This window comes from Hevea brasiliensis, chromosome 5 (assembly GCF_030052815.1).
Source record: "Hevea brasiliensis isolate MT/VB/25A 57/8 chromosome 5, ASM3005281v1, whole genome shotgun sequence".
Lineage (NCBI taxonomy): Eukaryota > Viridiplantae > Streptophyta > Magnoliopsida > Malpighiales > Euphorbiaceae > Hevea > Hevea brasiliensis.
The window spans coordinates 79,091,422-79,163,510 of NC_079497.1; positions in this window are offsets into that span (position 1 = coordinate 79,091,422).

Consider the following 72,089-nt stretch of genomic DNA (forward strand, 5'->3'; position numbering starts at 1 on the left):
TACTAAGAAAATTTAGATATTGAATTTTATTATTAGAAACAATTTAACTGAGTACTGAAACACTTTAAATTGTGTGTTTCAGTTGAAAAGGATATTGAAAACAATAAGGAACATTGAATCAAGGCCTAGAGGTGACTCAAACCAAGTCTGTGCACAATACTTTTTATATTCACTACTTTTACTAGAAAATTTATTTGGAGAAATGAGTTATGAATAATTTTTTATTATTTTGGCTTTGGGAATTTTATTTGGAAATTATTGTGTTGTGTACTTTGCAAATGGAAATTTTGAGATAAAATGTGATTTGTGGTTTGTATGAAATATTTAAATATTGTGATTTGGAATTGTTTTGATTCACACTTGGCATGGCAGTCCCTTACTCTGCTCCTCCACCACTTGTGGGGTTGAGTTTGATATTTGATTATTTTCCTCCCTCTCTGGCTTGCCAGTCTGAGGTGAGTTTGGATGAGTACTCATTAGCTAGCTAGCCACCTCCCTCATTGATTTTGATTAGTGGGGTGAGTTTGTCTTATCATGGTGTACAACACGGCATGTTCGGAAAAGTTTGTGTCATGACCTAAGTTGTGTTATTGATTGGCAACACTGTGTTTATTAAATTATTTGATCAAATTTGTGTTATATGAGCTTTGAAAATTGTGACATGAAATTGTGAATTATTTGAATTGTAATGTAACACCCCAATTTGCATAGCCTGGTATATTTCACTATTGTGGTGACCGGTGTTAGTTTGGATAATTAAGGGGATTAGAACCACACTTAAGACAACTAAATAAGCCCTGAATACAAATAATTAGTAATTGTCAATTAGTTAAGTATACATAAGAAAAACAGAACATAAGAGGTTAAATGAGCCGAGAGTCACAGCGATGGGTGACCTTCTCAGGAAGGACTGCGAAGTCGATTTAAACTCAAATTTTGAATCGTAAAATGTGACGCCATGGTCCTTAGGATTATTGCAAACACAGTGGAAAAGAGAAAATCACAAAAAAGAATTGTTAAGCTAGTCAAATAATTATGTCAGGGATCCGAAAGAAATATTGAATTTTTTGCACACCGGGTCGAACCGGCGAGGGGCAATTCGGTCAATTGACCCCGAGAGCTGACTCCTGACCTAACTGTCAACTAAAATCGGAGAAAAGAAAAATTCAGAATTGGGAATTAAATTAAAGAACTAATAGAAAAATAAATAGAAAAAAAGGAGAAAGGTGAATGACATCATGCATGACCTCACGAATGATGCAATAACTATTATAATTAATAAATTTATTTAAATTAAATTGTGGTTTTCCATAAAAGATAAAAATCATAAAAGAAAAGAAAATAAAATAGGAGTATGACATCATGCATGACCTAATTACTTTAAATTTGTAAATTATGAAAATTAGAGATAATTGTGACATAAATAAAGTTAAAATTAAAAAGAAAAACAATTTTTTTATCCTCTCATCTTCTCCTTGCCGTCCCTCCCTTTCTCTCTCAATTCTCTCATTCCTTTCCACCATTAACACCCATCTCAAGCTTTCAAAAGCTTGATTTTATTCTATAAATTTCCTAACTCCTTTAAGTAAATCTTATTCTTGGATCTTCACAAGCATCTTGTGAATAAAAAGGAAGAGGAAAGTTGAGAATTAAAGAACTAGTGAATTCACAAATTGAGGTAAGTGTAACTTCAAGCTTAGATTTTTATCAAATGCATGAATTTAAGTTTAAATGTGATGAAATTTCATTAGAAATAAAGAAAACTATGCTTGAATAATGGGAGTGAGAATTTGGCAGCCATGGGGTTAGGAGATGTTGAAGTGTTTTAGCTCAATTAATTATGTATGTAAGCTTGATTAAGCATGTAAAGATGATTATAACATTTTCATTGTATGAATTATGAAAAATTTAGAAAAATTAGGGTTTGGACCTAAGGTTTTGGAAGACATGTAACACCCCTATTTGTATAGCCTGGTATATTTCATTATTCCGGTGACCGGTGTCAGTCCGGACAATTAAGGGGATTATAACCATACTTAAGACAACTAGAGAAACCATAAACACAAATAATTAGTAATGTTCAATTAGTTAAGTATAAATAAGAAAAACAGAACATAAGAGGTTAAACGAGCCGAGAGTAACAGCGATGGGTGACCTCCTCGGGAACGACTGCGAAGTCATTTTAAACTCAAATTTCGAACCGTAAAATGTGACGTTGCGGTCCTTAGGACCCTTATGAACATAGTGGAAAAGAGAAAATTACAAAAAAGTACTATTAAGCCAGTCAAATAATTAGGTCAGGGAGCCGGAAGAAATATGGAATTATTTGCAAACCGAGATGAACCGGCGAGGGGCAATTTGGTCAATTGACCCCGAGAGCTGACTCCTGACCTAACTGTCAAATAAAATCGGAGAAAAGAAAATTTCGAGATCGAGAATTAAATTAAAGAACTAATAGAAAAATAGAAAAAAAAAGAGGAAAATGAAAAAGCAAAAAGGTGATGACATCATGCATGACCTCATGCATGATGTCATAAAAGAATTAATTAAATTATTTATTAAATTAAATTTTTATGGTCTTCCATAGCAAAATAAATAAAAGAAAACAAAAGAAAAAAAAAACTAAAATCACTTCTTCTTCCATAAACTTGCCGCCTCACTCCCTCTCTCAATTCTCCCTCTCCATAAACTCCATTAAAGCTCAATTTTGAGCCTGTATATTATAAGATTTCACCATAGAAAAGTAAGCCACCATAGTTAAAGCTTATCTAGGCAACTTGAGAAGAGGATTGAGCAAGAAAGAAAGAAGGAAAATTTGAAGAAAAGGAGGAAGAAAATTCTGCTCAAGGTTGGTAATACAAACCTCAATTTTTCTTTGTTTAATTAGTGTTTATATGGCATTAAGAGCTTGTAAATAACCTTAAAATGAAATAAAAATATGGGGGAGGGACCATTACTGAAATTTCAGCCAGCCATGGATGTATGAGAGTTTGATGTATTTTAAATGAATTAAAGGTGTTAGTAAACTTACATGAGTATGGTAGTATGATGGAAATGCATAAATGTGATTAATTGTAATAAGTAGTGAGATTAGGGTTTGGAGGCCTAGGGTTTTGAGGCAAATTTTGGAGAAATGCATAAATGATGACTTTGACCAATTGTGAACTGAAAAATGGTCAATAATAACCAAAGGAGATGTGTGGGAATTGTTAGAATGGAAGCCAAATTCGGAGGACGAATGGTCATGCTGCTGGCAGCATGACCAAGCCAACTTTGAAGGACCAAAACGGAAATTTTACAAGTCCAATTGATATGCCACCAATTGGGGATGAAAATATACATAAAATGACACAATTTTCATTAAGGAACCACGCCCAAAAACTGACCAAAACCTAGTGAACCAATTGACCAAAGTTGATTAAGAGCAGTCTGCTACTGTACAAACTGACCAAATGAACAGTGTTTGTTCATTTGGTCATAACTCGAGCTAGGCAGGTCAAATTGACCTGAAATTTTACCAGTGGTTAGATTACATATATACCTAAAACTTTTATGAAGAACACAAGTCCAAATTCTGCCAGCAACCAAGCCATTTGGCCACCCCAAGTTGGTGACCCAAATCTGCCAGCACCAAACTTTGCCCAGAAAATCTGGGTTATTTTCCATCCGGCAGCCCTGATTCAAAGGGGCATAACTTGAGCTACAAAACTCCAATTGGGGTGATCCAAAAATGAGAATAAACTTAAGACATTAAGGAACATTTTCTATGAAGGAAGTTTTGCCAAATTCCAACAGTAAAATTGCCAATGGAACAGTGTAACTTGGAGCACCAAAACTGAAAATTTGACAATTTGGCCAAAATGACTTAAACTTTGAGAAAATGACCAAAACCAACAAATTTAATGACCAAAATGTGGTATGTGGGTGAAGTTGGAGTTCCCATGCCTATTAAGCCTTAAAAAGTCAACAATTTGACTTGAATAGTGTAGTGAATAGTAACCCGAAATATAAAAACTTCGAGAACGTCGAAATTAGCACATTAAAGCTAGGTAAAAATTGAGTGAAATTTATTTTTGGATTTATGCTAAGTTATGGTACTGAAACACTATGAAACTGTGTGTTTCAGCTGAAAAAGACTTGGAAATTCGAAGAGACTGAGTCAAGACTTAAAGGCGACTCAAGTCAGGTTTGTGCACAATAATAATTGTTTAAATATTTTAATCTCAAAAATTTGACTTCTTTGATTAATTATGTACTGTGTTGCCATTTTATAATCGTAACTGTGACTTTGGAAATTGATCAGATTTCTCATAAATTGTTTGAATAAATTGTTTTGAATTGATTTTATGTTCACACTTAGCATGACAGTATCACATTATTCCTCCTCCATTTATAGGGTTGAGATCGTTTATTTTCCTCCCTCTTTGGCTTGGCAGTTGAGGTTGAGATCGGATGAGTACTCATTAGCTAGCTAGCCACCTCCCTCATTGATTTCGATTAATGGGGTTGAGATTGCTTTGTCGTGGTGTACAACACGGCATTGATAAAAAATTTTGTGTCATGGCTTAAGTTGTGTATGACTTTGGCAACACTGTGTTTATGAAATTATTTGACTAAATTGTGTTTTTATTGGCTTTGATATTTGTGAAATGTGATTGAGAAGTATTCAAATTGTGTTTCATCAATGAATGATTTATGTATTGCATTTTAAATTTTTATTGTGCACCACTGAGTATTTTATACTCAGCGATAGCTTATTTTGCTGTCGCAGATAAGAGTAAGGAAAAAACAACAGAGTGAGTTGCTACTGAGCTGAAAATCACACCAATCTTTTTTTGTACGGGTATTATTTTATACCCTTGTAATTAATTTTGATGTAAATATAAAAATGTTGTATGTATCAATGTAGTTGAGCAGTTGTAAATAAATATTTTGTGATTGGAGATATTAAATATTTTGAGATGATAAATCTTGATTTGTATTGTGAAATTATTTTGAAGTGCGTTGAATTGAGTTGATTGAGATTTATTGGAGGTTGGGTGTTGTGGAAAAATTTTTGGGAGTGTTTTTTTTCAGGTATTTGAAGAACTGTTTTCTCCAATTACAAACGGAACTCTGTCAAAATTTTTATAAAATTTGCGGTAAAATTTAAAAGGACAAAAATTGTTACTAGTATTTAAACTTTGAATAAATGGTTTTTAATTCCTACCAAAATGCTCACCACTTTCAAAATGTAAGAAAATTGTTTTAAAATCCCTTGTAGGGTACTTAATGAGTTATCGGTAGGTGAAGTTTGGTAGTTCATTAAGTATTCTACGGGATCATGTTATGCCTTACGGAGGGGTAAGGTGTGAGATGTCAAAAATTGAAGAAATGGTCAAATGGTGTGTTTGACCTTGTTTGAGCTAAAAAATGGTCATTTGTGACCAATTGGGTTATGTTGGAAGTGTTAGAATTAGGTTTAAATTCGGATTGGAGGTGGTCAGTTTGCAGGTAGCAAGACCAAGGTCCCTTTTAGGGACCAAAACTGCAAATTTACAAGCCTAATTGGTGTGAGGCTAATTGGGAATGAAACTAGACACAAAATGACACATTTTTCATTTAGGAATTATGCCCAAAAAGTGACTAAAACCTAGTGAATAAATTGACCAAATCTGGATTAGGCAATCTGACCTGTACAAAAATGACCAAATGAACAGTGTTTGTTTATTTGGCCATAACTTGGGCTAGGCAGGTCTAAATGACCTGAAACTTTACCAGTGGAAAGCAGAGATATAGACCTAAAACTTTCATGAAGAACATTAACCCAAATTATGCCCTTAACCAAGTCATTTAGTCACCCAAATTTGGTGACCTAAAACTACTAAAACCAAAATTTGCCCAGAAAATCTGGGTTAAGTCTAATCCGGCAGCCATGATTCAAATGGCTATAACTTGAGCTACAAAACCCCAAATGGAGTGATTCAAAAAGGAGAATAAAGTTAAGACAATAAGGAACAATTTCTATGAAAAAAACTTCGCCAAATTCAAACAGCAACATGACCAATGGAATAGTGTAACCTAAGACACCAAAACTGAAAATTTGCAATTTTGCTTAAAAGACCTAAGTTATTGAAGGAACGGAAGCGTGAAAAACACAAGATTATACCATTGAATTCAAAAAATTTTCACCTAGGGTCACATGCACCATGCAAGATTTATTTTTATCTATTTGATTTCAATGATAAACAACATATTAAAACTCTTTTAATATGTTTTTGGATCTGTATTTGCCATTTAAGATTTTAAAATTAATCAGATTAATTTTAGAACCCTAGATTAAATCAAGAACGATTACACTAACCTCTTGATGTGCTGCAGCATGTCTGCGCCTTTGAGATTCGTCTTGAGACACCGATGTTGTCCTTCTTGCTTGTCCACACCAAGAACACCTATGGCAGCCCTTGAACAGCTTCTAAAGACTTTTCTATTAATTAGAAATTCAAGTTCTGCCTTTTAAGAGATTAGAGATGCAAACAGGACACTAGAAACAATTTCTAGTGTTCTTAATTCAAGAGATTGATGGCTAATCTCTTTGAATTGATGAGAGATGAAGAGAAATAGCTGGAGAGGCTCAAAGTGGCGTGACATATGAGAGGAGAGGCTGCTGGTTATGTTTTCTTTTCATAACCACACTTAAATAGCTAGGTTAACACATTAAACCCTAGCCACATGTCACCTTTTGATTAGCTCTAGGTTTAAGTGACCCAATCACATTGTGCCAAGTGTCAAACCTATATTTAATCTTGATTTTAATCATCTTACATGATTAAAAAAACATTTGGCAAGCTTATGTGTTATGCCATGTGTCACCATCTCATGGTGCCACGTGTCACACTGTGAAATGACCAAAATGCCCCTGTGTATTAATTTTGAGTTCTTAACCCAAAATAATTATTTTCTTCTTCTAATTAATTTATATCAAATATAAATTAACTAATTAATCTCTATTAATTAATTTCTCATCAATTAAATTCATATTTAAACACTTTAAATATAAATTTAATTTATACTACACATCCAATAATCTAGATTTGGTTTCAAGTCATGCTAGGGACTTTGCAATTTAATTGCAAACCAAATCTATTTAATTAATCAATTAAACTCTTTAATTAATTAATTAAATCATATTTAAATAGGTGATAACTTGTGTATGTGTGTGACTTACTAGGCTCATCACTAATTGGCAATGAGACATGATATCAACTCTTAATATCATCGAACTCTTTCTTACCATAAATGATTTCTCTAAATCATTTTATGAACCTCATAGACCATGGTTAACACCTAGCATAGCATACAATGGCCACCCAATTACTCATAAGATATACATTAAATGAACCTCTAATCATATGTTACCATGCACTAGAATCTCTCTTACAAAATCCCAACTCAAGCCGAGTCATGGTTTATGTCAAACTCCATTTGCTATGAATATTATGTTCTCTTTTAATTCCAGTTCTTGATTAAAAGATTTTTCTCATCGTAAACTCTTTCTCAATAAATCTATCTATCTGGCCAGAACTTGAAACATCAAGAACAATTAAATGAACATAGGATTTTATCTCTATTTACTTAGAGGAACAGATTCCATCTTGATCAACACCTACCTCCATATATAACTAGCAGGAGCCAACACATGCCCATATACCCATACATAGTACAAGTATGAAAGCGAGATCAAACTCAAACTACCTATATACAAGATAATCGTATATCTCAGTCTAAAGATTATATGCATCGATATGATTTATGACAAAACATTGACAAGAGTAAACTCCATGTGCTTGTCATAAGTGTCACACGTTCGGCCTACTTATCATTTATAAGTGCCTATCATGTTTGTTATATGGCATGAGACTCACCATTCCATCTTATTTATATCTCATATAAATAACTTGGGAACAAACATGAATACAATCTTTCTGGATAAGTCATGTCCTTATTGTGAAGTATCCTCGATTGTGAACCTATTTATGATACTTTGTGCTAGAAATATTGTCACTCATATTCTTAACAACTTAAGAATAATATTTCTAACAAAATATCAATGGACCTTTTCTATTACACATAAATATATTATGTAAACGGAAAATTGGAAATGCCTTTTATTATTAAAAATATGTACAAGATACATACTAAATGATATGCTCTAGGGCATACTACTAACAATCTCCCACTAGCACTAGAGCCATTCATTACAATATCTTAGACCTATCTTCTCAAGATGTCGGTCTAACTGAGTCTGTGACATAGCCTTAGTGAATGGATCACCGGATTTTCACCGATGCTATTTTCGCATGGCTACATCGCCTAGCCCAACTATTTCTCTGATAATGTGGTAGCGCCTTTCTATGTGTTTGGATTTCTGGTGAGACCTTGGTTCCTTAGCCTGTATGACTGCTCCATTGTTGTCACAGTGTAATGGAACTGCTGACTCAATGGAAGGAACTACTGTAAGTTCTGTCACGAACTTCTTTATCCAAATGACTTCTTTTGCAAGATCTCGATGCAAGAATATACTCACCTCGAGAGTGGAATCTGCAATGCGTGCTCGCTTGGAACTCTTCCAACCGATCGCACCTCCATTACAAATGAACACATATCCAGAGGTAGACTTTCTATCATCGATATCGATTGGAAATCGTAATCGTGATAACCATCCAATTGCAAGTCTCCACTCCATAAATCAAGAATAAATCCTTAGTTCTTCTCAAGTACTTAAGGATATTCTTGACAACTATCCAAATGTTCCAAACTGGATTGGATTGATACCGCTAGTCAAACTAACGAGATATGCGATATCCGCCTAGTACACAACATTGCATACATTAAACTTCCAATAGCCAAGCATCTGGAATCCTGGCCATCTTATCTCTTTCTTCCTGTGTCTTTGGAGACATCTCTGTCGAAAGGTGGATACCATGTCGCACTGGTAACAATCCGCTCTTGGAATCAAGCATGTTAAACCTCTTTAACACCTTTTCCAAGTATCGACTTTGGGATAAACCAATTATTCTTTTCACTCTAACTCTATAGATGCGAATCCCAAGAATATAGGTTGCCTCCCTAAGTCTTTCATGGAGAATGTATTTGACAACCATACCTTTATAGTCGTCAACATACCTGTATCATTACCCATCAACAGTATGTCATCCACATATAAAACAAGGAAAGTGATAGCACTGTCACTAACCTTCTTATATACACATGGCTCATCCTCATTTTTGATAAAACCAAAAGATTTAATGGCTTCATCAAAACGGATGTTCCAACTCCTCGAAGCTTGTTTTAACCCATAAATGGATCGCTTTAGCTTGCATACCTTGGAACCATCTTGGGATTCAAATCCCCTAGGTTGTTCCATGAAAATGTTTTCTTCAATGTATCCATTGAGAAAAGCTGTTTTGACATCCATCTGCCAAATCTCATAATCATAGTATGCAGCTATTGCTAATAAAATCCTAATTGATTTAAGCATGGCAACAGGCGAGAAAGTCTCCTCATAGTCTATTCCTTGCCTTTGGCGAAACCCTTTCGCTACTAGCCTTGCCTTATAGGTCTCTACCTTTCCATCAGAATCAATTTTCTTCTTGAAAACCCATTTGTTCCCTATAGGTACAATACCTTCAGGTGGGTCAATAAGATCCCAAACTTGATTCTTATACATGGAATCAATCTCGGATTTCATAGCATCAATCCATTTTGAAGAGTCTATATCTGATATAGCTTCTTCATAGGTAAGTGGATCATCTCCATGATCTACTTCTTCATGAGTAGACAACTCTTGTTCTTCTTCATGAAGAAAACCATATCTCACTGGTGGGTGAGATACCATAGTTGTTCTACGAGGACCAGCTGTAGATGTTTCATCAATGGGTATAGGTTGACTAGATGGATCTATATCCATCTGATCTGTTGGTTGGTCAGAATTCTCCAATTCTAACTCTATTTGCCTTCCTTTGCCTCCTTCTTGAACAAACTGTTGTTCAAGAAATGTGGCATCTCTACTTATCACAACCTTTTGTGAAGTAGGCAAATAAAAATAATATCCAAAACTATCTTTTGGATATCCAACAAATCGACCTCTTTCTGATCTGGTCTCCAATTTATCAGTGTTCAGCTTTTTGATATAAGCTGGACAACCCCAAATCTTAACATGCTTAAGACTTGGTTTTCTTCCATGCCATATCTCATAAGGTGTGGAAGAAACTGATTTTGATGGAATCCTATTCAGAATATATAAAGCTGATTCTAATGCAAATCCCCAAAAGGAGATTGGCATATCAGTATAGCTCATCATACTACGTACCATATCCAATAGGGTACGATTTCTCCTTTCAGATACACCATTCACCGTATGCGTTCTGGAGGAGTCACCGAGAAGAAATGCCATGCTCTCTCAAGTATTCATCAAATTCAGTACTCAAATATTCACCTCCACGATCTGATCGAAGAGCTTTAATACTTTTTCCTGTTTGATTTTCTACTTCAGATTTAAATTCCTTAAACTTTTCAAAGGATTCATGTTTGTATTTCATCAAATACAAATACCCAAACCTTGATTTATCATCAGTAAAGGTAATAAAATAATGAAAACCCCCTCTAGCCATTTCTTTAAATGGACCACATACATCACTATGTATTAGTTCCAAAATATTTTCAGCTCTTAGCCCTTGTCCAACAAAGGGTGATCTAGTCATTTTGCCTTGAAGGCAAGATTCACAAGTTGGAGTAGGCTCAGAGCCCAATGAGGATAGAATCCCCATTTTCTCCAATTTTGCAATCCTATCTTCTACAACATGACATAACCTTAAGTGCCAAATATATTTTGAACTTGAGTTGGTTTTCACCATGGCATTGCATTCATTTATATTGCTATACTCTGGCCAGTGGAAACACTTTCTTACTGACAATGGAAACACTTTCCTGTTGGCAGTGGAGACACTTTCCTTTGCCTTTATCAGCTTTAGTCTTCCTTTTCTATTTAGCTATTTTCTTGGAAGGACCAGGAATTTGAGGTTTCTTTTTCTTATTGCCCTTCTTCTTGTTGGACTTTCCAGCAGAAGAAAATGCAACCAAAGCTACCTCTTTTCCTTTATTGCCTGGCATATTCTTTTGGGCAATAACCAGCATGTTGAGTAAACCAGCTAAGGTGCATTCCTGTTTAGTCATATGGAAATTTGTCACAAAATTCCCAAAAGACTCGTGAAGGATCAAGGATCAAATCCGTCTGTAGTTGGAAATCCATGTTGAAGTCAAGATGTTCCAACTGCTCAATCAGCCGAATCATCTTATGGACATGATCCCCAACATTCTGTCCCTCAGACATCCTCATACGGAATAACTGTTTAGATATCTCATACCTAGCATTCCTGCTGTGCTCACCATACAACTCTTGTAGGTGAAGGAGGATCTCACTAGCACTCTGCATGTTCTCATGTTGCTTCTGTAACTCATTACTCATGGAAGCAAGCATGTAACACTTAGCTCTCATATCATGCTCCTTCCACTTGTCCAAAGTATCATGTTCCTCTTGTGTGGCCTCTGGAGGTAAGGGACCAGGAACATTTGAATATAGAACATATCCTATATGTTCAAGGTTCAGGACAAGTTTCAAATTTCTTAGCCAATCGCATGATTAGGTCCTGTCAACCTCTGTGATCAAGTATGCTTGCAAGGATATTGGATGGTGGTGGTTGTTTTGTGCTCATTTTTATCGTAAAATTAATTGCGTAAATAACAGATTAATTAGTAAATGTATCATGTAATTAACCAAAATGATTATGGTCTTTTAATCAAATTGGTCCTCCCACTAACTTAGCGAATCCGAAACGGAAATCCTAGTTGGATGGATTTCCAAAGTGATTGAATTCTTATAATTCTATTGATCATCCTCGTGTACATCCATTATTGGAATTACAATAAACTATAAGTGAGCAACTCCTTGCCCATCACATCTAATGTGAGGTTCAATCCTTTACGTAGCCCCTAATGCTCAAAATCTCATGTACATCCAATATTGACTTATCTTGCATTAGTTAAGTTGATCCCATTGAGCCAGTAATTATGCAAATAATTTTAATGTCCTCAGGTACATCCAATATTGGCCACCAAACCATTTACATATTTACAACATCTCATGCTTAACAATTATTCTTAAGAAAATCTCTTAAATTAATTGCATCTCATGCAACTATTTAAAATTTCTTAAAATAATTGCCCCAATGGAGGGCTTATGTTATAATTACTTTAATTATAGCATTTCCAACTTAATCATTTGTTTGGAAGATTTTATAGCCATCCTAATTACTATTAAGGTCTCACTTTGCACATTATCCATTTAGCATGCATATATCATATAATTGCATACATTCCCATACATCTCATGCATTCATGGATAAGCAGTAAATATGGTATGATCATGGACTTTCTAAGGGATTCAATTCTGAGCCACCAAGAATTGAATCAGGGCATTCCTAGGTGCATTTCATTCATTCATTTTACAAGAGTTGCTGAAGGAGTACATAATCAACACTTGATATTGAATTCCTCCCACTGGTCCCACCAATGCTCTTGACCTCCTTGAACTTCTTGCAATCCAATATTACATAGTAATCCTTGGCATACCAAGGCGAATTTACAAGAACTTAATAATACATGCCCAAAATAAATTAAAATAAATTAATTAATTTACAATCCCAAAGAAATATAAAAGAAATAAATCCAATCACATTGGTCTTTTATAGTCCATGATCATCCATCATGCATATCACTATTTAACAATTAAATAAAACATACATAATTAAATTAAATTGAATATCTCATATTCAACTTAAAAATCCAGATTTGAATATGATTCAAATAAATTTAAAAATTCAGATTTGAATCTCATTCAAACAAATTTAAAAATTCAGATTTGAATCACATTCAAACAACTTCAAAAATTCAGATTTGAATCACATTCAAACATTTTTTAAAAAATCAGATTTGAATCACATTCAAATATTTTTTAAAAAATCAGATCTGAATTTTATTGAATCAATTTTAAAAAATCAGATTTAAATATGATTCAAACAACTTTAAAAATTCAGATTTGAATCACATTCAAACAACTTTTAAAATTCAGATTTGAATCACATTCAAACAATTTTTAAAATTCTGATTTAATCATAATTTAATTGTGTGATTAAAACAACTAATTAAACACTTTAATTAGTCAAAGAATAGGCCTTATATCATACAACAATTGCAGAATTAAAAGCCAAACCTTGAACCACCCAAGGAACCATTGATGCCGCCACCAATGGTGGCTTCACCATGTGTGCCGCCACACCTCATGATCCAACCAGCAATGAATCTCTTGATCTCATGATCAAACACACAATTAAATTATATAATCAACAATCTAAATGGCAAATATAGTGGCTCTGATACCAATTGAAGGAACGGAAGCGTGAAAAACACAAGATTATACCATTGAATTCAAAAATTTTCACCTAGGGTCACATGCACCATGCAAGATTTATTTTTATCTATTTGATTTCAATGATAAACAACATATTAAAACTCTTTTAATATGTTTTTGGATCTGTATTTGCCATTTAAGATTTTAAAATTAATCAGATTAATTTTAGAACCCTAGATTAAATCAAGAACGATTACACTAACCTCTTGATGTGTCGCAGTGTTCGCGCTTTTGAGATTCATCTTCATGACACCAGATGTTGTCCCTCTAGCTTGTCCACACCAAGAACACCTATGGCAGCCCTTGAACAGCTTCTAAAGCCTTTTCTATTAATTAGAAATTCAAGTTCTGCCTTTTAAGAGATTAGAGATGCAAACAGGACACTAGAAACAATTTCTAGTGTTCTTAATTCAAGAGATTGATGGCTAATCTCTTTGAATTGATGAGAGATGAAGAGAAATAGCTGGAGAGGCTCAAAGTGGCGTGACATATGAGAGGAGAGGCTGCTGGTTATGTTTTCTTTCATAACCACACTTAAATAGCTAGGTTAACACATTAAACCCTAGCCACATGTCACCTTTTGATTAGCTCTAGGTTTAAGTGACCCAATCACATTGTGCCAAGTGTCAAACCTATATTTAATCTTGATTTTAATCATCTTACATGATTAAAAAAACATTTGGCAAGCTTATGTGTTATGCCATGTGTCACCATCTCATGGTGCCACGTGTCACACTGTGAAATGACCAAAATGCCCTCGTGTCTTAATTTTGAGTTCTTAACCCAAAATAATTATTTTCTTCTTCTAATTAATTTATATCAAATATAAATTAACTAATTAATCTCTATTAATTAATTTCTCATCAATTAAATTCATATTTAAACACTTTAAATATAAATTTAATTTATACTACACATCCAATAATCTAGATTTGGTTTCAAGTCATGCTAGGGACTTTGCAATTTAATTGCAAACCAAATCTATTTAATTAATCAATTAAACTCTTTAATTAATTAATTAAATCATATTTAAATAGGTGATAACTTGTGTATGTGTGTGACTTACTAGGCTCATCACTAATTGGCAATGAGACATGATATCAACTCTTAATATCATCATAACTCTTTCTTACCATAAATGATTTCTCTAAATCATTTTATGAACCTCATAGACCATGGTTAACACCTAGCATAGCATGCCATGGCCACCCAATTAGTAATAAGATTTACCTTAAATGAACCTATTATCATATGTTACCATGCACTAGAATCTCTCTTTTACATATTCCCAACTCAAGCCGAGTCATGGTTTATGTCAAACTCCATTTGCTATGAATATTATGTTCTCTTTTAATTCCAGTTCTTGATTAAAAGATTTTTCTCATCGTAAACTCTTTCTAATAAATCTATCTGTCTGGCCAGAACTTGAAACATCAAGAACAATTAAATGAACATAGGATTTTATCTCTATTTACTTAGAGGAACAGATTCCATCTTGATCAACACCTACCTCCATATATAACTAGCAGAGCCAACACATGCCCATATACCCATACATAGTACAAGTATGAAAGCAAGATCAAACTCAAACTACCTATATACAAGATAACTGTTATCTCAGTCTAAAGATTATATGCATCGATATGATTTATGACAAAACATTGACAAGAGTAAACTCCATGTGCTTGTCATAAGTGTCACCGTTCGGCCTACTTATCATTTATAAGTGCCTATCATGTTTGTTATATGGCATGAGACTCACCATTCCATCTTATTTATATCTCATATAAATAACTTGGGAACAAACATGAATACAATCTTTCTGGATAAGTCATGTCCTTATTATGAAGTATCCTCGATTGTGAACCTATTTATGATACTTTGTGCTAGAAATATTGTCACTCATATTCTTAACAACTTAAGAATAATATTTCTAACAAAATATCAATGGACCTTTTCTATTACACATAAATATATTATGTAAACGGAAAAGTGGAAATACCTTTTATTATTAAAAATATGTACAAGATACATACTAAATGATATGCTCTAGGGCATACTACTAACAGTTATGAGAAAACAACTAAAATCAACAAAATTGGTGACCAAAATGTGGTATGTGAGGATAGTTGGAGTTCCCATACCTTTTAAGTATAAGAAAGTCAATATTTTGACTTGAATAGTACCATAAATAGTAACCTCAACATGAAAATTTGCAAGAATATAAGTTTAAACATACTGGAATTAGTTATTAGAATTGTTATGAAGTAAAGATACTAAAACACTATAAATTTTGTGTTTCAGCTGAAAAAGACCCGAAAGGTCTAAGAGACTGAGTCTAGGCCTAGAGGCGACTCACGTTAGGTTTGTACACAATAAACCTTATTTGAGCATTTTGTCATTGAAAAATTGATTTGGTATGATTTATGAAAATTTGGTGTTAATCATGAATTGTGTTGCCACTTTGTGAATGAAACTATGACTTTGGAAATTTATCGGATTTCTCATGAATTATTTGAATAAAATGTTTGAAATAGATTTTTGATTTACACTTAGCATGACAGTGTTTTATTATTCCTCCTCCATTTATGAGGTGAGATCGATTATTTTTCCTCCCTCTCTGGTTTACCAGTTGAGGTTGTAGATTGGATGAGTACTCATTAGCTAGCTAGCCACCTCCCTCATTGATTTTGATTAGTGGGATTGTAGATTGCTTTTTCATGATGTACAATATGGCATTGATTGGAAATTTTGTGTCATGACTTAAGTTGTGTATGAATTAGCAACACTATGTTTATTAAATTGTTTGACCAAAATTGTACTATAATGAGTTTTGATGATTTGTATAATATTTAAATTGTGATTTATCAATGAATGTTTTATGTACTGTATTTCAAATTTTTATTGTGCACCACTGAGTATTTTTATACTCAACGATAGCTTATTTTACTATCACAGATAGGAGCAAGAAAAAAGCTGTAGAGTGAGCTGCTGAACCGGAAAAGCCTTTGCTGATTTTGTACGGGTATTATTTTATACCCATGTAATTTAGTTTGATATAAATAAATATTGTTCATATGTATTAATGTAAAGTTGAGCAGTTGTATTTATAAATTATAATAATATTATTTTTGGATTTTATGTTTGTAAATTAAACTTGTGAATGTAAATTAGCTTTATTGAATGCAATGTTGATGGAATTATTTTGAAATGGTTTGATTCGAGAATTTTGAGTTGAATTGAGATTATTTGGAGGTTGGGAGTTGTGGAAAATTTATTGGAAGTGTTTTTTTCAGGTATTTGAAGAACTGTTTTCTAAAAATACAGATGGCACTCTGCCGAAATTTTTCTAAAATTTGCGGAAAAATAAAAATGGACAAAAATGTTTACTTGTTTTTAAGCTTCGAATAAATGATTTTAATTCCTACCAAAATGCTTACCACTTCCAAAATGTAAGAAAATGGTTTTAAAATCCCTTGTAGGATACTTAATAAGTTATCGGTAGGTAGAGTTTGGTAGTTTATTTGGTATTCTATGGGATCATGTCATGCCTTATAAAGGGGTGAGGTGTGACATGTTTTAGTGGTATCAGAGCATTGTTTTGCAATAAATTTTGACTATGAACATGAATATTTCTTTGATAAGTACAACTGCTCAAGTGTCTTTAATTGATACATATGACATATTTACATCATGAATATGTACTAACGGAGGTCAAACTCCTTGTGTTTGATTTCAGGAAGTAGAAATTGTTGAGAAATGGAATGGAAGAGGGAGATCATTTCGTGGAACAATCTGTTGAGGCTGAGGTCCAAGGGGAAGCCCCAGCACTCTAGAACGTGAGTGGGTCAGCCACTCCAGCTCCTACTCTAGCGCCGCAGTTTCCTGCTCAGTTTGCATAGCAGATGGCTACGTTTTTCTAACAAATTACAGGAAATGTGCCACCTCAAGCTCAGATGCAAGCACCCATAACACAACCACAGTCCTCGGCTCCGCAATATGAAATATTAATGAAATTTGGGGCCACCGAGTTTAAGGGTACTGTGGATCCACTAGAGGCTGAACAGTGGTTAGAAAGAATGGAAAGGGTATTCAGAAAACTACAGTGTGCCAAAGAATTAAAATTTGAATACTCAGTATCTCTTCTACAAGGGGATGCATATGAATGGTGGAAGACCATCCCCCACAGCTTGGTTGAGCCACCTGTACTGACATGGACAGACTTCCTGAGGGAATTCAGGCAGAAATGGGTTCCTGATGCGTATGTAGATATGAAATTGCAAGAATTCTTGATTCTGAAGTAAGGGGATAGAATAATAGCGTAGTATGAGCGGGACTTTTCAAGGCTAAGCCACTATGCTGGAAGCTTAGTCTCCACTCCCAGAGACAGATGTAAGAGGTTTAAGGCTGGGTTGAGGCCTAGCTTAAGAATGCAAGTTGTGGGATTCAGACACCAGAATTTTTCTCATGTCACACCCTACCCCTCCGTAAGGCATAACATGATCCCGTAGTGTACCTAATGAATTATCAACTTCGTCTACTGATAACCCATTAAATACACTACAAGGGATTTTAAACATTTTCTTACTTCGTTACAAAGTGGTGAGCACTATTTACAGGTGTTAAAAAAAAATTTTTTTAACTAAAGTGAAACCAGATAACACATTTAAAGTAATAATAATTTCTATAAAAATTTTGGCAGAGTGCAATATGTATTTTGAATAAAAAAGTTCTTCAAAAACCTGTAAAAAGTACTTCTAATATTTTGTTCAATCCCCAAACTCCAATATCCAATCAACACAATAAGTTTCTCAACATTTGTCAACTCAAATCTACAATAATTTTCCAGTGTTTTCAAAAGCTGAGATAAAAGAAATATATCACAATATTTACAGGCCAAAATAATTTACAAATTTAGTTTACAACTTCAATGTACAATTTTAATTTACAACTGCTCAAACCCAAGAATAATATATACATACAGTGAACATACATTACAATACAAAATGCAAAGTATGGTATACTCAATATACCCGATGAACTCTCAATGTAGCACTAGCAACCTAGTCTGCTACCCTGTCAACCTGTCTACCTGTGACAGCAATGAAAAGCTATCGCTGAGCCAATGTCTCAGTAGTGCACAACTAACAAAATGCAACATTAAATCATAAATCATGAGTCATATAAATAGTGGATACTTAAAACCATAGTTAAATTCAAAGACAGTGAATGTCATAAAGAATTTAAACTCCATTTCATAATATCACAATAAATATCAATAAATCACACACACAGCTTAATCATGTTTCAAAGTTCAATTCTTCTCGAAAGCCGATGGCTAGTGAGGAATAACATAGCTAGCTAGCAATAATATGAGTACTAATTCTATTCATCCTCAATAGGCACACACCTCAACACTTCAGCCAAAGAGGGAATTCAAAGTCAATTCGTCCCACTAGACAAGCTGACGAGGAATTCAATCAATATACATGATAGTTGTGGTTTCAAACCATTTACGATGTTTTTCAAACAATAAGTATCCATCAAATATCCATTCAAACAAATTTTCACAACTTAAAACAATAATATATAAATATTCATAATTTATTTCAATTGAAAAATTCAAAAGAAATAACTGTTATACACAAACCTCTGATAAATGTCTCTTGGCTTTGACTCAGTGTTTCCTTCCCCTTCCCTGAGTCTCTGCTAACTGAAACACACAATTTAAAGTATTTCAGCACTCATTTATATTGTCTCAAACAATAAGGTTCAATAATTAATTTATTTAATTCTATTGTCTTTAGTAGTCAAACTTTAATGTTGACCCTTGATGCACTCTAGGTGAATTAGGTTTAATGTTACCAATATATCACATTTTATAGCCTTTTAGTATTGGTATATGTTACCAATTTCATTTCCAAGTGTATTTCATTTTATTGTAATTTACCGGATTTCGGTTTACTATTTTGACCTAGCCGGATGACCTAGTTTTCTCAGTTTTCAGGTTTTGGTCCAAACTACAAACTTGTAGGTCTATGTCTTATTGCACGCGGGGTAAAATTTCAGGTCATTCTGAGTTGTATAGACCAAGATATGGTCAATTTACCAAAGTTGGACATAATGCACTAAAATGGTAGGCTTAGGTAATTTTTAGGTCACTTTTGGTTCGGCTAGTTTTGGTACCTGAACTTGTGCAAGCTATTTGGCTTGGTTCTGGCCATTTCTGAGCCTTGGTGTCTTCATAAGAATTATAGATCTATGTCTAAACTATTCATGATAAAAATTTCAGGTCATTTGGACCTGTTTTGAGTAAGTTATGGTTAAAACACTTACTATTGCCCAAATGGTCAATTTTTAGGCTTTTAAGTCACTAATCCGGATTTGGTCATTTTTCAAGTCACCTTCTAGGCAGAATTTAGGTTAGCTTCCTTCATGAAAGTTGGCACATTTTGTGCCTAGTTTCACCTCCAATTGGTTTCATACCAATTGGAGTCACACACTTAAGGTTCTAAGCTAAAATATACACTGCCCTATTACATATTGTTCATCCCTTACCAATTACACATCCTATACTTACCAAGTTAACTCTTTCATGCCAATTCTGGTTTGTACCATACCATTAACACACTTTACAACACATTTTGTTCATTTTAGACAACTTGTAGCCACCCTCAACATACACATTATAACTTAGAATTTTCAAAGTCCAATTACAATAATTTAACCACATGAACATGCCTCATTTACATGTCCAAATCCAAACAATTATTCATATACACATGCTGCCACCATAAGCAACATAATTTAACAAACCAAACCATGAAACAACACATTTCTAACTAAACTTTAAAGTTGCCAAATCACCTCATGAACACATCTCCTTCAAATTTGCTTTCAAGCTTCCAAAACCAAGTGCACCATTGCACATACTCTTAATACACATTGTCTAAATCATTTCTATACACATAAACACTTACATCAACATCTTAAACAACCATTAACAAGTAAAAACAAGTTACAAATAGTGAGTTTCCATGGCTGCCGAAATGGTGGTTCTCCATTAATCCATCAAACTTCAAAACTTCCTCCATAAAATAACTGACCACAACATCCACTCAAAGTTTAATGAAACAAGAATGGAAAATACTCACTTACCACTTTTGAAGCTTGATCAAAACCTCACTAAACTTCTTAAAATTGCTATCAAACTCTTCCTTGCAAGGTGAGGATTAACTTTAATGAAAGAACCTAGTGAAAATGGTGGCTTAAGGTTGGTTGCATGAAGCTCCCTCACATTCGGCCATGGAGGTTTTCTCTCACGTTGGTTTCGGCTGGTTGTCCCAAGGTTGAAGATGACAGAATTTTCTGTCCAAAGACTGATTAAAAGTCCACTTAGGTAATGTTAGTGGAGCACTAATGAAGTTTTAATATTAGTTTAAATCAAAAGTTTCGCAATTCCCATATTTAGCCTTATTTCTTTTACTATTTAAATTATGGACCACCATTTTAATTTTCATGATATTTTCAAAATTTAATATCATTTATTTTTAATATACATTTAGGTCAAAAGGCAACTCAAGGTGTCAATTGACCACAATGCCCCTATTCGGATTGCATTCCCAATTTTTCTATAACACTGAGTTTTGTCGTTTTCTCAATTTCTCGTTTTTCTTTGTATTAATTAATTAATTAATTTTTCTTTGATATTTCTAATGATATTTATACTTCAATAAGTCTTTAATTATGTCTCGAAACTAAATTCCGAGGGTTCCCTACAGTCCTGAGGTCAGCTATTGCCTGCGCCGTAACTTCCCCGTGCAGTTACCCATCGCTACGGTGCTGACTCGTTTAACTTAGTTTCATTTCACTGCTATTATTTTTCCTTTGTTTTTCTTGTATTTTCTTTTATTGTATTTCATTATTTTATGTCTCGCACTAACATTTAAATGTAGTTCTAGGTAGTCTAGCTGTCCGGACAGACACTGGTCATCAAAACAGTAAAACGCACTATCGAACATAGGGGTGTTACATCTGAGCTGATTTCACAGGCCCTGGAACTGGAAAGGATAGAATCAGAGGGGGCAGTGAAGAAGGGTACACAAGAGAAAGAGAAGACTGAAAAGACTACTGACCAAGCACCTGAAAGTGGTTCAAGGAAGAGAAAACAGTCTGGAGGATCTAGCTCTCACAGACCTGGCAAAGGCAGATTCTCTGGCCAAAGACCACCCCGGTCTGGTCAGCAGACCCAACAAGCACCCCAAGGAGCTCTATCAGTACGACAGTGTGAAACTTGTGGTAGAACACGTGGTGGGGTTTGTTTTAAGGCCACAGGTGCATGTTTTAATTGTGGAATGAGTGGACATTTCGCTAAGGATTGTACTAGTCCGCGCCGATTTAGACCTTCTACTACATCTGAAGGATCAACCTAAGTCTCTGCAGCTAGAGGGTCACAGCCAGCTGGTAGAGGTAGAAGCAGAGGTAGGGGTCCTAGTAACACTCCTGGAAGTCAAAGTATTGTTAACCAGCCAGTACCCAGTAGCGCACCAGTCAGAATGTATACAATGCGTCAGAGGGAGGAGGCTGAAACGTCAGACATAGTAACTGGTATTTTCTCCATCCTTAACCAAGATGTATATGTGTTGTTTGATCCTGGCTCCACACATTCATATGTCAGTGCTAGTGTGATGTAGCAATACATGGGGAGAGGCAGTTATTGCCTTCAAACATCATTTCAGCCACACTGGCCAAAAAAATGATTAGGAAGAGGTGTGAAGCGTACTTGGTGCATGTGATAGACACCCAAGTGGGTAGTCCAACATGGGGGGACATCCCTATAGTATGTGACTTTCTGGATGTATTTCCTGATGAATTGCTAGGATTACCTCTAGAAAGAGAGGTGCAGTTTGAGATTGATGTTATGCTTGGTGTGGCCCCAATCTCCATAACGCCATACAGAATGGCACCTGCAGAATTGAAAGAGTTGAAAGTGCAATTGCAAGAGCTGCTTGACAAGGGCTTTATCTTCCCTAGTGTATCACCTTGGGGAGCGCTAGTGTTGTTTGTAAAGAAGAAGGATGGTACTTTCCGGTTATGCATTGACTATCGACAGTTGAATAAGGTGACAATAAACAACAGATATCCATTGCCATGCATTGATGACTTGTTTGATCAGTTGAGGGGTGCAGTTGTGTTCTCCAAAATTGACCTGAGATGAGGTTATTATCAGCTAAAAGTACAAGAGCAGAATATTTCTAAAACTGCCTTTAGAACCCGTTATGGCCATTATGAGTTCTTGGTCATGCCATTCGGGTTAACTAATGCTCCGACTGCTTTTATGGATCTGATGAATACTATCTTCAGACCATACCTCGATTAGTTTGTTGTGATATTCATAGATGATATATTGGTTTATTCGAGGAATGCAGAAGAGCATGATAGATATCCGTGCATTGTACTGCAAACTTTGAGGGAGAAACAACTATACACCAAATTGTCAAAGTGTGAATTTTGGCTGAAAGAAAAATCTTTCTTAGGGCATGTAGTATCGGCAGAGGGTGTTAAGGTAGATCCTAGCAAGATAGAAGCTGTCCTTAATTGGAAGCCACCCAGAAATATCACGGAGATTCACAGTTTTCTGGGTTTAGCTGGATACTACTGTGGATTTGTGAAGGGATTCTCCATGTTGGCATCTCCATTGACCAAGCTGCTTAGGAACGATGTGAAATTTCAGTGGACGGATAAATGCCAGCAGAGTTTTGATGAATTGAAGAGGTGTTTAACTAAGGCTCCAATCTTGACTTTACCTACACCGGGTAAAGAATATACAGTTTACAGTGATGCTTCTCACAATGGGTTAGGCTGTGTATTGATGCAAGATCAAAATGTCATTGCCTATGCATCACGCCAGCTAAAACCACATGAGAGGAACTATGCGACACATGACTTGGAGCTTGCAGCTATATTATTTGCTCTTAAGATCTGGAGACACTATTTGTATGGGGAGAAATACTATATCTACACAGATCATAAGAGTTTGAAGTATTTGGGTTCCCAGAAGGAGTTGAATTTGAGACAGAGGAGATGGTTAGAGTTGATAAAAGACTATGATTATCTAATAGACTATCAGCCAGAGAAAGCTAATGTGGTGGCTAACGCCTTAAGTCGTAAGGCTATGGCAAATCTACGGGTTATTCCTTTATCTATGCTACATGAGTTGAGATCATTACATGCCAGCTTAGAGATTAATGATGAGGGGCAGACAGCAGTTGCATGGCATGTACAACCAGTGTTGATTGATCATATTAGAATGGCTGCTCAGAATGATCAGAAGTATCAGAAGCTGTTGGAGGAAGTCTGACAGGGCAAGAAACCAGAATTCTCAATTAGAGATAAAGGTCTACTGCTACACTAGGGTAGAATGTGTGTTTCTAATGATGTTGATTTGAGATAGATCATTTTGAAGGAAGCACATGAGTCTCCTTTTGTCATGTACCCTGGTGGTATAAAAATGTATAGAGGGCTAAAGGAGCATTATTGATGGACGGGTATGAAAAAAGATGTGGCCAAATTTATTTCCAAATGCCTAACTTGTCAGCAAGTGAAGGAAGAGCACCAAGTACCCGCTGGGTTGTTACATCCACTATCAGTACCAGAATGGAAATAGGAGAGAATAACAATGGATTTTGTGATGGGACTTCCGAGGACATAGAAGAGTCATGATGCAGTATGGGTCATTGTTGACAGACTGACCAAGTCTGCTTATTTTTTGCCAGTTCGGATGGATTGCAGTTTAGAAAGATTGGCCCAGTTGTACATTGGTGAGATTGTGAGACTAAATGGAGTGCCAGTATCCATCATATCAGATAGAGATTCTAGGTTCACTTCTACATTCTGGGGTAGTCTTCAGAGAGCCTTAGGAACTAGATTGAACTTCAGCACGACATTCCACCCATAGACAGATGGCTAATCTGAGAGGGTAATTCAGATCATGGAGGACATGCTATGGGCTTGTGTGATTGAGTTTGAGGGCAGTTGGGACATACACTTGCCTTTGATTGAGTTTGCTTACAACAACAGCTACCAATCAAGCATTGGGATGCCTCCATATGAAGCTTTGTATGGCAGAAAATGCAGAACTCCCCTGTGCTGGGATGATATAGGTGAAAAGAAAATGATTGGGCCTGAAATTGTTCAGCAGACAGAGGAGAAGATCAGATTGATCAGAGATTGACTCAAAGCTGCATTTGACTGTCAGAAGTCGAATATTGATATGAAGAGAAGCGATAGTGAGTATAAAGTAGGTGACAAAGTATTCCTCAAGGTTTCCCCTTGGAAAAAAGTTATGTGATTCGGTAGAAAAGGGAAACTGAGTCCTCGCTTCATTGGGCCATATGAGGTTCTGGAAAGAGTAGGTCCTTTGGCATATCGGTTGGCACTACCTCCAGAGGTAGAAAAGATACATAATGTCTTCCATGTGTCTATATTGAGGAGGTATCGATTAGACCCATCTCATGTACTACCAGTAGAAGAAATTAAAGTAAATCCAGACCTCACATATGAAGAAGAACCCATAGAGATTCTGACTTATGAGGTGAAGCAGCTATGGAACAAGCAGATATCGTTAGTGAAAGTGCTGTGGAACCATCATTCAGGCCAAGAAGCTATTTGGGAATGAGAGAAGGACATGAGGAGACAACACCCACAACTGTTTAGAGACTGATACCAGGTAAAATTTTGAGACGAATTTTTTTTTTTTTGGGGGGGGGGGTGGGGAATTGTAACACCCCTATTTGCATAGCCTGGTATATTTCACTATTCCGGTGATCAATGTTGGTCCGGACAATTAAGAGGATTAGAACCACACTTAAGACAACTAGATAAGCCCTAAACACAAATAATTAGTAATTGTCAATTAGTTAAGTATGCATAAGAAAAATAGAGCATAAGAGGTTAAATAAGCCGAGAGTCACAGCGATGGGTAACCTTCTCGGGAAGGACTGCGAAGTCGATTTAAAGTCAAATTTTGAACCGTAAAATGTGACACCGCGGTCCTTAGGACTATTGCGAACACAGTGGAAAAGAGAAAATCACAAAAAAGAATTGTTAAGTCAGTCAAATAATTAGGTTAGGGATCCAAAAGAAATATTGAATTTTTTGCAAATAGGGTCGAACCGGCGAGGGGCAAATCAGTGAATTGATCCCGAGAGCTGACTCTTGACCTAACTGTCAACTAAAATCGGAGAAAAGAAAAATTTAGAATCAGGAATTAAATTAAAGAACTAATGGAAAAAAAAAAAAAAAAAGAGAAAGGTGAATGACATCATGCATGACCTCATGCATGATGCAATAACTATTATAATTAATAAATTTATTTAAATTAAAATATGGTCTTCCATAAAGGATAAAAATCATAAAATAAAAGAAAATAAAATAGGAGTATGACATCATGCATGACCTAATTACTTTAAATTTGTAAATTATGAAAATTAGAGATAATTGTGACATAAATAAAGTTAAAATTAAAAAGAAAAACAATTTTTTTATCCTCTCATCTTCTCCTTGCTATCCCTCCCTTTTTCTCTCAATTTTCTCATTCCTTTCCACCATTAACACCCATCTCAAGCTTTCAAAAGCTTGATTTTATTCTATAAATTCCCTAACTCATTTAAGTAAATCTTATTCTTGGATCTTGACAAGCATCTTGTAAACAAAAAGGAAGAGGAAAGTGGAGAATTGAAGAACTAGTGAATTCACAAATTGAGGTAAGTGTAACTTCAAGCTTAGATTTTTATCAAATGCATGAATTTAAGTTTAAATGTGATGACATTTCATTACAAATAAAGAAAACTATGCTTGAATAATGGGATTGAGAATTTGGTAGCCATGGGGTTAGGAGATGTTGAAGTGTTTTAGCTCAATTAATTATGTATGTAAGCTTGATTAAGCATGTAAAGATGATTAGAACATTTTAATTGTATGAATTATGAAGAATTTAGAAAAATTAGGGTTTGGACCTAGGGTTTTGGAAGACAAAAATTGGAGAAATGGTCAAATGGTGTGTTTGACCTTACTTGAGCTAAACAATGGTCATTTGTGACCAATTGAGATATGTTGGAAGTGTTAGAATTAAGTTTAAATTCGGATTGGATGTGGTCAGTTTGCAGGCAGTAGGACCAAGGTCTCTTTTAGGGATCAAAACTGAACATTTACAAGCCCAATTGGTGTGAGGCCAATTGGAAATGAAACTAGACACAAAATGACACATTTTTCATTTCGGAATCATGCCTAAAAAGTGAATAAAATCTAGTGAATAAATTGACCAAATCCGGATTAGGCAATCTGACCGGTAGAAAAATGACCAAATGAACAGTGTTTATTCATTTGGCCATAACTTGGGCTAGGAAGGTCTAAATGACCTGAAATTTTACCAGTGGAAAGCTAAGATATAAACCTAAAACTTTCATGAAGAACACAAACTGAAATTATGTAACACCCCCATTTGTATAGCCTGGTATATTTCACTGTTCCGGTGATCGGTATCGGTCCGGACAATTAAGGAGATTAGAACCACACTTAAGACAACTAGATAAGCCATAAAAGCAAATAATTATTGTCAATTAGTTAAGTATAAATAAGAAAAACAGAACATAAGAAGTTAAACGAGCCGAGAGTCACAGCGATGGGTGACCATCTCGGGAAGGACTGCGAAGTCATTTTAAACTCAAATTTCAAACCGTAAAATGTGATGCTGTAGTCCTTAGGACCCTTACGAACACAGTGGAAAAGAGAAAATCATGAAAAAGAACTGTTAAGTCAATCAAATAATTAGGTCAGAGAGCCGGAAGAAATATTGAATTATTTACAAACCGAGATGAACCGGCGAGGGGCAATTTGGTCAATTGACCCCGAGAGCTGACTCCTGACCTAACTGTCAAATAAAATCGTAGAAAAGAAAATTTCAGAATCGAGAATTAAATTAAAGAATTAATAGAAAAAAAAAAGAAAGAAAAAGAAAATGTTAAAAAGGTGATGACATCATGCATGACATCATGCATGATGCCATAAAAATAAGAATTTGTGAATTTAATTAATTGGATTTTTGGGTCTTCCTAAGACATAAAAAGACAAAAGAAAAGAAAAGGAAAAAAAAATCAAAAAGCTTTCTACTTCTGATCCCTTGCCGCCTCCCATCTCTCTCTCCCTCACCATTGCTAACTCCATTAAAGCTTGCACTCAAGCTTTGAAACCCTCACTAAATCTCAACTTCTTCCATACTTGCTTCACAAAAACTTGATTTAGTCACTTAAGAGGAAGATTTTTCATCAAAGAATTGAAGAAAATTTAGAGGAAGTGAATATCAAAGACTTCACCTAAGGTTAGTAATGCAAACTTTAAATTTTTAGTTTAATTAGTGAATGTATAGCATCAAGAACATAGAAATAAACTTAAAATGAAAAAAAAAAATTTATTGAGGGACTAAACTGAAATTTTGGTCAGCATGAGGGGGAGGGTGATTTGCATGGTTTGATTTACTTGAATGGGTATATGAACATTGAATTAATGAGTGGTTATGATTAAAGAGTTTGAAAGTAGCTAAATGCAAGAAATTGGCAACTTAGGGTTTTGGACATTAGGGTTTAGAGACCAAAAATGTGAGGAAGTGGTAAATGGTGTCTTTGACCTAATGTGAAGTAAAAAATGGTCATTTGTGACCTAATTAAGTGTGTTAGAAGTGTTGGAATTAAAGCCAAATTCGGAGGGAGTGTGCAGCATGACCAAAATTTCCTTTGAGGGATCAAAAATGAAATTTTACAAGTCCAATTGGTATGGGACCAAATGGGAATGAAAATAGGCACTAAATGACACAATTTTCATTTAGGAAGCATGCCCAAAAAGTGACCAAAACCTAGTGAACCAATTGACCAAAGTTGGAAAATTGCAGGCTGCCCTGTACAAACTGACCAAATGAACAGTGTTTGTTCATTTAGTCATAACTTTTGCTAGGCAGGTCAAAATGATATGAAATTTTACCAGTGGTTAGATGGGATATAGACCTAAAACTTTCATGAAGAACACCAACCAAAATTATGCCATTAACCCAATCAAATCACTGAGTAAATTTGAATCACTGAATCTGTAGGACTGCAGATTTACCATATGAACAGTAAAGTTTCAATGGCTATAACTCTCTCTAGAAAACTCCGATTTAAGCGATTCTTAAACTGATGGAAACCTAAGACATAGTAGAAAATTTCATATAAAGAAAATTAGACCAAATTATGGACTTAACTTGATCAAATTACTGAACAAAATTGGATCAATAAATCTGCCAGAACTAAAATCTGCAATATGAACAGTAACCGTATTTTGGACATAACTTTAGCTACAAAACTCCAATTGGAGTGATTCAAAAAGGAGAATAAACTTCTGACAATAGGGAACATTTTTTATGAGGGAAGGTTTGTCAAATTTCAACAGTGATGTGACCAATGGAAGAGTGCAACTAGGGACACCAAACTGAAAATTTGGCAATTTTGCCTAAAAGACCTAAGTTTTGAGAAAAATGACCAAAACCAACAAGTTTAGTGACCAAAATGTGGTATATGGGTGAAGTTGGAATTCCCATACCTATTAAGCCTTAGAAAGTCAACAATTTGACTTTAATAGTATAGGGAATAGTAACCCCAAAACACAAAATTTTAAGAACGTCGAGTTTAGCACGTTAGAGCTAAGTAAAAGTGAAGTTAAATTTATTTTTGCATTTATGCTAAGTTATGGTACTAAAACACTGTAAAATTGTGTGTTTCAGTTGAAAAGAATACCGGGAAAGAACCCGAGGAACCGAGTTAAGGCCAAGAGGCGACTCGCTTGAGGTTTGTGCACAACATCACTATGCTTTAAAATTCATTGATAAAGTGAATGAAATATGTATTTTACTTTGCTTTGAATTGTGAAAGTTTATTTGTGACATTATCTATGATGTTTTGATTTAAATTGTGAAAGTTACTATGCATATTTGAAATGACAATGTTTAGCAAATTGTTAAGATAAGTTTTGAAACCACAGTGTCATGACCATATATTTGAACACCTCACTAGCATGACTAGTGAGGATAATTAGTTTCAAATTTTGATTCCTTCTCTGGAGAAGTGTTGAGGTGTGCCAGTAGAAGAGGATGTGAATGGATATCCATATATTTGAGCTAGCTAGCCTTGTGATGTGATTTCCCTTTAGCCTTTGGCTGTTGAGATTCTATTTGTTTCGAATGGCATGATCTAACTGTGGGTTTTATGAAATGTGATTTGATACTTCAAAATGAAATTGTTTGGGATTAAAATCTCATAATGCATGATTTGTATTTAATTCTCATGTTCAGTCAAATTTTTGAATAAATGTGATTTAAGTTCTGCATAAAGATTATTTTAGTATGTTATGCACCACTGAGTCCTAGTACTCAGCGATAGCTTTTATTCCTGTTGCAGATATAGAGACTAGAGGAGCAGCATACTGAGCTGCTGAGGTTGAGAAATTATCAGCTTGAAGTTATCGGGTATAATTTATACCCTGCCTGTAAATATTTATTTTGATGTATGTATTGCACATAAATGTATGGACATGTAAATCGGCCTTGAGCAGTTTTTATAAAGTTTGTATAAAGTTATAATAAAATTTAGTTTGAATTTTCATACTGTAGATTTTAGTATGATGTATATATATAGATTGTTGTCTTTAAAGAATGGAAATGTTTTATTTTAAATTGAATGAGATTGATAGATATTATTTTATTAATGATTGAATTTTGGAAATTGAGAAATATTGACTGTTAAATTTTGAGATTTGAGAAATTGTTGAGATTGATTGTGAAATTGAAGTAGTGGTTGAGAAAATTTTGGAAGTGTTTTTTTTTTCAGGTATTTGAAGAACTGTTTTCTCAAAATACAAACGGAACTCTAGCAAAATTTTTATAAAATTTGCAGAAAAATAAAATGGACCAAAAATATTAACTAGTTTTAAATTTAATTAAATGTTTTAAATAACTATTAGAAAATGCTCACTACTTATCAAAAGTAAGAAAATTGTTTTAAAATCCCTTATAGGGTACTTAATGAGTTATCGGTAGGTGAAGTGCGGTAGTTCATTAGGTATTCTACGGGATCATGTTAGACCTTACAGAGGAGTAAGGTGTGACATGTTTTAGTGGTATCAGAGAAAAATTTTTAAAGTATGTTTTAACTTGAGAATTTGTGTCTTTCTTGTTAAGTACAACTGCTCAATGTCCATATTTGTTACATACAGTGCATTACATCATGAATATGAACTAATGGAGGGAAATCTCCTTGTGTTACTTATTCAGGAGATACCCTAACTTCAGACTGAGATGGAAGAAGGGGATCGCTTAGTTGAGCAGTCTGTTGAAGCTGAGGCACAAGGGGAAGCCCCAGCTTTGCAGAATGTTAGTGGATCTGTGGCACCAACCCCACAAATGCCGCAGTTTCCTGCACAGTTTGCACAGCAAATGGCTGCAATGTTTCAACAAATGGCTGGGGGTATGCCCGCTCAAGCTCTACCCTAGACACTTATAGCACAACCACTGCCTCCAAATGCATAAAGATGATAAATTATCAAGTACGGTCAGAGAATTTAAGGGTACAGTGGACCCTTTAGAGGCAGAGCAATGGCTTGAAAGAATGGATAGAGTATTTAAGAAGCTGCACTGCCAAGATGAACTGAAGTTTGAGTATTTTATGTCTCTACTGCAAGGAGATGCGCATGATTGGTGGAAAACCATCCCCCACAGTTTAGTTGAACCACCAATATTGACCTGGGATGACTTTATTAGAGAATTCAAACAGAAATACATCCCAGATGCATATGTTGATCAGAAACTGCTAGAATTTTTGAGTTTGAAACAAGGGAACCGATCAGTGGCAGAGTATAAGAGGGAGTTCTCCCGCTTAAGTCATTCTGCTGGGAGTCTCCTTTCCACCAGCAAGGCAAGATATAAGAGATTTTAGACTGGTTTGAAGCCCAATATAAGGATGCAAGTTGTGGGATTCCTACACAACAACTTCTCAGAGCTCATGTCTCAAGCACTTGAGTTGGAAAGAATAGAATCAGAAGCAACCTTAGTGAAAGAAAAATAAGAGAAAGCTGAGAAACCAGAGAAAGACAAGGGGAAAAAATCAGTTGAACAGAGTTCTGGTGGGACCTCTGGAAAGAAGAAGAAATTTAATGGACCCAGTAGGGGTCGAGGTGGAAGATTTGGTAGGGGCAGATTTTCTGGACAGAGACACCCTAGGTCTGGACAACAATCGAGTAGGGGTTCACATTCTGCCTACCCCTGTGAGACTTATGGCAAGATTCATGGGGGGGAATGCTATTGGGCCACTGGAGCCTGTTTTAACTGTGGAGGCAAGGGCCATATAGCTAAAGACTGCACTAGTGCTCCATCTCTGAGATATGGTCCAGCTCCTACAACTGTCGACAGATCTATTCAGAGTCCTGCTCCCAGAGGTTCACACTCTGTTGGTAGAGGAAGAGGCAGAGGTAGAGGAGCTGCTTCAGGCAGTCAAGGCACAGTTGGTCAGTCTGCACAAGGGAGTGCGTAAGCCAGAGTCTACACAATGAGACAGCGAGAAGAGGCTGAGACTTCCGATGTGGTAGCTGATACATTCTCTATCTCTGATCAAGAAGTATTTGTATTGTTTAATCCGGGTTCAACCCATTCATATGTTAGTGCTAGCATAGTCAGTTCACTTGCTGTTCCATGTGGACAAATGGGTTTTGAAGTACTAGTAACTAGTCCGTTAGGACAAGAGGTCTGGGTTAACAGAATTTATAGAGACTGTCCTTTGGTGATCCAATGACATGTTTTCCTGTCAGACTTGATTGAAATGCCCTTCAGAGAGTATGATATCATCTTGGGCATGGATTGGTTAGCCAGGCATCATGCGATGATTGACTATAGACTAAAGACAGTCACTTTTGGTCTCCCTTTGTACGGTGATGTGGTAATACATGGGGAGAGGCATTTACTGCCATCAAACATCATTTCGGCTGCACTAGCCAGAAGGATGATCAGAAAGGGGTGTGAAGCATACTTGGCACATGTGATAGACACCCAAGTGGGGAGTCCAGCACTAAGGGACATCCCTACTGTATGTGACTTTCCGGATGTATTTCCTGATGAATTACCAGGATTACCTCTAGAAAGAGAGGTGTAGTTTGAGATTGATGTTATGTCTGGTGTGGATCCAATCTCCATAATGCCATATAGAATGGCACCTGTAGAATTGAAAGAGTTAAAAGTGCAGTTGCAAGAGTTGCTTGATAAGGGCTTTATCCACCCTAGTGTGTCACCTTGGGGAGCGCCAGTGTTGTTTGTAAAGAAGAAGGATGGCACTCTGCGGTTATGCATTGACTATCGATAGTTGAATAAGGTGACAATAAAGAATAGATATCCATTGCCCCGCATTGATGACTTATTTGATCAGTTGAGGGGTGCAGTTGTGTTCTCCAAAATTGACCTGAGATCAGGTTATTATCAGCTGAAAGTACAAGAGCAGAATATTTCTAAAACTGCCTTCAAAACTCGCTATGGCCATTATGAGTTCTTGGTTATGCCATTCGGGTTAACTAATGCTTCAGCTGTTTTTATGGATCTGATGAACACTATCTTCAGACCATACCTCGACCAGTTTGTTGTAGTATTCATATATGATATATTGGTCTATTCGAGGAATGCAGAAGAGCATGATAGACATCTGCGGATTGTACTGTAGACTTTGAGGGAGAAACAGCTATATGCCAAATTGTCGAAGTGTGAATTTTGGCTGAAGGAAATATCCTTTTTGGGGCATGTAGTATCAGAAGAGGGCATCAAGGTAGATCCAAGTAAGATTGAAGCTGTCCTTAATTGGAGGCCACCCAAAACTATCACAGAGATTCGCAGTTTTCTGGGTTTAGCTAGATACTACCATAGGTTTGTGAAGGGATTCTCCATGTTGGCATCTCCATTGACCAAGCTGCTTAGAAAAGATGTGAAATTTCAATGGACGGATAAATGCCAACAGAGTTTTGATGAATTGAAGAAATGTTTGACTGAAACTCCAGTCCTGACTTTACCTACTCCGGGTAAAGAATACACAGTTTATAGTGATGCTTCTTACAATGGGTTAGGCTGTGTATTGATGCAAGATCGAAATGTCATTGCCTATGCATCACGCTAGCTAAAACCACATGAGAGGAATTATCCGACACATGATTTGGAGCTTGCAGCTATAGTATTTACTCTTAAGATCTGGAGACACTATTTGTATGGGGAAAAGTGTTACATCTACACAAATCATAAGAGTTTGAAGTATTTGGGCACTCAAAAAGAGTTGAATTTGAGACAGAGGAGATGGTTAGAATTGATAAATGACTATGATTGTGTGATAGACTATCAGCCAGGGAAAGCTAATGTTGTGGCTGATGCCTTAAGTCGCAAGACTATGGCAAGTCTATGGGTTACTCCTTTATCTATGGTACATGAGTTGAGATCATTACATGCCAGCTTAGAAATTAATGATGAGGGGCAGACAACAGTTGAATGGCATGTATAGCCAGTGTTGATTAATCAGATCAGAATGGCTGCTTAGAATGATCAGAAGTATCAGAAGCTGATGGAAGAAGTCCGACAGGGTAAGAAACCAAAATTCTCAATTAGAGATGATAGTCTACTGCTATACCAGGGCAGAATATGTGTTCCTAATGATGTCGATTTGAGCAAATCATTTCGAAAAAAGCACATGAGTCTCCTTTTACCATGCATCCTGGTGGCACAAAAATGTATTGAGGGCTAAAGGAGAATTACTGGTGGATGGGTATGAAAAGAGATGTGGTAGAGTTTGTTTCCAAATGCCTAACTTGTCAGCAAGTGAAAGCAGAGCATCAAGTACCCATTGGGTTGTTACATCCACTACCAGTACCAGAATGGAAATGGGAGAGAATAACAATGAATTTTGTGATGGGACTTTCGAGGACACAGAAGAGTCATGATGCAGTATGGGTCATTGTTGATAGACTAACCAAGTCTGCTCATTTTCTGCCAATTCGAATGGACTACAGTTTAGAAAGATTGGCTAAGTTGTACATTGATGAGATTGTGAGACTTCATGGAGTGCCAGTATCCATCGTATCAGACAGAGATCCTAGGTTCACTTCTAGATTCTGGGGTAGTCTTTAGAGAGCCCTAGGAACTAGATTGAACTTCAGTACTGCATTCCACCCACAGACAGATGGCCAGTCTGAGAGAGTAATTTAGATCTTGGAGGACATGCTACGGGCTTGTGTGATTGAGTTTGAGGGCAGTTGAGATACACACTTGCCTTTGATTGAGTTTGCTTACAATAACAGCTACCAATCAAGCATTGGGATGCCTCCATATGAAGCTTTGTATGGCAGAAAATGTAGAACCCCGTTGTGTTGGGATGACGTGGGTGAAAGAAAGATGATTGGACCCGAAATTACTTAGCAAACTGAGGAGAAAATCAGGGTAATCAGAGATTGACTTAAGATTGCATCAGACCGTCAGAAGTCCTACATTGATTTGAAAAGAAGAAATATTGAGTATGCAGTGGGTTAAATGGTATTTCTCAACGTTTCTCCTTGGAAGAGAATTATGAGATTCTGCAGAAAGGGGAAACTGAGTCCTCGTTTTATTAGGCCATATGAGGTTCTGGAAAGAGTGGGTCCTTTGGCATATCATTTGGCACTACCTCCAGAGTTGGAGAAGATACATAATGTCTTCCATGTGTCTATGTTGAGGAGGTATCGATCAGACCCATCTCATGTACTACCAGTGGAAGAAATTGAAGTGAATCTAGACCTCACATATGAAGAAGAACCCATAGTGATTCTGGCTTATAAGGTGAAGCAGCTACGGAACAAGCAGATACTGTTCGTAAAAGTGCTGTGGAGCCATCATTCAGGCCGGGAGGCTACTTGGGAACGAGAAGAGGACATGAGGAAACAACACCCATAACTGTTCAGAGATTGATACTAGGTAAAATTTCGAGACGAAATTTATTTAAGGGGGGTGGGGGGGAGAATTGTAACATCCCCGTTTGTATAGCCTGGTATATTTCACTGTTTCGGTGACCGGTGTCGGTCCGGACAATTAAGAAGATTATAATCACACTTAAGACAACTAGAGAAGCCATAAACACAAATAATTAGTAATTGTCAATTAGTTAAGTATAAATAAGAAAAACAGAACATAAGAAGTTAAATGAACCGAGAGTCACAGCGATGGGTGACCGTCTCGGGAAGGACAGCGAAGTCATTTTAAACTCAAATTTCGAACCGTAAAATGTGACGTTGCGGTCCTTAGGACCCTTACGAACACAGTGGAAAAGAGAAAATCATGAAAAAGAACTATAAAGTTAGTCAAATGATTAGGTCAGGGAGCCCAAAGAAATATTGAATTATTTACAAACTGGGATGAACCGGTGAGGGACAATTTGGTCAATTGATCCCGATAGCTGACTCCTGACCTAACTGTCAAATAAAATCGGAGAAAAAAAAATTTCAGAATCGAGATTAAATTAAAGAATTAATAGAAAAAAAAAAGAAAGAAAAAGAAAATGTTAAAAAGGTGATGACATTATGCATGACATCATGCATAATGCCATGATAATAAGAATTTGTGAATTTAATTAATTAGATTTTTGGGTCTTCCTAAGACATAAAAAGACAAAAGAAAAGAAAAGAAAAAAAAAACAAAAAGCCTTCTTCTTCTTATCCCTTGCTGCCTCCCATCTCTCTCTCCCTCACCATTGCTAACTCTATTAAAGCTTGCACTCAAGCTTTGAAAACTAAATCTCAACTTCTTCCATACTTGCTTCACAAAAACTTGATTTAGTCACTTTAGAGAAAGATTTGTCATCAAAGAATTGAAGAAAATTTAGAGGAAGTGAAGATCAAAGACTTCACCTAAGGTTAGTAATGCAAACTTCAAATTTTTAGTTTAATTAGTGTATGTATAGCATCAAGAACATAGAAATAAATTTAAAATGAAAAGAAAAATTTATTGAGGGACTAAACTGAAATTTCGGCCAGCATGAGGGGGAGGATGATTTGCATGGTTTGATTTACTTGAATGGGTATATGAACCTTGAATTAGTTAGTGGTTATGATTAAAGAGTTTGAAAGTAGCTAAATGCAAGAAATTGGCAACTTAGGGTTTTGGACATTAGGGTTTAGAGACCAAAAATGTGAGGAAGTGGTAAATGGTGTCTTTGACCTAATGTGAAGTGAAAAATGGTCATTTGTGACCTAATTAAGTGTGTTAGAAGTGTTGGAATTAAAGCCAAATTCAGAGGGAGTGTGGTCATGCTGCCAGAATTTCCTTTGAGGGACCAAAAATGAAATTTTACAAGTCCAATTCATATGGGACCAATTGGGAATGAAAAAAGGCACTAAATGAAACAATTTTCATTCAAGAAGCATGCCCAACAAGTGACCAAAACCTAGTGAACCAATTGACCAAAGTTGGAAAATTGCAGGCTGCCCTGTACAAACTGACTAAATGAACAGTATTTGTTCATTTGGTCATAACTTGAGTTAGGCAGGTCAAAATGACCTAAAATTTTACCAGTGGTTAGATGGGATATAGACCTAAAACTTTTATGAGGAACACCAACCCAAATTATGCAATTAACCCAATCAAATCACTAAGCAAAGTTGAATCACTGAATCTGCAGGACTGTAGATTTACCATATGAACAGTAAAGTTTCAATGGCTATAACTCTCTCTAGAAAACTCTGATTTAAGCGATTCTTGAACCAATGGAAACCTAAGATATAGTAGAACATTTCATATGAAGAAAATTAGACCAAATTATGGACTTAACTTGATCAAATTGCTAAACAAATTTGGATCAATAAATCTGCTAGAACTAAAATCTGCAGCATGAATAGTAACCGTATTTTGGACATAACATGAGCTACAAAACTCCAATTGGAGTGATTCAAAAAGGAGAATAAATTTAAGACAATAGGGAACTTTTTTTATGAAGGAAGTTTTGCCAAATTTCAACATTAAGGTGACCAATGGAATAGTGTAACTAGGGACACCAAAACTGAAAATTTGGCAATTTTGCCTAAAAGACCTAAGTTTTGAGAAAAATGACCAAAACCAACAAGTTTAGTGAAAAAAATGTGGTATATCGGTGAAGTTGAAATTCTCATACCTTTTAAACCTTAGAAAGTCAACAATTTGACTTGAATAGTGTAGGGAATAGTAACCCCAAAACACAAAATTTTAAGAATGTTGAGTTTAGCACGTTATAGCTAAGTAAAAGTGAAGTTAAATTTATTTTTGGATTTATGCTAAGTTATGGTACTGAAACACTATAAAATTATGTGTTTCATTTGAAAAGAATACCGAGAAAGAACCCGAGGAACCGAGTCAAGGCCAAGAGGCGATTCGCTTGAGGTTTGTGCACAACATCACTATGCTTTAAAATTCATTGATAAAGTGAATGAAATATGTATTTTACCTTGCTTTGAATTGTGAAAGTTTATTTGTGACATTATCTATGATGTTTTGATTTAAATTGTTAAAGTTATATTTGAAATGACAATGTTTAGCAAATTGTTAAGATAAGTTCTAAAATCACAGTGTCATGACCATATATTTGAACACCTCCCTAGCATGACTAGCGAGGGTAATTAGTTTCGAATTTTGATTCCTTCTCTGGAGAAGGGTTGAGGTGTGCCAGTAGAAAAGAATGTAAATGGATATCCATATATTTGAGCTAGCTAGCCTTGTGATGAGATTTCTCTTTAGCCCTTGGCTATTGAGATTCTATTTGTTTCGAATGGCATGATCTAACTGTGGGTTTTATGAAGTGTGACTTGATACTTCAAAATGAAATTGTTTAGGATTAAAATCTCATAATTCATGATTTGTATTTAATTCTCATGTTCAGTCAAATTTTTGAATAAATGTGATTTAAGTTCTGCATAAAGATTATTTTAGTATGTTGTGCACCCCTGAGTCTTAGTACTCAGCGATAGCTTTATTCTTTGTCGATATAGAGACTAGAGGAGCAGATCGAAATTCTTGAGGTTGAGAATTTATCAGCTTGAAGTTATCGGGTATAATTTATATCCTGCCTGTAAATATTTATTTTGATGTATGTATTGCACATAAATGTATGGACATGTAAATCGGTCTTGAGCAGTTTGTACAAAGTTTGTATAAAGTTGTAATAAAATTTAGTTTGAATTTTCATGCTGTAGATTTTGGTATGATGTATATATATATATTGTTGTCTTTAATGAATGGAAATGTTTTATTTTAAATTGAATGAGATTGATAGATATTATTTTACTAATGATTGAATTTTAGAAATTGAGAAATGTTGACTGTTAAATTTTGAGATTTGAGAAATTGTTGAGATTGATTATGAAATTGAAGTAGTGGTTGAGAAAATTTTGGAAGTGTTTTTTTTTTTCAGGTATTTGAAGAACTGTTTTTTCAAAATACAAACGGAACTCTGGCAAAATTTTTATAAAATTTGTGAAAAAATAAAATGGACCAAAAATATTAACTAGTTTTAAATTTAATTAAATGTTTTAAATACCTATTAGAAAATGCTCACTACTTATCGAAAGTAAGAAAATTATTTTAAAATCCCTTGTAGGGTACTTAATGAGTTATCGGTAGGTGAAGTGCGGTAGTTCATTAGGTATTCTACGGGATCATGTTATGCCTTATAGAGGAGTAAGGTGTGACATGTTTTAGTGGTATCAGAGCAAAATTTTTGAAGTATATTTTAACTTGAGAATTTGTGTCTTTCTTGTTAAGTACAACTGCTCAATGTCCATATTTGTTACATACAGTGCATTACATCATGAATATGAACTAACGGAGGAAAATCTCCTTGTGTTACTTGTTTAGGAGATACCCTAATTTCAGACTGAGATGGAAGAAGGGGATCGCTCAGTTGAGCAGTCTGTTGAAGCTGAGGCACAAGGGGAAGCCCCAGCTTTGTAGAATGTTAGTGGATCTGTAGCACCAGCCCCACAAATGTCGCAATTTCCTGCACAGTTCGCACAGCAGATGGCTGCGATGTTTCAGCAAATGGCTGCGGGTATACCCGCTCAAGCTCTACCCGAGACACCTGTGGCACAACCACTGTCTCCAGCCAGACAGTATGATAAATTACTGAAGTATGGGCTGCAAAATTTAAGGGTACAATTGACCCTTTAGAGGCAGAGCAATGACTTGATTTTGATTATTAGGGTGAGTGTGTCTTGTCATGGTATACAACACGACATGTGCGAAAAAATTGTGTCATGGCCTAAATTGTGTTATTGATTGGCAAAACTGTGTCACTCAGTTATTTGATCAAATTTTGTTATTGATTGGCAAAACTGTATTACTCAGTTATTTGATCAAATGGTGTTATTGATTGGCAAAACTGTGTTATTCAATTGTTTGATCAAATTTGTGTTATATGAACTTTGTAAATTGTGAAATGGAATTGTGAATTATTTGACTTGTGAATTGTCAATAAGAGATTTATATATCGCATTTCAAATTGTTATTGTGCACCACTGAGTAAATTTTACTCAGCGATAGCTTTTCATTGCTGTCGTAGGTAGGTAGACAGATCGACAGGCGTGACTAGGCTGCTAATGCTATATTGAGAGTTCATCGGGTATATTGAGTACACTATATTTTGCATTTTGTATTGTAATGTATGTTCACAGTATGTATATAGTGTTCTTGGTTTTGAGCAGTTGTAAATTAAAATTGTACATTAAAGTTGTAAACTAAATTTGTAAATTATTTTGGTTTGTAAATATTATGATATATTTTTTTTATCTCAGCTTTTGAAAACACTGGAAAATTATTGTGGATTGAGTAGACAAATGTTGAGAAACTTATTGTGTTGATTTGGATGTTGGAGTTTGAGATTGAGAAATATATTTGAAGTGTTTTTTACAGGTTTTTGAAGAACTGCTTTATTCAAAATACAGATGGCACTCTGTCAAAATTTTTACAAAAATTATTAATTCTTCAAATGTGTTAGCTGTTTCACTACAGTAAAAGAAACTTTTTAACACCTGTAATAGTGCTCACCACTGTAAAAAGAAGTAAGAAAAGGTTCAATATCCCTTGTAGTGTATTTAATGGATTATTAGTAGGTGAAATTTGGTAATTCATTAGGTATACTACGGGATCATGTTATGCCTTACAGAGGGGTAGGGTGTGACATGTTTTAGTGGTATTAGAGCTAGTTTTTAAATTCTATTTTCACCTATAATTTGAATATTCTTTCTTCATAGTACAACTGCTCAATGTATTTTTTTAATACATACTGTACATTATATTATAAATATGCATTAACGGGAGGAAATCTCCTTGTGTTATTTGTTCAGGTGGTCTAAGATCCTCGAATTGACTATGAAAGAGGGTGACCGTTTAGTGGATCAATCGATAGAGGCTGAGGTACAAGGGGATGCCCCAGCCCTACACAATGTCAGTGGATCAGCCGCACCAGCCCCCTCAGTACCGTAGTTTTTGTTAGTAGTATGCCCTAGAGCATATCATTTAGTATGTATCTTGTACATATTTTTATTAATAAAGGCATTTCCACTTTTCCGTTTACATAATATATTTATGTGTAATAGAAAAGGTCCATTGATATTTTGTTAGAAATATTATTCTTAAGTTGTTAAGAATATGAGTGACAATATTTCTAGCACAAAGTATCATAAATAGGTTCACAATCGAGGATACTTCATAATAAGGACATGACTTATCCAGAAAGATTGTATTCATGTTTGTTCCACAGTTATTTATATGAGATATAAATAAGATGGAATGGTGAGTCTCATGCCATATAACAAACATGATAGGCACTTATAAATGATAAGTAGGCCGAACCAGTGACACTTATGACAAGCACATGGAGTTTACTCTTGTCAATGTTTTGTCATAAATCATATCAGTGCATATAATCTTTAGACCTGAGATAGCACAGTTATCTTGTATATAGGTAGTTTGAGTTTGATACTGTTTTCATACTTGTACTATGTATGGGTATATGGGCATGTGTTGGCTCCTGCTAGTTATATATGGAGGTAGGTGTTGATCAAGATGGAATCTGTTCCTCTAAGTAAATAGAGATAAAATCCTATGTTCATTTAATTGTTCTTGATGTTTCAAGTTCCTGGCCAGGACAGATAGATTTATTCAGAAAAGAATTTCTGATGAGAAAAATCTTTTTAATCAAGAACTGGAATTAAAAGAGAACATAATATTCCTAGCAAATGGAGTTTGACATAAACCATGACTCCAGCTTGAGTTGGGATTTTGTAACAGAGAGATTCTAGTGCATGGTAACATATGATTATAGGTTCATTTACGGTAAATCTTATTACTAATTGGGTGGCCATGGCATGCTATGCTAGGTGTTAACCATGGTTTATGAGGTTTCATAAAATGATTTAGAGAAATCATTTATGGTAAGAAAGAGTTCTGATAATATTAAGAGTTGATATCATGTCTCTGTTAGTAGTATGCCCTAGAGCATATCATTTAGTATGTATCTTGTACATATTTTTAATAATAAAAGGCATTTCCACTTTTCCGTTTACATAATATATTTATGTGTAATAGAAAAGGTCCATTGATATTTTGTTAGAAATATTATTCTTAAGTTGTTAAGAATATGAGTGACAATATTTCTAGCACAAAGTATCATAAATAGGTTCACAATCGAGGATACTTCATAATAAGGACATGACTTATCCAGAAAGATTGTATTCATGTTTGTTCCCAAGTTATTTATATGAGATATAAATAAGATGGAATGGTGAGTCTCATGCCATATAACAAACATGATAGGCACTTATAAATGATAAGTAGGCCGAACCAGTGACACTTATGACAAGCACATGGAGTTTACTCTTGTCAATGTTTTGTCATAAATCATATCGAGGCATATAATCTTTAGACTGAGATAGCACACAGTTATTTTGTATATAGGTAGTTTGAGTTTGATCGCTTTCATACTTGTACTGTATGGGTATATGGGCATGTGTTGGCTTCTGCTAGTTATATATGGAGGTAGGTGTTGATCAAGATGGAATCTGTTCCTCTAAGTAAATAGAGATAAAATCCTATGTTCATTTAATTGTTCTTGATGTTTCAAGTTCCTGGCCAGGACAGATAGATTTATTCGTAAAAGAGTTTCGATGAGAAAAATCTTTTAATCAAGAACTGGAATTAAAAGAGAACATAATATTCATAGCAAATGGAGTTTGACATAAACCATGACTCCGGCTTGAGTTGGGATTTTGTATGAGAGAGATTCTAGTGCATGGTAACATATGATTATAGGTTCATTTAAGGTAAATCTTATTACTAATTGGGTGGCCATGGCATGCTATGCTAGGTGTTAACCATGGTCTATGAGGTTCATAAAATGATTTAGAGAAATCATTTATGGTAAGAAAGAGTTCTGATGATATTAAGAGTTGATATCATGTCTCATTGCCAATTAGTGATGAGCCTAGTAAGTCACACACATACACAAGTTATCACCTATTTAAATATGATTTAATTAATTAATTAAAGAGTTTAATTGATTAATTAAATAGATTTGGTTTGCAATTAAATTGCAAAGTCCCTAGCATGACTTGAAACCAAATCTAGATTATTGGATGTGTAGTATAAATTAAATTTATATTTAAAGTGTTTAAATAAGAATTTAATTGATGAGAAATTAATTAATAGAGATTAATTAATTAATTTATATTTGATATAAATTAATTAGAAGAAGAAAATAATTATTTTGGGTTAAGAACTCAAAATTAAGACACAGGGCATTTTGGTCATTTTGCGGTGTGACACGTGGCACCATGAGATGGTGACACATGGCATAACACATAAGCTTACAAATATTTTTAATCATGTAAGATGATTAAAATCAAGATTAAATATAGGTTTGACACTTGGCACAATGTGATTGGGTCACTTAAACCTAGAGCTAATCAAAAGGTGACATGTGGCTAGGGTTTAATGTGTTAACCTAGCTATTTAAGTGTAGTTATGAAAAGAAAACATAACCAGCAGCCTCTCCTCTCATATGTCACGCCACTTTGAGCCTCCAGCTATTTCTCTTCATCTCTCATCAATTCAAAGAGATTAGCCATCAATCTCTTGAATTAAGAACACTAGAAATTGTTTCTAGTGTCCTGCTTGCATCTCTAATCTCTTAAAAGGCAGAACTTGAATTTCTAATTAATAGAAAAGGCTTTAGAAGCTGTTCAAGGGCTGCCATAGGTGTTCTTGGTGTGGACAAGCTAGAGGGACAACATCCGTGTCCTCAAGACGAATCTCAAAGGCGCAGACACGCCGCAAAGACATCAAGAGGTTAGTGTAATCGTTTGATTTAATCTAGGTTCTAAAATTAATCTGATTAATTTTAAAATCTTAAATGGCAAATACAGATCCAAAAACATATTAAAAGAGTTTTAATATGTTGTTTATCATTGAAATCAAATAGATAAAAATAAATCTTGCATGGTGCTTGTGACCCTAGGTGAAAATTTTTGAATTCAATGGTATAATCTTGATTTTTTCACGCCTGCCTTCAATTGGTATCAGAGCCACTATATTTGCCATTTAGATTGTTGATTATATAATTTAATTGTGTGTTTGATCATGAGATCAAGAGATTCATTGCTGGTTGGATCATGAGATGTGGCGTCACACATGGAGAAGCCACCATTGGTGGCGGCAACAATGGTTCCATGGGTGATTCAAGGTTTGGTTTTAATTCTGTAATTGTTGTATGATCTAAGGCCTATTCTTTGACTAATTAAAGTGTTTAATTAGTTGTTTTAATCACACAATTAAATTATGATTCAAATCAGAATTTTAAAAAATGTTTGAATGTGATTCAAATCTGAATTTTAAATGTTGTTTGAATGAGATTCAAATCTGAATTTTTAAAGTTGTTTGAATCATATTTAAATCTGATTTTTTAAAATTGATTCAATAAAATTCAGATCTGACTTTTTAAAAAATATTTGAATGTGATTCAAATCTGATTTTTTAAAAAATGTTTGAATGTGATTCAAATCTGAATTTTTGAAGTTGTTTGAATGTGATTTAAATCTGAATTTTTAAATTTGTTTGAATGAGATTCAAATCTGAATTTTTAAATTTATTTGAATCATATTCAAATCTGGAATTTTAAGTTGAATATGAGATATTCAATTTAATTTAAGAATGTATGTTTTATTTAATTGTTAAATAGTGATATGCATGATGGATGATCATGGACTATAAAAGACCAATGTGATTGGATTTATTTCTTTTATGTTTCTTTGGGATTGTAAATTAATTAATTTATTTTAATTTATTTTGGGCATGTATTATTAAGTTTGTAATATTTTTGGGTTGTAATTTCATTTATTTAAGTTCTTGTAAATTCGCCTTGGTATGCCAAGGATTATATGTAATATTGGATTGCAAGAAGTTCAAGGAGGTCAAGAGCATTGGTGGGACCAAAGGGGAGGAATTCAATATCAAGTGTTGATTATGTACTCCTTCAGCAACTCTTGTAAAATGAATGAATGAAATGCACCTAGGAATGCCCTGATTCAATTCTTGGTGGCTCAGAATTGAATCCCTTAGAAAGTCCATGATCATACCATATTTACCGCTTATCCATGAATGCATGAGATGTATGGGAATGTATGCAATTATATGATATATGCATGCTAAATGGATAATGTGCAAAGTGAGACCTTAATAGTAATTAGGATGGCTATAAAATCTTCCAAACAAATGATTAAGTTGGAAATGCTATAATTAAAGTAATTATAACATAAGCCCTCCATTGGGGCAATTATTTTAAGAAATTTTAAATAGTTGCATGAGATGCAATTAATTTAAGAGATTTTCTTAAGAATAATTGTTAAGCATGAGATGTTGTAAATATGTAAATGGTTTGGTGGCCAATATTGGATGTACCTGAGGACATTAAAATTATTTGCATAATTACTGGCTCAATGGGATCAACTTAACTAATGCAAAATAAGTCAACATTGGATGTACCTGAGATTTTGAGCATTAGGGGCTAGCAAAAGGATTGAACCTCACATGAGATGTGATGGGCAAGGAGTTGCTCACTTATAGTTTATTGTAATTCCAATAATGGATGTACCTGAGGATGATCAATAGAATTATAAGAATTCAATCACCCACTAGAAATCCATCCAACTAGGATTTCCGCTTACTTTGGAAGTGTAGGATGCGCTAAGTTAGTGGGAGGACCAATTTGATTAAAAGACCATAATCATTTTGGTTAATTACATGATACATTTACTAATTAATCTGGTTATTTTCTGCAGTTAATTTTCTGATAAAAATGAGCACAAAACAACCACCATCATCCAATATCCTTGCAAGCATACTTGATCACAACAGGTTGACAGGACCTAATCTGCGATTGGCTAAGAAATTTGAAACTTGTCCTGAACCTTGAACATATAGGATATGTTCTAGATTCAAATGTTCCTAGTCCCTTACCTCCAGAGGCCACACAAGAGGAACATGATACTTTGGACAAGTGGAAGGAGCATGATATGAGAGCTAAGTGTTACATGCTTGCTTCCATGAGTAATGAGTTACAGAAGCAACATGAGAACATGCAGAGTGCTAGTGAGATCCTCCTTCACATACAAGATTTGTATTTTGAGCATAGAAAGAATGCTTGGTATGAGATATCTAAACAGCTTATTCCGTATGAGGATGTCCGAGGGATGTAATGTTGGGGATCATGTCCACAAGATGATTCGGCTGATTGAGCAGTTGGAACATCTTGACTTCAACATGGATTTCCAACTACAAACGGATTTGATCCTTCAGTCCCTTCCTGAGTCTTTTGGGAATTTTGTGACAAATTTCCATATGACTAAACAGGAATGCACCTTAGCTGAATTACTCAACATCTTGTCGTTATTGCCCAAAAGAATATGCCGTGCAATAAAGGAAAAGAGGTAGCTTTGTTGCATCTTCTTCCTCACTGGAAAGTCCAACAAGAAGAAGGGCAATAAGAAAAAGAAACCTCAGATTCCTGGTCCTTCCAAGAAAATAGCTAAACAGAAAAGGAAGACTAAAGCTGATAAAGGCAAAGGAAAGTGTCTCCACTGCCAACAGGAAAGTGTTTCCATTACCAACAGGAAAGTGTTTCCATTGCCGAAGAAAGTGTTTCCATCGCGAGTATAGCAATCTAAATGAATGCAATGCCATGGTGGAAACCAACTCAAGTTCAAAATATATTTGGCACTTAAGGTTATGTCATGTTGCAGAAGATAGGATTGCAAAATTGGAGAAAATGGGGATTCTATCCTCATTGGGCTCTGAGCCTACTCCAACTTGTGAATCCTGCCTTCAAGGCAAAATGACTAGATCACCCTTTGTTGGACAAGGGCTAAGAGCTGAAAATATTTTGGAGCTAATACATAGTGATGTATGTGGTCCATTTAAAGAAATGGCTAGAGGGGGCTTTCATTATTTTATTACCTTTACTGATGATAAATCAAGGTTTGGGTATTTGTATTTGATGAAATACAAACATGAATCCTTTGAAAAGTTTAAGGAATTTAAATCTGAAGTAGTAAATCAAACAGGAAAAAATATTAAAGCTCTTCGATCAGATCGTGGAGGTGAATATTTGAGTACTGAATTTGATGAATACTTGAGAGAGCATGGCATTGTTTCTCAGCTGACTCCTCCAGGAACGCCACAACTGAATGGTGTATCTGAAAGGAGAAATCGTACCCTATTGGATATGGTACGTAGTATGATGAGCTATACTGATATGCCAATCTCCTTTTGGGGATTTGCATTAGAATCAGCTTTGTATATTCTGAATAGGATTCCATCAAAATCACTTTCTTCCACACCTTATGAGATATGGCATGGAAGAAAACCAAGTCTTAAGCCTGTTAAGATTTGGGGTTGTCCACTTATATCAAAAAGTCAACACCGATAAATTGGAGACCGGATCGTAAAAGGTCGATTTGTTGGATATCCAAAAGATAGTTTTGGATATTATTTTTATTTGCCTACTTCACAAAAGATTGTGATAAGTAAAGATGCCACATTTCTTGAACAACAGTTTGTTCAAGAAGGAGGCAAAGGAAGGCAAATAGAGTTAGAATTGGAGAATTCTGACCAACCAACAGATCAGATGGATATAAATCCATCTAGTCAACCTATACCCATTGATGAAACATCTACAGTGTTCCTCGTAGAACAACTGTGGTATCTCACCCACCAGTGAGATATGGTTTTCTTCATGAAGAAGAACAAGAGTTGTCTACTCATGAAGAAGTAGATCATGGAGATGATCCACTTACCTATGAAGAAGCTATATCAGATATAGACTCTTCAAAATGGATTGATGCTATGAAATCCGATATTGATTCCATGTATAAGAATCAAGTTTTTGATATTGTTTAGCCACATAAATGTATTGTACGTATAGCAAACAAATGGGTTTTCAAGAAGAAAATTGGTTCTGATGTAAAGGTAGAGACCTATAAGGCAAGGCTAGTAGCGAAAGGGTTTCGCCAAAGGCAAGGAATAGACTATGAGGAGACTTTCTCACCTGTTGCCATGCTTAAATCAATTAAGATTTTATTAGCAATAGCTGCATACTATGATTATAAGATTTGGCAGATGGATGTCAAAGCGACTTTTCTCAATGGATACATTGAAGAAAACATTTTCATGGAACAACCTAAGGATTTGAATCCCAAGATGGTTCCAAGGTATGCAAGCTAAAACGAACCATTTATGGGTTCAAACAAGCTTGAGGAGTTGGAACATCCATTTTGATGAAGCCATTAAATCATTTGGTTTTATCAAAAATGAGGATGAGCCATGTGTATATAAGAAGGTTAGTGACAGTGCTATCACTTTCCTTATCTTATATGTGGATGACATACTATTGATGGGTAATGATACAGGTATGTTGACGACTATAAAGGTATGGTTGTCAAATACATTCTCCATGAAAGACTTAGGGGAGGCAACATATATTCTTGGGATTCGCATCTATAGAGATAGAGCGAAAAGAATAATTGGTTTATCCCAAAGTCTATACTTGGAAAAGGTGTTAAAGAGGTTTAACATGCTTGATTCCAAGAGAGGATTGTTACCAGTGAGACATGGTATCCACCTTTCTAAAGAGATGTCTCCAAAGACACCTGAAGAAAGAGATAAAATGGCCAAGGATCCATATACTTCGGCTATTAGAAGTTTGATGTATGCAATGTTGTGTACTAGGCTGGATATCTCATATGCTGTTAGTTTGACTAGCAGGTATCAATCCAATCCAGGTTTGGAACATCGATAGTCACAAGAATATTCTTAAGTACTTAAGAAGAACTAAGGATTTATTCTTGATTTATGGAGGTGGAGACTTGCAATTGGATGGTTATACTGATTCTGATTTCCAATCAGATATCGATGATAGAAAGTCTACCTCTGGATATGTGTTCATTTGTAATGGAGGTGCAGTCAGTTGGAAGAGTTCCAAGCGAGCACGATCGCAGATTCCACTCGAGGTCGAGTATATTGTCGCATCGATCTTTGCAAAGGAAGTCGCTTGGATAAAGAAGTTCGTGATGAACTTACGAATTCCTTCCATTGAGTCAATAGCCCATTACCTTTGTGACAACAATGGAGCAATCATCTGAGCTAAGGAACCAAGGTCTCACCAGAAATCCAAACACATAGAAAGGCGCTACCACATTATCAGAGAAATAGTTGGGCGAGGCGATATAGCCATGCAGAAAAAATAACATCAGCTGAAAAAATCCAGCTGATCCATTCACTAAGCCTTTGTCACAAGCTCAGTTAGACTAACATCTTGAGAAGATGGGTCTAAGGTATTGTAATGAATGGCTCTAGTGCTAGTGGGAGATTGTTAGTAGTATGCCCTAGAGCATATCATTTAGTATGTATCTTGTACATATTTTTAATAATAAAAGGCATTTCCACTTTTCCGTTTACATAATATATTTATGTGTAATAGAAAAGGTCCATTGATATTTTGTTAGAAATATTATTCTTAAGTTGTTAAGAATATGAGTGACAATATTTCTAGCACAAAGTATCATAAATAGGTTCACAATCGAGGATACTTCATAATAAGGACATGACTTATCCAGAAAGATTGTATTCATGTTTGTTCCCAAGTTATTTATATGAGATATAAATAAGATGGAATGGTGAGTCTCATGCCATATAACAAACATGATAGGCACTTATAAATGATAAGTAGGCCGAACCAGTGACACTTATGACAAGCACATGGAGTTTACTCTTGTCAATGTTTTGTCATAAATCATATCAGTGCATATAATCTTTAGACCTGAGATAGCACAGTTATTTTGTATATAGGTAGTTTGAGTTTGATATCGCTTTCATACTTGTACTGTGTATGGGTATATGGGCATGTGTTGGCTCTGCTAGTTATATATGGAGGTAGGTGTTGATCAAGATGGAATCTGCTCCTCTAAGTAAATAGAGATAAAATCCTATGTTCATTTAATTGTTCTTGATGTTTCAAGTTCTGGCCAGACAGATAGATTTATTCGTAAAAGAGTTTCGATGAGAAAAATCTTTTAATCAAGAACTGGAATTAAAAGAGAACATAATATTCATAGCAAATGGAGTTTGACATAAACCATGACTCGGCTTGAGTTGGGATTTTGTATGTAGAGATTCTAGTGCATGGTAACATATGATTATAGGTTCATTTAAGGTAAATCTTATTACTAATTGGGTGGCCATGGCATGCTATGCTAGGTGTTAACCATGGTCTATGAGGTTCATAAAATGATTTAGAGAAATCATTTATGGTAAGAAAGAGTTCGATGATATTAAGAGTTGATATCATGTCTCATTGCCAATTAGTGATGAGCCTAGTAAGTCACACACATACACAAGTTATCACCTATTTAAATATGATTTAATTAATTAATTAAAGAGTTTAATTGATTAATTAAATAGATTTGGTTGCAATTAAATTGCAAAGTCCCTAGCATGACTTGAAACCAAATCTAGATTATTGGATGTGTAGTATAAATTAAATTTATATTTAAAGTGTTTAAATATGAATTTAATTGATGAGAAATTAATTAATAGAGATTAATTAATTAATTTATATTTGATATAAATTAATTAGAAGAAGAAAATAATTATTTTGAGTTAAGAACTCAAAATTAAGACACAGGGCATTTTGGTCATTTTGCGGTGTGACACGTGGCACCATGAGATGGTGACACATGGCATAACACATAAGCTTGCCAAATATTTTTAATCATGTAAGATGATTAAAATCAAGATTAAATATAGGTTTGACACTTGGCACAATGTGATTGGGTCACTTAAACCTAGAGCTAATCAAAGGTGACATGTGGCTAGGGTTTAATGTGTTAACCTAGCTATTTAAGTGTGGTTATGAAAAGAAAACATAACCAGCAGCCTCTCCTCTCATATGTCACGCCACTTTGAGCCTCTCCAGCTATTTCTCTTCATCTCTCATCAATTCAAAGAGATTAGCCATCAATCTCTTGAATTAAGAACACTAGAAATTGTTTCTAGTGTCCTGTTTGCATCTCTAATCTCTTAAAAGGCAGAACTTGAATTTCTAATTAATAGAAAAGGCTTTAGAAGCTGTTCAAGGGCTGCCATAGGTGTTCTTGGTGTGGACAAGCTAGAGGGACAACATCCGTGTCCTCAAGACGAATCTCAAAGGCGAGACACGCTGCAAAGACATCAAGAGGTTAGTGTAATCGTTCTTGATTTAATCTAGGGTTCTAAAATTAATCTGATTAATTTTAAAATCTTAAATGGCAAATACAGATCCAAAAACATATTAAAAGAGTTTTAATATGTTGTTTATCATTGAAATCAAATAGATAAAAATAAATCTTGCATGGTGCTTGTGACCCTAGGTGAAAATTTTTGAATTCAATGGTATAATCTTGTGTTTTTCACGCTTCCGTTCCTTCAGTCTCATTGCCAATTAGTGATGAGCCTAGTAAGTCACACACATACACAAGTTATCACCTTTTTAAATATGATTTAATTAATTAATTAAAGAGTTTAATTGATTAATTAAATAGATTTGGTTTGCAATTAAATTGCAAAGTCCCTAGCATGACTTGAAACCAAATCTAGATTATTGGATGTGTAGTATAAATTAAATTTATATTTAAAGTGTTTAAATATGAATTTAATTGATGAGAAATTAATTAATAGAGATTAATTAATTAATTTATATTTGATATAAATTAATTAGAAGAAGAAAAATAATTATTTTGGGTTGAGAACTCAAAATTATGACACAGGGGCATTTTGGTCATTTCATAGATGGTGACACGTGGCACCATGAGATGGTGACACATGGGATTACACATAAGCTTGCCAAATATTTTTTAATCATGTAAGATGATTAAAATCAAGATTAAATATAGGTTTGACACTTGGCACAATGTGATTGGGTCACTTAAACCTAGAGCTAATCAAAAGGTGACATGTGGCTAGGGTTTAATGTGTTAACCTAGCTATTTAAGTGTGGTTATGAAAAGAAAAAATAACCAGCAGCCTCTCCTCTCATTTGTCACGCCACTTTGAGCCTCTCCAGCTATTTCTCTTCATCTCTCATCAATTCAAAGAGATTAGCCATCAATCTCTTGAATTAAGAACACTAGAAATTGTTTCTAGTGTCCTGTTTACATCTCTAATCTCTTAAAAGGCAGAACTTGAATTTTTAATTAATAGAAAAAGCTTTAAAGGCTGTTCATGGGCTGCCATAGGTGTTCTTGGTGTGGACAAGCTAGAGGGACAACATCTGGTGTCCTGAAGACGAATTTCAAAGGCGCAGACACGCTGCAGCACATCAAGAGATTAGTGTAATCGTTCTTGATTTAATCTAGGGTTCTAAAATTAATCTGATTAATTTGATTAATTTTAAAATCTTAAATGGCAAATACAGATCCAAAAACATATTAAAAGAGTTTTAATATGTTGTTTATCATTGAAATCAAATAGATAAAAATAAATCTTGCATGGTGCATGTGACCGTAGGTGAAATTTTTTTGAATTTAATGGTATAATCTTGTGTTTTTCACGCTTCCGTTCCTTCAATTGGTATCAGAGCCACTATATTTGCCATTTAGATTGTTGATTATATGATTTAATTGTGTGATTTGATCATGAGATGATTGATTCATTGCTGGTCACACATGGTGAAGCCACCATTGGTGGCGGCAACATTGGTTCCATGGGTGGTTCAAGGTTTGGCTTTTAATTCTGCAATTGTTGTATGATCTAAGGCCTATTCTTTGACTAATTAAAGTGTTTAATTAGTATTTTTAATCACACAATTAAATTATGATTCAAATCAGAATTTTAAAAATTGTTTGAATGTGATTCAAATCTGAATTTTAAAAGTTGTTTGAATGTGATTCAAATCTGAATTTTTAAAGTTGTTTGAATCATATTTAAATCTGATTTTTTAAAATTGATTCAATAAAATTCAGATCTGATTTTTTAAAAAATATTTGAATGTGATTCAAATCTGATTTTTTAAAAAATGTTTGAATGTGATTCAAATCTGAATTTTTGAAGTTGTTTGAATGTGATTCAAATCTGAATTTTTAAATTTGTTTGAATGAGATTCAAATCTGAATTTTTAAATTTATTTGAATCATATTCAAATCTGGATTTTTAAGTTGAATATGAGATATTCAATTTAATTTAAGTATGTATGTTTTATTTAATTGTTAAATAGTGATATGCATGATGGATGATCATGGACTATAAAAGACCAATGTGATTGGATTTATTTCTTTTATGTTTCTTTGGGATTGTAAATTAATTAATTTATTTTAATTTATTTTGGGCATGTATTATTAAGTTTGTAATATTTTTGGGTTGTAATTTCATTTATTTAAGTTCTTGTAAATTCGCCTTGGTATGCCAAGGATTACTATGTAATATTGGATTGCAAGAAGTTCAAGGAGGTCAAGAGCATTGGTGGGACCAGTTGGAGGAATTCAATATCAAGTGTTGATTATGTACTCCTTCAGCAACTCTTGTAAAATGAATGAATGAAATGCACCTAGGAATGCCCTGATTCAATTCTTGGTGGCTCAGAATTGAATCCCTTAGAAAGTCCATGATCATACCATATTTACTGCTTATCCATGAATGCATGAGATGTATGGGAATGTATGCAATTATATGATATATGCATGCTAAATGGATAATGTGCAAAGTGAGACCTTAATAGTAATAAGGATGGCTATAAAATCTTCCAAACAAATGATTAAGTTGGAAATGCTATAATTAAAGTAATTATAACATAAGCCCTCCATTGGGGCAATTATTTTAAGAAATTTTAAATAGTTGCATGAGATGCAATTAATTTAAGAGATTTTCTTAAGAATAATTGTTTAGCATAAGATGTTGTAAATATGTAAATGGTTTGGTGGCCAATATTGGATGTACCTGAGGACATTAAAATTATTTGCATAATTACTGACTCAATGGGATCAACTTAACTAATGCAAGATAAGTCAATAATGGATGTACCTGAGATTTTGAGCATTAGGGGCTAGGTAAAGGATTGAACCTCACATGAGATGTGATGGGCAAAGAGTTGCTCACTTATAGTTTATTGTAATTCCAATAATGGATGTACCTGAGGATGATCAATAGAATTATAAGAATTCAATCACCCACTAGAAATCCATCCAACTAGGATTTCCGTTTTCTACTCTGGAAGTGTAGGATTCGCTAAGTTAGTGGGAGGACCAATTTGATTAAAAGACCATAATCATTTTGGTTAATTACATGATACATTTACTAATTAATCTGGTTATTTTCTGCAGTTAATTTTCTGATAAAAATGAGCCCAAAACAACCACCACCATCCAATATCCTTACAAGCATACTTGATCACAACAGGTTGACAGGACCTAATCTGTCTGATTGGCTAAGAAATTTGAAACTTGTCCTGAACCTTGAACATATAGGATATGTTCTAGATTCAAATGTTCCTGGTCCCTTACCTCCAGAGGCCACACAAGAGGAACATGAAACTTTGGACAAGTGGAAGGAGCATGATATGAGAGCTAAGTGTTACATGCTTGCTTCCATGAGTAATGAGTTACAGAAGCAACATGAGAACATGCAGAGTGCGAGTGAGATCCTCCTTCACCTACAAGAGTTGTATGGTGAGCACAGCAGGAATGCTAGGTATGAGATATCTAGACAGCTATTCCATATGAGGATGTCTGAGGGACAGAATGTTGGGGATCATGTCCACAAGATGATTCGGCTGATTGAGTAGTTGGAACATCTTGACTTCAACATGGATTTCCAACTACAAACGGATTTGACCCTTCAGTCCCTTCCTGAGTCTTTTGGGAATTTTGTGACAAATTTCATTCACTTCCATCCTTCTCGTTCAATCTAGTGCCTACTCACTACCCGGGATCTAAGACTCCTTCCTTTAAAGAAAGCGCAGCGTGAAACCAGTTTCTTTCATTCGATGTAGTGGTCCGATTGCCTAGTGGAAGCCCATATGACTAAACAGGAATGCACCTTAGCTGGTTTACTCAACATGCTGGTTATTGTCTAAAAGAATATGCCAGGCAATAAAGGAAAAGAGGTAGCTTTGGTTGCATCTTTTTCTGCTGGAAAGTCCAATAAGAAGAAGGGCAATAAGAAAAAGAAACCTCAGATTCCTGGTCCTTCCAATAAAATAGCTAAATAGAAAAGGAAGACCAAAGCTGACAAAGGCAAAGGAAAGTGTTTCCACTGCCAACAGGAAAGTGTTTCCATTGCCAGTAAGAAAGTGTTTCCACTGGCCAGAGTAAAGCAATCTAAATAAATGCAATGCCATGGTGAAAACCAACTCAAGTTCAAAATATATTTGGCACTTAAGGTTATGTCATGTTGCAGAAGATAGGATTGCAAAATTGGAGAAAATGGGGATTCTATCCTCATTGGGCTCTGAGCCTACTCCAACTTGTGAATCTTGCCTTCAAGGCAAAATGACTAGATCACCCTTTGTTGGACAAGGGCTAAGAGCTGAAAATATTTTGGAGCTAATACATAGTGATGTATGTGGTCCATTTAAAGAAATGGCTAGAGGGGGTTTTCATTATTTTATTACCTTTACTGATGATAAATCAAGGTTTGGGTATTTGTATTTGATGAAATACAAACATGAATCTTTTGAAAAGTTCAAAGAATTTAATTTTGAAGTAGAAAATCAAACAGGAAAGAATATTAAAGCTCTTCGATCAGATTGTGGAGGTGAATAGTTGAGTACTGAATTTGATGAATACTTGAGAGAGCATGGCATTGTTTCTCAGCTGACTCCTCCAGGAACGCCACAACTGAATGGTGTATCTGAAAGGAGAAATCGTACCCTATTGGATATGGTACGTAGTATGATTAGCTATACTGATATGCCAATCTTCTTTTGGAGATTTGCATTAGAATCAGCTTTGTATATTCTGAATAGGATTCCATCAAAATCAGTTTCTTCCACACCTTATGAGATATGGCATGGAAGAAAACCAAGTCTAAAGCATGTTAAGATTTGGAGTTATCCAGCTTATATCAAAAGTCAACACCGATAAATTGGAGACCGGATCGTAAGAGGTCGATTTGTTGGATATCCAAAAGATAGTTTTGGATATTATTTTTATTTGTCTACTTCACAAAAGGTTGTGATAAGTAGAGATGCCACATTTCTTGAACAACAGTTTGTTCAAGAAGGAGGCAAAGGAAGGCAAATAGAGTTAGAATTGGAGAATTCTGACCAACCAACAGATCAGATGGATATAAATCCATCTAGTCAACCTATACCCATTGATGAAACATCTACAGCTGTTCCTCGTAGAATAACCAGGGTATCTCACCCACCAGTGAGATATGGTTTTCTTCATGAAAAAGAACAAGAGTTGTCTACTCATGAAGAAGTAGATCATGGAGATGATCCACTTACCTATGAAGAAGCTATATCAGATATAGACTCTTCAAAATGGATTGATGCTATGAAATCGGAGATTGATTCCATGTATAAGAATCAAGTTTGGGATCTTGTTGACCCACCTGAAGGTATTGTACCTATAGGGAACAAATGGGTTTTCAAGAAGAAAATTGGTTCTGATGGAAAGGTAGAGACCTATAAGGCAAGGCTAATAGCGAAAGGGTTTCGCCAAAGGCAAGGAATAGACTATGAGGAGACTTTCTCGCCTGTTGCCATGCTTAAATCAATTAGGATTTTATTAGCAATAGCTGCATACTATGATTATGAGATTTGGCAGATGGATGTCAAAACAGCTTTTCTCAATGGATACATTGAAGAAAACATTTTCATGGAACAACCTAGGGGATTTGAATCCCAAGATGGTTCCAAGGTATGCAAGCTAAAGCGATCCATTTATGGGTTGAAACAAGCTTCGAGGAGTTGGAACATCTGTTTTGATGAAGCCATTAAATCTTTTGGTTTTATCAAAAATGAGGATGAGCCATGTGTATATAAGAAGGTTAGTGACAGAGCTATCACTTTCCTTGTCTTATATGTGGATGACATACTGTTGATAGGTAATGACACAGGTATGTTGACAACTATAAAGGTATGGTTGTCAAATACATTCTCCATGAAAGACTTAGGGGAGGCAACCTATATTCTTGGAATTCGCATCTATAGAGATAGAGCGAAAAGAATAATAGGTTTATCCCAAAGTCTATACTTGGAAAAGGTGTTAAAAAGGTTTAACATGCTTGATTCCAAGAGAGGACTATTACCAGTGAGACATGGTATCCATCTTTCTAAAGAGATGTCTCCAAAGACATCCGAAGAAAGAGATAAGATGGCCAGGATTCCATATGCTTCGGCTATTGGAAGTTTAATATATGCAATGTTGTGTACTAGGCCAGATATCGCATATGTTGTTAGTTTGACTAGCAGGTATCAATCCAATCCAGGTTTAGAACACTGGATAGCAGTCAAGAATATCCTTAAGTACTTGAGAAGAACTAAGGATTTATTCTTGATTTATGGAGGTGGAGACTTGCAATTAGATGGTTATACTGATTCTGACTACCAATCAGATATCGATGATAGAAAGTCTACCTCTGGATATGTGTTCATTTGTAATGGAGGTGCAGTCAGTTGGAAGAGTTCCAAACAGAGCACGACTGCAGATTCCACATCGAGGTCGAGTATATTGTCGCATCGATGTCGCAAAAGAAGCTGTTTGGATAAAGAAGTTCGTGACAGAACTTACAGTAGTTCCTTCCATTGAGTTAGCAGTTCCACTACACTGTGACAATAATGGAGCAGTCAAACAGGCTAAGGAACTAAGGTCTCACCAAAATCCAAACACTTAGAAAGGCACTACCACATTATCAGAGATATAGTTGGGCAAGGCGATATAGCCATGCAGAAAATAGCATCAGCTGAAAATCCAGCTGATCCATTCACTAAGCCTATGTCACGCACTCGCTAGACTGACATCTTGAGAAGATAGGTCTAAGATATTGTAATGAATGGCTCTAGTGCTAGTGGGAGATTGTTAGTAGTATGCCCTAGAGCATATCATTTAGTATGTATCTTGTACATATTTTTATTAATAAAGGCATTTCCACTTTTCCGTTTACATAATATATTTATGTGTAATAGAAAAGGTCCATTGATATTTTGTTAGAAATATTATTCTTAAGTTGTTAAGAATATGAGTGACAATATTTCTAGCATGAAGTATCATAAATAGGTTCACAATTGAGGATACTTCATAATAAGGACATAACTTATCCAGAAAGATTGTATTCATGTTTGTTCCCAAGTTATTTATATGAGATATAAATAAGATGGAATGGTGAGTCTCATGCCATATAACAAACATGATAGGCACTTATAAATGATAAGTAGGCCGAACCAGTGACACTTAGCACATGGAGTTTACTCTTGTCAATGTTTTGTCATAAATCATATCAGTGCATATAATCTTTAGACCTGAGATAGCACAGTTATCTTGTATATAGGTAGTTTGAGTTTGATACTGCTTTCATACTTGTACTATGTATGGGTATATGGGCATGTGTTGGCTCCTGCTAGTTATATATGGAGGTAGGTGTTGATCAAGATGGAATCTGTTCCTCTAAGTAAATAGAGATAAAATCCTATGTTCATTTAATTGTTCTTGATGTTTCAAGTTCTGCCAGACAGATAGATTTATTCATAAAAGAGTTTCTGATGAGAAAAATCTTTTAATCAAGAACTGGAATTAAAAGAGAACATAATATTCATAGCAAATGGAGTTTGACATAAACCATGACTCCAGCTTGAGTTGGGATTTTGTAACAGAGAGATTCTAGTGCATGGTAACATATGATTATAGGTTCATTTACGGTAAATCTTATTACTAATTGGGTGGCCATGGCATGCTATGCTAGGTGTTAACCATGGTTTGTGAGGTTCATAAAATGATTTAGAGAAATCATTTATGGTAAGAAAGAGTTCTGATGATATTAAGAGTTGATATCATGTCTCATTGCCAATTAGTGATGAGCCTAGTAAGTCACACACATACACAAGTTATCACCTATTTAAATATGATTTAATTAATTAATTAAAGAGTTTAATTGATTAATTAAATAGATTTGGTTTGCAATTAAATTGCAAAGTCCCTAGCATGACTTGAAACCAAATCTAGATTATTGGATGTGTAGTATAAATTAAATTTATATTTAAAGTGTTTAAATATGAATTTAATTGATGAGAAATTAATTAATAGAGATTAATTAATTAATTTATATTTGATATAAATTAATTAGAAGAAGAAAAATAATTATTTGGGTTGAGAACTCAAAATTAAGACACAGGGGCATTTTGGTCATTTCACAGATGGTGACACATGGCACCATGAGATGGTGACACATGAGATTACACATAAGCTTGCCAAATGTTTTTTAATCATGTAAGATGATTAAAATCAAGATTAAATATAGGTTTGACACTTGGCACAATGTGATTGGGTCACTTAAACCTAGAGCTAATCAAAAGGTGACATGTGGCTAGGGTTTAATGTGTTAACCTAGCTATTTAAGTGTAGTTATGAAAAGAAAAAATAACCAGCAGCCTCTCCTCTCATTTGTCACGCCACTTTGAGCCTCTCCAGCTATTTCTCTTCATCTCTCATCAATTCAAAGAGATTAGCCATCAATCTCTTGAATTAAGAACACTAGAAATTGTTTCTAGTGTCCTGTTTACATCTCTAATCTCTTAAAAGGCAGAACTTGAATTTCTAATTAATAGAAAAAGCTTTAGAGGCTGTTCAAGGGCTGCCATAGGTGTTCTTGGTGTGGACAAGCTAGAGGGACAACATCTGGTGTCCTGAAGACGAATTTCAAAGGCGCAGACACGCAAAGACATCAAGAGGTTAGTGTAATCGTTCTTGATTTAATCTAGGGTTCTAAAATTAATCTGATTAATTTTAAAATCTTAAATGGCAAATAAAGATCCAAAAACATATTAAAAGAGTTTTAATATGTTGTTTATCATTGAAATCAAATAGATAAAAATAAATCTTGCATGGTGCATGTGACCCTAGGCGAAATTTTTTTGAATTCAATGGTATAATCTTGTGTTTTTCACGCTTCCGTTCCTTCAGTTTTCTACTCAGTTCGCTCAGCAAATGGCTGCAATGTTCCAACAGATGGCTGGTAACGTGCCTACTCAAGTCCCACTATAGACACCAGTGGTACAACCACAGTCTTCTGCTAGGCAGTATGACAAATTGATAAAATATGGGGCTATTGAGTTCAAGGGGACAGTAGATCCTCTAGAGGCAGTGGTTAGAGAGAATGGATAGGGTGTTCAAGAAACTACACTGCACAGAGGGGCTCAGATTTGAATATTCAGTGTCTCTGCTACAAGGGGATGCATATGATTGGTGGAAAACCATTCCCCATAGTCTGGTAGAACCTTCAATGCTAACATGGAATGATTTTCTATGGGAGTTCAGACAAAAATATGTCCCTGATGCTTATGTGGACTAGAAGCTACAAGAGTTCCTAAGTCTGAAATAGGGGAGTAGATCAGTGGCTGAATATGAAAGGGAATTTTCCCGCCTGAGCCATTATGCAGTAAGTCTACTTTCTACCAATAGGGAGAGATGTAAGAGTTTTGAAACTAGCTTGAAGCCTAGTATCAGATTACAAGTGGTCAGATTCAAACATAACAACTTCTCTGAGCTTATTTCTCAAGCATTAGAATTAGAAAGAATTGAATCTGAAGAGGCCCCTGAGAAAAAGAAATCACAGAAGACAAAAAAAAGAGGGAAAGTCAGTAGAACAGAGTTCCAGTGGTCCTACTGGAAAGAGGAAAAACTTTGGGAGACACAACAAAAGTGGTAAGAAGTTCGATAGAGATAGATCTTCTAGACAGAAACCACCTCGATCCGATCGACAAACTCAACAGAAACCCAGAAATGCACTGTCAGATCGACTTTGTGAAACTTGTGGTAAACCACATAGTGGGTTATGTTATAGAGCCATAGGAGCATGTTTTAATTGTGGAAAGATTGGTCATTTTGCTAGGGATTGTATAAATCCACGCTGTTCTGAATCATTTACTACACCATAGGGGTCAACCTAAGTTTCTACCCCAAAGAGTTCACCATCAGTTAGTAGAGGCAGAGGTAGAGGTAGGGGTAGTACACCTAGAAGTCAGAGTACTGTGAATCAGCCAGAATAGGGTGATGCTTCAGCTGGAGTATACGCTATACGGCAGAGAGAAGAGGTTGAGACTTTTGACATTGTTGCTGGTACTTCTCAATTAGTGACCAAGAGTCTGCATACTTTTATGTTAGTGTTAGAACTATATGTTCTATTGTTATTCCTTTACAGGGGAATAAATTTCGATGCATTAGTGATTAGTCCTTTAAGATAAGGATTGTGATAATAAGTGAAATTAGTTTTGAAAGAGTTTATTAGTGAAAAGTATTTTCTAACACACCATAAATTATAAAGCTAAACGGTAAGCCTACTTAATGTAAGGCAAGAGGATGTAAAAGTAAGTTACAGTAATAGAATTGCTCTAGATGAGGGCAAGGATGTTACTGTTAGTAATTATTAATGGATATTGTAATCAGAATAAGATTCGAATATCAATAAATTCGAAAAGGATAAAATATAAGAAATTTTGATCTATTAGGATGTATCGTAGTAACTATGCAATGTTCTTGATATTTATACTATAACCTGCAGATTACAGTACTGACTTGAGATTATTGTATAGAGCTACCTACTACTCGATAGTACACCAAGATGAGATAGTTGCCAACGACATCTGTTTTGGTATAGTTATGCTAGGACAGAATTTAATTGTTGGAAATAAGTTTGAAAATCCTACTTAGGGATTTAAAACTCAAAATTTAGAAAATCGAAAGGTTGTAGTTTAATACAAAAGGAAGTAAGTTATAGAATATTAATAGATAAAAAGAATTATGAAAGTAAAAATTTGAACAGTTGGTTCAGATATAATGAAGAAATGTTACGAATGTGAGGAAGACTATTGACTAGAATGGTCAGAGGACCAATGACTAGATAAATCATTCTAACATGACTTCAAGGGTCATTCAAAAAGGAATAAGAATCGAAATATTAGACAGCACAATAGTAAGAGAAGATTGGTGTTATACAAACAAATTAAATGTTGTATTAGATTGTTAAAAGTCTTATACAAATTCGAGGGAAAGAAGATTATACGATCATATAGAAAGGAGAAAATAAACGTATGACTATTGTAAGTTGGCTATTAGGTAAAATTTCACGGATGAAATTTATTTTAAGGGGGGGAGAATTGTAACACCCCTATGTTCGGTAGTGCGTTCTACTGTTCCGGTGACTAGTGTTGTCCGGACAGCTAGGATGCCTAGAACTACACTTAAATATTGATGAGGAGACATAAAATAATGAAATAGAAGAAAATAAAATACAAGAAAAATAAAGGAAAAATAATAGCAATGAAATGTAACCAAGTTAAACGAACTGAGAACCCTAGCGATGGGTGACCGCACTGGGAAGTTGTGGCGTGGACCGTTGACTAGCCCTGGACCGCAGGGAACCCTGAAAAATATTTTTAAGACATAATTAAAGACTTATTGAAGTATAAATATCATTAGAAATATGAAAGAAAAATTAATTAATTAGTACAAAAAAAAAACGAGAAATCGAGAAAACGACAAAATTCAGTGTTACCGAAAAATCGAGAATGCAACCCGAATAGGGGCATTGTGGTCATTTAACACCCCGAGTTGTCTTTTGACCAACATTTCCATTAAAAATACGTGATATTACACTAGGAAAATGTCATGAAAAATTAAAATAGTGGTACATAATCTAAATACCAAAAGATAGGAGGAAAATGTGGGAAATTGGAAATGTTGGAATAAACAAACATTTTAATTAATTTAGTGCTCCACTAAAGGGATTAGTGGACATATAATAGATCATATTTGGGGAAGAAACCACTTCATCTTCAACCTCATAACAAACAGCCATATGAACTACCATTAAAGCTCCATTGCTGTCCATGGAGCAAGCCACATGCACTCCCATTCCAAGCTTCATTTCACCATAGTTCCTTCACTAAAAGTGATCACCACTCCTTGGGCAGCAATTAGGCAGCAAGAAAGTTAAGTTTTGGTGAAGTTTTGAAGAATTTCAAAAGTGGTAAGTATGTATTTTTAATTCTTGTTTCATTAAACATTGAATGGGTGTTGTGGGTAGTTGAATTGTGGAAGGATTTTTGAAGTTTGATGAATTAGTAGAAATGTATATTCTGGTAGCCATAGAACCTCAATAAGAACAGCTTATTCTTGCGTGTAAATAGTGGTTTGAATGATGATTTAAATGTTTAATTGTATTGAAGTTGGATTCCATGTATAAGGTTTGAATTGTAAGCTTGAAAAGTGAAAGTGGAAATTGATGGGTATGTGTAAACTTGTGGCAGCCTTATGAAGAAGATCAAAATGTGTTGTTTCATGGTTTGGTTTATCGAATTATATTGTTGAATTATGTTGTTATGGATGGCAGCATGTATGTGTATATAAAGGTTTGAATTTGGACATGTAAATGAGGTGCATTCATATGTTTAATTATTGTAATTGGACTTGGAAAATTCTGGGTTATAGTGTGCATATTGAGAATGGTTATAAGCTACCAAAATGACCAAAAATGTGTTGTTAAATGTGTTAATGGTAAGGTACAAAACAGAAATGACATGGAAGAGTTAACTTGGTAAGCATAGGATGTGTAATTGATGAGTGATGAACAATGTGTAATAGGGCAGTGTATGTTTTGGCTTAGAACCTTAAGTGTGTGGCTCCAATTGGTATGAGACGAATTAGAGGTGAAACTAGGCACAAAATATGCCAACTTTCATGAAGGAAGCTTACTAAAATTCCGCCTAGAAGATGACTTGAAAAATGACCAAATCCGGATTAGTGCTTTGAAAGCTTGAAAATTGACCATTTGGGCAGCAGTTGGTTTTTTGGCCATAACTCACTCAAAATAGGTCCAATTGACCTAAACTTTTTACCATGAATAGTTTAGACATATATCTACAATTCTTATGAAGACACCAAAGCCCAGAAATGGCCAGAACCAAGCCAAATAGCTTGCACAAGTTTAGATATCAAAACTGACAGAACCAAAAGTGACCTAAAAATGACCTAAAGTTACCATTTTGGTACATTCTGTCCAGCATTGGTAAATTGACCATAACTTGGTCTACACAACTCAGAATGACCTAAAATTTTGCCCCGCGTGTAATAAGACATAGACCTACAAGTTTGTAGTTTGGACCGAAACCCGAAAACCGAGGGGTCAAATTAGTATACAGAAATATAGTAAATTGCAATAAAATGCAATATACTTGAAAATGAATTTGGTACCAACACTAAAAGGCTATAAAATGTGACATATTAGTAACATTAGAATTAACTCACTTAGAGTGCATCAAGGGTCAACATTATAGGTTGACTAATAAAATGAATTGAAGGGAATAGTACCAAGAAAATTTAAATATTAGATTTTATTGTTAGAAACAAATTCATTGAGTATTGAAACACTTTAAATTGTGTATTTCAGTTGAAAAGGATATTGAGAAGCGTAAGGAACACTAAGTCAGGGCCAAGAGGCATATATCAGTGGTTTGTGCACAATAGTTATTTCTTTTGAATTTTTCAATTGAAATAAATTATGATTATTTGTATGTTATTGTTTTAAATTGTGTTTGTGCACAATAATTTTGATTTTTTATTTTCTACTTAAAAGTTTATTTGAACATTATAGTTTTAAATTGTGTCTGTGTACAATACTTTTTATATTCATTGCTTTTACTAGAAAAATTTATTTGGAGAAATGGGTTATGAATAATTTTTTATTGTTTTGGCTTTGAGAATCTTATTTGGAAATTATTGTGTTGCCTACTTTGCAAATGGAAATTTTGAGATAAAATGTGATTTGGGAATTGTATGAAATATTGTGATTTGGAATTGTTTTGATTCACACTTGGCATGACACTGTTATTATATTCCTCCCTCTTTGACATATCAGCCTGGGGTGAGTGTGTTTATATTCCTCCCTCTTTGACATGCCAGTCTGAGGTGAGTGTGGATGAGTACTCATTATTTAGCTAGCTTCCTCTCTCATTCATTTCGATTATTGGGGTGAGTGTGTCTTGTCGTGGTGTATAACATGGCATGTGCAGAAAAAATGTGTCATGGCCTAAATTGTGTTATTGATTGGCAAAACTGTATTATTCAGTTAATTGATCAAATGGTGTTATTGATTGGCAAAATTATATTATTCAGTTATTTGATCAAATGGTGTTATTTATTGGCAAAACTGTGTTATTCAATTGTTTCATCAAATTTGTATTATATGAACTTTGTAAATTGTGAAATGGAATTGTGAATTATTTGATTTGTGAATTGTCAATAAGAGATTTATATATCGCATTTCAAATTGTTATTGTGCACCACTGAGTAAATTTTACTCAGCAATAGCTTTTCATTGCCGCCGCAGTAGACAGATCGACTAGGCTGCTAATGCTATATTGAGAGTTCATCGGGTATATTGAGTATGCCATATTTTGCATTTTGTATTGTAATGTATGTTCACTGTATGTATATAGTGTTCTTGGTTTTGAGCAGTTGTAAATTAAAATTGTACATTAAAGTTGTAAACTAAATTTATAAGTTATTTTGGTTTGTAAATATTGTGATATATTTCTTTTATCTCAGCTTTTAAAAACACTAGAAAATTATTGTGGATTGAGTAGACAAATATTGAGAAACTTATTGCGTTGATTTGGATGTTGGAGTTTGAGATTGAGAAATATATTTGAAGTGCTTTTTACAGGTTTTTGAAGAACTGCTTTATTCAAAATATAGATGGCACTTTGCCAAAATTTTTACAGAAATTATTAATTCTTCAAATGTGTTAGCTGTTTCACTTCAGTAAAAGAAACTTTTTAGCACCGGTAATAGTGCTTACGACTGCAAAAAGAAGTAAGAAAAGGCTCAAAATCTCTTGTAGTGTATTTAATTGGTTATCAGTAGGTGAAGTTTGGTAATTCATTAGGTATACTACGGGATCATATTATGCCTTGCAGAGGGGTAGAGTGTGACAACTAAAAGGCTATAAAATGTGACATATTGGTAATATTAGAATTGACTCACTTAGAGTGCATCAAGGGTTAACATTATAGGTTGACTAATGAAATGAATTGAAGGGAATAGTACCAAGAAAATTTAAATATTGGATTTTATTGTTAGAAAAAAATTCATTGAGTACTGAAACACTTTAAATTGTGTGTTTTAGTTGAAAATGATATTGATCAGTTATTTGATCAAATTGTGTTATTGATTGGCAACACTGTGTTATTCAATTGTTTGATCAAATTTGTGCTATATGAGCCTTGAAAAATTGTGAATTGTTTGGATTGTAAATTGTTAACAAAGGTTTTACATACCGCATTTTAAATTGTTATTGTGCACCACTGAGTAAATTTTACTCAGCGATAGCTTTTCATTGTTGCCGCAGGTAGACAGACTGACAGGGCAGCAGACTAGGCTGCTAGTGCTACATTGAGAGTTCATCGGGTATATTGAGTATACAATATTTTGCATTTTGTATTGTAATGTATGTTCACTGTATGTATATATTGTTCTTGGTTTTGAGCAGTTGTAAATTACAATTGTGTATTAAAATTGTACATTAAAGTTGTAAACTAAATCTATAAATTATTTTGGCTTGTAAATATTGTGATATATTTCTTTTATCTCAGCTTTTGAAAATACTGAAAATTTATTATGGATTTGAGTTGGCAAATGTTGAGAAACTTATTGTGTTGATTGGATATTAGAGCTTGGGGATTGAACAAAATATTGGAAGTGCTTTTTATAGGTTTTTGAAGAATTATTTTATTCAAAATACAGATGGCACCCTGCCAAAATTTTTTCAGAAATTATTAATACCTTAAATTGTTATTTGGTTTCACTTTAGTAAAAGAAAATTTTTAACACCTGTCAATAGTGCTCACTACTGTAAAAAGAAGAAAGAAAAGGTTTAAAATCCCTTATAGTCTATTTAATGGGTTATTAGTAGATGAAGTTTGGTAATTCATTAGGTATACTGCGGGATCATGTCATGCCTTACGGAGGGGTAGGGTGTGACATGTTTTAGTGGTATCAGATCAAAGTTTTTAAATTCTGTTTTGACCTGTAATTTAAATATTTTTCCTTCATAGTACAACTGCTCAATGTAATTGTTTGATACATACAGTACATTACATTATAAATATGCACTAACGAGAGAAAATCTCCTTATGTTATTTATTCTGGAGGTATAATACCCTCTAATTGACTATAGAAGAAGGGGATCATTCAGTCGATCAATCAATAGAGGCTGAGGTAAAAGGGGATGCCCCAGCCCTTCAAAATGTGAGTGGATCAGCTACACCAATCCTCTCAGTACCACAGTTCCCAGCTCAATTTACTCAACAAATGGGTGCGATGTTCCAATAGATGGCTGGTAACATGCCTACTCATGCCCCACTGCAGACACCAGTGGTTCAACCACAGCCTTCAGCTAGGCAGTACGACAAGCTGATTAAGTATAGGGCTACTGAATTTGAGGGGACAGTGGATCCGCTAGAGGCAGAACAATGGTTGGAAAGGATGGAAAGAGTTTTAGGAAGCTGAACTACACCTATGAGCTGAAGTTTGAATACTCAGTCTCACTTCTACAAGGAGATTAATATGACTGGTGGAAAACCATTCCCTATAGTTTGGTGGAACCCCTAGTGCTGACATGGGACGACTTTCTCAGAGAATTTAGACAAAAATATGTCCCAGATGCTTATGTGGACCAGAAGCTACAGGAGTTCTTAAGTCTAAAGCAAGGAGGCAAAACAGTGGCAGAATATGAGAGAAACTTCTCTCGATTGAGTCATGATGCAGAAAGCCTGCTTACTACAACTAAAGACAGATGTAAACATTTTGAGATCGGGTTAAGGCCTAGTCTAAGAATGCAAGTTGTGGGGTTCCGACACCAGAATTTCTCAGAGCTAATATCGCAAGCCCTGGAACTGGAAAGAATTGAGAATGAAGAAACAGTTAAAAAGGGTATAGAAGAAAAAGAGAAAATTAGAAAGACTACTGATCAAGTTCTTGATAGTGGGTTAGGAAAGAGGAAGCACTTTGGAGGATCTAGCTCATGCGAATCAGGTAGAGATAGATCTTCTGGACAGAAACCACCTCGATCGGATCAGCAAACTCAACAAAGACCCAGAAATGTGCTATCAGATCGACTTTGTGAAACTTGTGGTAAACCACATAATGGGGTATGTTATAGAGCCATAGAAGCATGTTTTAATTCTGGAAAGACTGGTCATTTTATTAGGGATTGTATAAATCCATGCTGTTCTGGATCATTTACTACACTAGAGGGATCAACCCAAGTTTCTACCCCAAAGAGTTCACCATCAGTTAATAGAGGCAGAGGTAGTGGTAGGGGCAGTACACCTAGAATTCAGAGTACTGTGAATTAGCCAGAACAGGGTGATGCTTTAGCTAGAGTATACGCTATACAATAGAGGGAAGAGGCTAAGACTTCTAACATTATTGCTGGTACTTTCTCAATTTTTAACTAAGATATGTATGTATATATATATATATATACATATATATGTATTGTTTGACCTGGGGTCTGCATACTTTTATGTTAATGTCACACCTTATCCCTTGTAAGGCATGACATGTTCCCGTAGCATGCCTAATGAATCACCGAACTCCACCTACCAATAACCCATTAGTTATGCTACAAAGGATTTTAAAACAAACCATAGCTTTTTATCTTATCAATTCTTTTATGAAAAGCGTATGAGAATAGTTAAAATTTCATGCAAACATTCATTGGAAATAATGATAGACTAAATATTGCAAAAGTTACATTTTCATAAGTCTCAAAGTAAAATACAAAATAATTACAAACTCAAAATGTGATAGCAATGCAATGTTTTTAAATACAAACTGCTCAATGTCCGTACATCCATGCATATAGGTACAAAATACATCAAAAGGAAATTACAGGGGTATGACTACAATATATACCCACAAACAATACCAAAATGCTGCTTCCAAGTCTCTCACTCGTGACCTTCTCTTTTCCCCTTACTGCGACATAAAGAAGCTATAGCTGAGTATATCACTCAGTGGTGCACAACTAATAACTTTAAAACTTAAAGTAAAACATAATTTGTCAAAGCATAATAAATCACATTTTTCTTAAGCATGAAAACTTCACAATAGTTCTAAGTTCATAAGAGCCATTTATTGGAATAACATTTCAAATGAGAAATCACACTTCATAAATCACAATTCACAAAGCATTAGTGTTGCCAACATCAACACACGTTCGAGCCATGACACAAAATTTCACGATCAGTGCCGTGTTGTACACCATGACAAAGCAATCTCAACCTCACTAACCGTTATTAATGAGGGAAGGGCTAGCTAGCTAATGAGTACTCATATAGTCTTATCCCACTAACCGTTATTAATGGGAGACATAATCAATATCAATTACCAACCCCAAGTAGCCATTACTACTGGGGAGTTCTGAAAGGGACTGTCATGCTAACTGTGGTTTCAAAACAGTTTCCAAAAATTTTCCATTCAACAATCACATTTATAAACCAATAAATACATTTAAATTCATCATAATATCCAAATAAAGGTAGCAACACCTAAATTTCTTAAATGCAAGAGAAAAACCATATTTCAGTCAAAGTAAACTTGTTCAAAGCAAACTCATTCAATTTAACACATTCCAAGCAATTTACAAATTTAAAAACGAAGAAAATGTTAGTTGTGCACAAACCTTCAATGCTCTCCTTTATTGTTACCTACTTCTCCTTGTCTGTTCCAACTTCTTTTTCTACTGAAAATACACAAATAGAATACCTCAATACCAATCTCAATTGCTGCCAAGAACTGATTATATGCATGTCTAATGCATCCCAAGTTAGCTTTGAAAATTTTAGAATATTTTGGTTTTGGGACAGCTTAGTGCCCCAATCTTTGAACCCAATTTTTACCTAGTTTCGATCATAATTTGGTGAGATGTTCTTCATAAAAATTGTTCATTTAGGTCTTAACTTTATTTTCCTTTTTGAATCGCCTAATTCGGAGCTGTGTAGCTCAAGTTATGCCCAAAACACCATTACTGTTCACGTCACTATTTATGCTGCAGATTTTGTTCTGGCAGATTTATCAATCCAACTTCGTTCAGCAATTTGACCAAGTTAAGTCCATAATTTGGTCTAATGTTCTGCATATGAAATGTTCTACTATGTCTTAGGTTTCCATCGGTTTAAGAATCGCCTAAATCGGAGTTTTCTAGAGAGAGTTATAGCCTTGTAAAATTTACTATTTATTTGGTCAATTTTAGGTGCCTAGATTCTGGCAGATTCGGTGACCCGAATTCTTTTCACAATTTGATTGAGTTAAGTTCATAATTTGGCCTAACATTCTTCATATGAAATATTCTACTATGTCTTAGGTTTCCATTGGTTTAAGAATCACCTAAATCGGAGTTTTCTAGAGAGAGTTATAGCCTTGCAAAGTTTACTGTTCATTTGGCAATTCTGCAGTTTTGCAGATTCAGTAACTCAACTTTGCTCAATAATTTGATTGGGTTAATGGAATAATTTGGGTTTGTGTTCTTCATGAAAGTTTTAGGTCTATATCTCATCTAACTACTGGTAAAGTTACAGGTCATTTTGACCTTCCTAGCTCGAGTTATGACCCAAACACGATTACTCTTCATGTGTACTGTTCATACTGCAATTTTTCAAGTTTGGTCAGTTTGTTCACTAGGTTTTGTTCACCTTTTTGGGCATGCTTCCTAAATGAAAATTGCGTCATTTAGTGCCTATTTTAAGTCTCAATTGGTCCCATACCAATTGGACTTGTAAAATTTTATTTTTGGTCCCTCAAAGTTGACTTTTGGTCATGCTTCATACCCAATCCGAATTTGGCTTTGATTTAAACACTTCTCACACACTTAATTAGGTCACAAATGGCCATTTCTTTCCTTAAACTATGTCAAAGACATCATTTAGCACTTCTTCACATTTTTGGTCTCTAAACTCTAATGTTGAAAACCCTAATTTTTCTCCCATTTGGCCAAAACCCTAGTTTAGGTTCCATATATGTTTTCTTTCATTTTCTTATGAAATTTCATCATAAATTAACTTCATTCAAAGCTTATACAACTAATCTGAAATGAAAAGAAAATTACCTCTTGTTGATTTCTTTCCAACTTCACTTTTTTTCCAATTCTTGTTCTCCTTGCTTTTAATCTCTCAATCAAATATCTCTTTGATGTTTTCTTTTAGTGGGCTATGGAATTTATGAAGGGAATTTAAGGGAATTAAAACTTGGGAGGGGAAATCAATGAGGGGAAGAAGTGGAAGAAGAAGAGAAAAAGAGAGAGAGAGAAAGAGAGAGGAGAGAGTGGTGGCCTCTGCTCAAAAAAATAAAACACGACGACAGTTGTCTTCTTATATATATATATATATATATATATATATATATATATATATATATATATATATTTATCCCCAAAATTAGCTTATTAAAATTATAAATTTTAATTGTGCCATAAGGATAATTAAACTTAAATTTTTATTCCCCCTTTTTTTTTCTTAATTTTTCCTTTTAATTAAATAATTAAATTTAACTATCAAAAGCCCATAAGTCTTTCATTTTAATTTTGTCATAATGGAAATGAAAGTTTAAGTTTTCATTTCTTAAATTTTCCCTTACATATTTTTACTTGAATTTTTCTTCAATTTTTACCCCATAATTCAATTCATTAATTTTA